The sequence below is a fragment of the Scomber scombrus genome, chromosome 16 (genome assembly GCF_963691925.1).
Source record: "Scomber scombrus chromosome 16, fScoSco1.1, whole genome shotgun sequence".
In the NCBI taxonomy this organism is placed as follows: domain Eukaryota; kingdom Metazoa; phylum Chordata; class Actinopteri; order Scombriformes; family Scombridae; genus Scomber; species Scomber scombrus.
In genome coordinates this window covers 19,022,408-19,094,496 of record NC_084985.1, presented here as the reverse complement: position 1 = coordinate 19,094,496, position 72,089 = coordinate 19,022,408, and the positions used below count along the sequence as shown (strand labels likewise).

The following is a 72,089-nucleotide window of genomic DNA, read 5'->3' as shown; positions in this document are numbered from 1 at the left end:
CATTTCTCGGTGGGAAGCATGTTGGAGGCTGGGTACACTCTCATATGTGGTTTTCCCAAGGCCAAGCTGATCCAGCTCGGCCCACCTCTCTCTCATAGACACAGAGTTACACACCACTACTCAGAGGGAGGGAGAGCCAGGGTTTTCCTGTTCATGTGGAAAAAAGGAGGGAAGAGGGGAGGGAAGAATGAGCTGAGGTAACCCTAGCCGTCGAGGTGGCCCTCTGGTAGGGCCCAAATCCTACTACTCTCCTTCCTGAATCTTTCAGCTTCTCTCACTTTCACAGACGCAAACAAGAGAGCTGAACACGTGGGGCGAGTCGCCGTGCATGGACGTTGACGGGCGGGGTGGGGTGTGAACGCCCTATCCCTGTTTTTGACCACAGTTACGTTACATGCCAGTGGGTGTCTGGTTAAGAAAATAAAGCAGTGCATGGGCCCCGTCCAGGCTCGTATATAAAGCATATGTCCCGAACACAGGAATCCAAATTCCAGAGGCAGGAATTTAGCATCTCTCTTACTTCTACTTCACTGCGGCGTGGAAGGTCTTTCGATCCAAAATGTGATAACCTCCCTTACAAATTGTTTGAAAATAGCAAGAGCACAGGGCCTGATTTAAGCATTGCGGGGTATTGGATTTAACAGTCACTGTCAGACACAGAGTATTTGTCTCTGTCTCTATCTGGTATTCACTTTCTTTCCGCTCTCTCCATCAATGTGTCCTATGCTTTCCTCCTCACTTCATCTTCCCTTTTCTCCCTTTCTGTCTCCCTCTGGGGGACACTGTGCAGGCAGGCCTCCGTATTACAGCTCTGATCCCAAAGAGGGCCCGCTGAGGAGGGATATGGATTCCATAAAGCACTCAGCTCTAAAAATGTCTCCAAATCCACATTCAGCACCTGGCTAAATATTATCCCAGCAATGCTTTGGTGACGTCCTCAGAAAACATGCATGTATTTGGTGTGTCCAATGACAAATTCTCTGTTGAGATGAATGACTGTGCTTATTCACAAATATGCAGTTTACAGTGATAACAGTGACAGATTTACTCTGTTTAATCATTTAAAAAAAAAAATTGGTTCTTGATATCTGACAGATGTAGACAAAAGCAGGATTATTATTTCTATCCAGAGACAGACGATTTTACTAACTGAAATGACCAATGCCAATCAAAGATTTTCATTAGCTGTAGCTAGCAAACTAATTAAGTTGAAAACTCCATCTTTAGCTGACCTTTTCAGTTTATTGTCTCAGTTTCAAACAAGAAGTATACAAGGCATCTTAAAGATGGCTACATCCATTATATTGTGCTATAAAATATCATGCATTCCCCAACAGTCAGCATCTTCACCACTCAATGATTTGTGATGACATGGAAATAAATAAAGAGCACATACTTGTTGATATTTTCAAATGGTATTGTTTGAACTTTTAACTTTATTAGAGAAAGGGTTTTGAGGATGAGGATTTACTGATGTGTTTGGCAAATGTAACACTATAACACGGGCAATGAGAACGACTGGATATAGTGTGTAAAACTTTCCCAAATCCAACATGACTTGAGACGATGACGTTACCCTAAATGCTGCAGAGCATCCAGGATCAGCTTCCGCCCAGTGTGGAAATGCACAACGGATGTGCTATTGTGAAGAGGGCTTTATTTTAGGTAACCTGTACACCTGCAAACACATAAACGCTTACTATTGTAGGTATTATAGTAACTGTTTTTTTGGGGGGGGTTTTCCCACTTGGATTCAATGAAGACCTGCCCCACTCTACCTATGACTGGCAAATACGCAATGCCTTTTTGGTTAGGTTAGTCAGGTGTCAGAGTGAAATGGTTAGAATGAGAAGATCAGGGTTAAGGCCAATTAAAAGGCAGAGTAGGCCAGGTCTTTGCAGAATGCTGGGGAAAAATTTTAGCAGGTAGTAAGTTAGTTAGCTGGACATGCAAATGATTGCAGCTGACATTAGAGCAGAGAAACACATAATAATCCATTATTTACATTTAAATTCTGTTGTTTTTGGCCCTAAACTTTTTAAATGCAAAAGATTGTCTTATTGCAGAGCCACACACACTGTTTCAGTATGCTAAGAAATCCAAAGCTTGTGGTTGCTATGCTATAATTGGACAGTCACTTCTTAGCGGAGGGATTTAGTGATCAGTCATTTGTGAGTTGGTAAGTAACATACACATTTTGGATAGACAGTAACAAACAAAAAATAAAAGTAAAAAAACACTTCAAGGTCTCCAGGGTTACAGGGGGTTCATTTGAGTGAGGAACCCAGGGCTGACATGAGCCTCATCAACCACACAGAATAACCACAACCAAAAAGGCCCCCACAAAAGTTCACAGAGCAGTATGGTGCCTTGAAATTATCCTGAGTGACAGTTCAGCTTCTTGCCACTCTGAGAATGTTTGTGAACACCTGACTGTGTCTGTGCGGCCCGTCTATCTGCTTATGACGTTACATCTATTTAAATAAAACACATCCAAGTTGGATCAGTCTGGATATCAAAAGCATCCTGTTCCTTTTTTTTAATGGGTTATCATGATGTAATAAGTTCATGACAGCCCATTAAGAACTGGAAATGAAAAAAACGTAAATGAAAACACACCATTTAATGGATCCTTGGCTACTGTGCATGGGAACCAAAGGGCTGCAACAGAACCATGTGACACTTTCAGCCTCAGCAACGCTCCCCTCCACATGGAATGACTTATATTCAGTCTCCAAGTGCCAGAATGCTTTGCATTTTGTAGTACAACCACGGTCATTTTTTAAAAGATTTTATTATGAGAATGTCTTAACTCAAAGACAAGCTGCACTGTTAAATAATAATCTCAGGATTACTGGAAAGGCAGTTGTGGCCTGGGGGGAAAATGGACAAAGAAAAAAGGATGAGAGAGAAATCTGAGTTTTCCTTGCTTGTTAAAAAAATCAATTAATTATGAAATAAAGTTATAACATTTCACTGGCTTGCAAATCAAAGCCCTGTTAACAGATCTTGTTGGTGCTATGTTACCTTAGAGTCAATCTAAGTCTGACTAGATATCTTACATACAATCAACAGATCTCTATCTAGATTTGATTTGATAAATAAGATTGTCCTTTTAGTTCAATCACAAAACCAGGCTCAGAAGTCAAACATGCTCATTTTAATGGGCTTTGGCGGCTCAGAGCTACAACAGAAAGCTCTCAGGTTACCACAGCTGCACTCTGCACGGTCCACAATTTGGGAAACTCATTTGGGGGGATGGATCCAAGATAGAGACAGGATCCAATGGACTTGATGCGACCTGGACTACCTCAGCCAGTGCACACTGACAGTGATGGAGAAGAAAAACAAAGGGCTGGAGGGAGGGAGAGGAATCACAGAGGAAATGAATATCTTACAGTAACACATGGTGTGAAAGAAAGAAATGTCTCTCTCGCTGACCTCCTTGTGTTTTTCATTCCTCCTCTGTCCCCCCTCCCTCTCACCCCTTCCTCCCCCACCCACACTTTCGCTCCATGCCGATTGAAATATGCAAGCATAATAGTCTGGGAAATAGGATCGAGAGGCTTATGAAGGAAAGTGCGTTTGGGCTGGGTCTGCTATGCGGTGGTAACTCTGTGTTGAAGACCAGTGAAAAAGATTTATGCTGTGTGTCAACAGTTTGAAGGTAAATTGAAAGCATCACTTCGAAACCATAATACCATACAGATACAATTATGCAGATGATAAGCTGATTGAGTACAAGATGAAGCTGGAGTAGAACATTGAAAGGAGAATGATTCATTGGTGGTTTTTGTCAAAAACTGCTCAGGAATTATTTCATGGATATTGGGTTTTGCTGTCTTTTCTCTTAATGTGTAAAGTGGCACCTGTAGTAAGCAATCACGCCAAATGATGTCTTTTAATCTCATCTCTCACATCTTAAACCCTAACTCCAAACCAAAGATCTTCCACAGCATTCGATGTCTCTCCAGTTTGTTGTTGTTACACGCCTCAAAAGTGGCTTAGGTTATTTATAAAGAGGGATGACTGTTGTACTGTATCCTTCTTCTGCAGGACAACTTTGTTTGCCCTCACTCATCCAGACAAGGATAATGGAGGCCAATTATGTCGCACAACTGACTTCATAATTACTATGGGTGGTCTGTGTGACAGATACACTCCCACTAAAGTTTGTTGAGAGAAACCAATCAGGACCCTCAGTTAGATTGGATTGATAAAGCTAGACTCACAGGTCAGTCTCTAAATGCTTCACTCATAAGGACTGAGGACAATCTCCCAGGTTATGTGTTAAACCTTGGTAGAAACAATTAGAAAGTTTTAAAACAACCTAGCATTGCAGAACTAATCCAAAGTTTTAAGGGTGGCCCTTTTCCAATTGTCTGGTATCCCAAGACAAGATAAAGTTGGCAATCAACACTGCATGGCACATTCAAGTGGGATCCTTTATAACAGCTTTTTGGTTGAATGAGATGTACAACTCTTTAAGGAAAAAGAGGAAAAAAAAGCCATTGGTATGCTTTAACAGAAGTGCTTGTTGGACGTTTGATCAGTGGATGAAACACTCTCTCCCCACACCTTTCCAACATTAAAAAATAGGCAGGTTATATGAAAATACCGTTATTCACATTTGGACGATTGTCGTTTCTTACACCTTATCTACTGTATGACGGCAGGCTTGTCATTCCACCTTCCAGTGCGGCTAATCAGAACAGCTATTAACAGTTTTACCTCCTGAAATATTCAAACAACACGCTATATGAACTCAAACTCGTTTACGCATACCTAAGCCTTAGATTATTTAGCTGTTACTATACTCATACTGTACCCGCCTTTAGTTTGGATTAAATCTACCTTTTATCCAAACCTTTGAGAGTAAGGCTCTGTGCACCATATCAGTTTGTCAATGGAATCAAAATTCACCAAATAACAGTGCTCAGTGGCTATCATAAGATAAAAAAGACAGAGACAGACTGACCTGGCTTGACTTGGTCCAAGATGAGGATTCACATTTCCTCCACCCAGTTGACAGGTCATACAGGTCCACTTCCTTTCCCTACAGTGACCTCATCTGTCAGCTGTGGCAGGCATTGATACTCCTCTCACCTCTGTCTCTGGGTGACCTGAAACGGAAACATCAGACAGGAAACAGTGTGACAATCCAACTGTCATTCAGAGATTTGAAGACTTATGGGACAGCTCACTGACGCAGGCTGGCTACAGCATACATCAAATGATACACTTATAATGTATTTGATCTTGAGTGATTCCACATACTGAACAATATTAACACTGACAAGTCTGACAAGTGTTGTACATACACATATTCACAAAAATAGGATGTGATTTCCAGCTATTTCAAGAAATGGAAATAATTGTGCATTTCCTAGGAGCTGCTGGTTGGCCCACTTGGCCTTTAGGCCAGTTGCAAGGGTGGGTCCACAGGTGGTGTGATGTGTCTTTGAACAGCACATATATTTTGGGTTTAAACCACGTCACACAGCTTGCATAAATACACAATTGTGTGAAAATGGAAATATCAGATGCTGTTTTTAGAGCATGTTTTTTGGTTCTATTTTAGGTACCTTTTTAAATGAGGTATACAACTCATGAATAGGTGCTAATGAATGAGTCACTCTTCACAGGCACCATCCACTACATTCACCCAGCTAAGGCGCCTGTCATTCTTTCCTTACTGATTCAAGCGTCCACACCTTGCACCACTGACTACTGACTACAGTCATTCTGTTATTTTCATTGTAGACATAAATATTGGTGCTCATGCTTACTCTCTCATTAGCTACTCTCTTATGTGACATATGAAAGAGACCACAGGGTCTCATTGGAACTTTTGCCCATCATCCATCTTTTCTTTTTTTTTAAAGATTTTTTTTCCGGCATAGACACCCCCATTGACAGTACAGAGACAGGAAACCACAGGAGAGAGGGGGGCGTGACATGCAGCAAAGGTCCCCTGGCCGGGACTCAATCTATCTTAATTTAATTTCCAACAGCTTTTCACTCCCTCCTCTTCCCCTCTTTCTATGTATCCTGTTCATTGACCGAATGGACCATATTGGTGGTTTTAGTTATTGTAGCCCATTACCTCCCAATAACATTAAATTGTTTTTTAAATGCCGTAGCTTATAAAATGTCTTGCTTGTACATACTTCTATAATATAACAAATCATAGTGTTTTTAAGTCACTTTATTGTCACAAGTTGATGCAAGTTCCTTGTGTTCCTTTTAGTGACTGTTATAAAAACATTTCCATGTTCACAAATTCATGCAAGCTCTGCCCAGATTCATTTGTCGAAAAGTATCATATTAACGAGTTATGTTGTCATGGAATCAAATCCAGTCAAACAATAAGCAAACATGGACATTTTTAAAAGTGTTTTTTTTGTTTTTGCATAACAGTGTTCGGAATATCAACATTTCCATGAACTGGCCCTGTTTGCAACTGCATTACTACGCCACAATATCGTAACTGATTCGGGACAGATTACCCTTCCAAGGCTCTGCTATTATCTTTGAAACATACTGAAATGAACTGTAACTAATTACTCCCTCAAAGGTAAGAATGTCAATTTAAGCATGTTTGGAAGGCTTTGCAAATACAGTATAAGTGCTTTGTGTTTGAATTTTAGTTAAAAATGAGCCAAAATACCCTGAACCACTGGCACAGTCTTTTAAAGCAGATGTACTTTCAGGTGTACATGTGTGCATGTGGTTCTACAGTACACAGTTTGTGACCAGCATACAGTATGTTGAGTATAAAGGTGTTGAGGGGTGCCTCATGTGTCACAAGAAGCATGGTGTTAGTGTTGTGGGGTGTGCAGGGGGTCAGAGGTCACTGAGGTGTGAAGGAAGAGAGGGGGCACTGGTTGAGGGAGCCATGTGATTGACAGCAGCTTGTTATAATTACACACTTATGTTAAACGCCAGATTTCTTCCGAAAACATTCACCCCTTAGGTTATTATTTTATGTTTTTTTCATCTCCTCACCGTTGTGCGCCAATCTCAGTTATCCTCCACTGACATGTTTTCCCAGAGCTGGTGTTATTGCTAATATGGTTAGCACTGGAAAACTAAACAAAGCATGACACAGCACTCCATCACCTGGCCTGATGATGTCATGATATCATAAATACTCTGCTAACACCGTGGCCCCACCTTCCGCCCAGCACATGTCAAAGATTGGTGCGCCATGAGCAGGTGTGTTTGTGTGTATGTGCAAATCAGTGACATTTTTTGGACGTTGAGTAGTGACAGGGCATGTTTTTAAGACCCCCCTTCATATTGTAAAGTTGAACCAGACCATGCAGCAAAGGAGTTGGGTGTGAATGGGGAATTGTGTGTCTGAACAGTCCACTCTTTCAGCTTCCATTACCAGGTCCACCCTAGCGGATCAAGTATTCATGGCAGAGGTGTAGCCATTGGGATGGTTGGTGCCTCTGGCCGCAGGTGTTAAAGTAGATTTTGTTGTTCAACCAACTCTGAATTCAACATTTCATTACACTACAAACTATAATAACAATAATAATAACAATACCTTTAATTTGTACCACACTTCCCATTCATAGTGAAACTCAAAGTGTACAGTGTTAATAACATAGAACAAGAGTGCAGTGTCTGTGGAACATGATCTCATGAGATGTCATATGAATAGCACACCACCTTAAGGACCCTTTTTGTGTCATGTCTACACATTTTTAGCTTTTCATGTGTCATTTAATGCCATTGGCTATGTTTAGGCATAAAAAACACTTGGTAAGATATAAGGAAAGATCATGGCTTGGGTTAAAATGATGCCCAACATTACAGTAAAAAATATAGGGTTAGTGGTCTTGAACAGTGCTGCTAACTATCTAGCCATCCACTTAATCTGCTTCCTCCTAATAAGCCAAAATCACCTTATAAAAGAAAACAATGTCACACTATATTGACACCCTCTGAAATTAATCATCTCCATCACTCAACAGTTACTATAGGTCTCTTTTGGCAACTGAATTTACGACCGGAATGGCGTGTAATGACACACAAAAAGCAAATAGGCGTAGAGATAACACGTGAAATGACTTCAGAAATTGGCGTGTTATTCATACGCCATTCAGTCTGGACTGTGCTGTCCTCAGATGGTTAGGAAGTCTGTTCAAGAAGCAGTATAACATCACTGAGATTGTTTTATTCCACCATGTCCTCTTTTAGTAGAGTTGTGTGACTTTTGGAAAAAAGACTTTAGGGTCTGGAAATTTTGGACTACAATTACAAAATGCATAAATGCTGTAAAGGAAGTGGATTAGTTAAAATCTAAGTAAAAAGATATTCTGTTTTGTCTTGCAAGAAGGTACTGTTGGTATTTTACATTAAACAGTCTGCTGATATAATTTAACTAGATTCTACGGCCATGCTAGGAGGTCTTTGAGGTCATTAGCCTCCTAGCATGCTCACAGTGACGATACAAACAATCTGCAGGTATCATGTTTACAAGGTTTTTTGTTTAGCTAAGCACAAAATACAGCTGAGGGTAATGAGAAAGTCAGTGTTTTGCTTTGTTTTTCCTATTTGTCATTTGACCCAGCGATGGCTCTAGATAAAAAGTGGGGGGTCCAAGTTATCAGAAGTTTCCCTCTGGGTGCCTTGAAAATTTGTAGCAAATTTTACAGCCATCCCATATTTGTCAAGATACTTCACTCTGAACCTCTAAAGTCATGGGATCACCTAAGTCAGTAGGATATATTCTCTGGGGACTGTAAATGTCTCTACAAAATATTGTGGCAATCCATCTTACAGCTTTTGAGTTATTTCAGTGGGCTAAAGTGGTGGTCATACAGAGCAGCAGAAAACAATATGTAAAGACTGTACTGCTGATGTTATTTATATGAAACATAAAATACAGACTGATTCTAATATGTTATGAAAATTACAAAACTAAAATAATGAGACCAACAAAACATTTGTGACAAGTCTTTATAGACATACTTTTAAAGAGGATAATACTGTATTTGATGTTCTGCTGTTTTGTAAGAACATTAGGTGTTGAGTAAAAATATTGGATTCACTGCCGTGTGGATGAAGTCATGAACTGGTTACTACAGCCAGATAAACATACTCCCTAAAAGAAATTGTCATCACTTTCGTCTTGCCTAATGCATGTCCACATTTTTCTCACAGAATCATCTACTTGTACTCTTTCATACCTGCCAAGAAGTACATAAAACCGAGGACAAAGGAAAGATAAAAGTTAGGAGAAACAATGTGAATGTTGGACGCCCCCTTGCAGTTCGAGTCATGCTTTTGTCTTCCAAAGCACATCTTCCGAGGACATCCAGGTCTCATTCACTCAGCTCCACTGGCTTTTATGTCCACTGAAAATGTCTCCATGGTGCGTGCTGCATACCGAGTGCAAATAAAACCAAATGTGGTATTCTGAAAACAGACTGTTTTCTGTGATTATGTTTCACTTTGCTGTCTTTTGGGAATACAATTTTGGTTTAAATAATTATGGTTACGTTTCTGAATCAAAGAAACACTTTCAAAGAAGGAGAGGAAAGAGGGAATAATTACATGGTCTTGCAACATATTAACAACAAAATCAGTTCGGAGTTACCGTGAAACATAAACCACAGTGCGCTCAGATGATAGCTGGAAAGACTAACAAACACAAAGAGAATCTGAGTTGGTGACAATCAGCTACTCGCTGTTTACTGAATACAAGAGACCGTTGTGCTGACATGAGGCATGCTTCTGGTCCAGTCAGTCCAGAGAGCAAAGACTTTATGTTTGCATGCGTGTGGGGCTATTTGTGGGTATATGTGTGTGGTTACAGCATGGCCACAGAGATCAGATCTGTCTGGCATTTTAATCCTTACAGGAACCATATGATTGTCCTTTAACTGGCTAACAGATGCGGATGCTAATAGTCGTAAGCCAGACACTGACCTGAAGCATGAGAGGCCCGGAAACTGTCCAACAAAATGCTACACCGCTTTTGACAGGTTCCTCCCTCTCCCTCTCTGTATCTGTCCCTTTGGAGCAGGACCCAGTGGGTGTTTTGTCTGGGTCAGATTTACAGTAGATGTAAGCACCACTGAGCCCAACCTGGCCAGCTAATTGGAAAAAGGTTTGTGCGTTATGAGGCCCGCGGAGAGCGCTTTCATCACCTCCACGTTGAATGAGTAACGAAATCACACAGGGAGGCACATAGGTGAAGCAGATGCACGCACGTACACGTGTGTACAGTATGTACGCACGCAGACACAAACATCACATTTTTAAGGCTATAAAAATTAAGAAGAACTTTTGGCGCAGTGCTCACATTACTGAATGACATGAGAGAGGAAATGGGAAAGGCAAAAGTTTTGCATTCAGCTTGTTTGGCACGCACATTGCCGTTTGAGAATACACTTACATTATGCATCCCAAATATATGTATGCATTCGTGTATTTGAAGGACAATAAAAGAATGTAGATTCACATGTCCTTCTCTCTCTCGGACACATAGACAGTGAAGTACAACTCCTTCACTCTATTGAAAACATCTTTTCTTGCACTAATCGGCTGCTCCAAAACACATGTTGTTAGCATAAATCATAATTCTTGTTATAGTTGTATGCTACTCAAGACTGTTCATTTTGTAATGTCATACACCTCATGACAGGCCATAAAATGGCAGAGAAAACCATTCCTGCTGTACTGGATGTGTCTACTAAATCTGCTGTGATGTTGGATCAGTGCAGAGGCATGGTCTGTGCATATTGGCCTGTACGATGAATACGCACCATTATATAAATCGTCTTGAACTTGGCAACAATAGCAAGATTTTGAAAGACTTTACATTTTACACTTTACACAACGGACTGCAGCAATATCAGGATTGAGAAACATTACACCTGATGAAAATGTGTGAAGTGATAATGAGAACTGTTGTCTGATCTCATCTTTACTGTCAAAAGGTGAAAAAGATTTTTTTTTAAATTGCCCTTAGTAACTAGATCCTGAGTACATTTTTTGCATAGTATGAGCTGATTATGATTGAACACATCTGCTAGTTTGTCCACTTTTGTCAAAAAATAAATTATATGATGTCTACAATGGAAACGCACTTGGTGAATGAATGGTGACAGGCCTAGAATGGCTGGTCTGACTCAATATTTTAATTCCATTATGCAACAGCTAAACATGTCCTTAAGAGGTTGTTTGTAATGCATTTGACCACCACAACATACCAGAAATGTCATATCTGTTGTTATTCCCATTAGGGCTATCACAGCAGGGAACAAAAGTATTTGATTTGTGTTTAAACAAATCTAATCCAAAACAGTCTATTCTTTCCACTAAGAGCTCATAGAAACTGCAGATTCAAAGCTTTTCAAAGTAATTCCAAACCTTAGTAGAAGAGGAGTTTATGCAGACTTGTAAGTTGTCTCACTGATGTTGCCGTAGTTTAAAGATTTATTTTTGGGCTTTTTTATTTACAAGTATAGTAGCTGGCAGAGTCGACAGAAAACAGGGAGAAAGAGAGGGGAATGACCTGCAGCATAGGTCCGCGGCCAGAGCCGAACCAGGTACACTGCCTTTATGTGGCATGCGATTTAACCACTCCACTACCCAAGCACTCCATGTTGCCGTAGTTTACTAAATGTGCTGAAATCAGAATTCACTTGAAACTGGCATTAAAATGTGAGGGGAAAATGTCTAAATTCAAAATCACTGTGTATAATGCAACAGGCAGTGCCTTGTACTCTAGCGGGGGACTGTCAACAGTGATTTAAGCAATTGTTGTTCTTTAAGCTAACGCAAAATGGATAAAACTAGTTAGCATTGCCAATATGCAGAGGTGGCAAAAGTACTAACATTCTGTACTTAGGTAGAAGCACAGATACTTATGTAACAAAAGACTGGTAAAAGTAGAAGTACTGATTCAACTCCTTTCTTCAAGTAAAAGTAAGAAAGTACAGGCTCTGAAATGTACTTAAGTACAAAAGTAAAAGATTCAAAAATTAATTTTTTACCATCAATGATAAATACCTTTTTTGATAAGTCAGCAAAACGAAAAAAGTTCTCGGCACACAAAAAAGGATAGTTTTCCTTTTTTTGTTAACAACCTGCACAGAAAAAGGTTTTCTAGTTTTGCTGCAAGCCAAATTTCAAACAGAACATATATATTTATTAGCTGTCAGCGTTAACGGGTTAATCGCGATAATAACGCGTTCAATTTTTTAGTCACGTTAATCGCTCTACACTGACTCGCTCACTGTCACAGATTGCTGTTGTAATCGACCTCTGTAAACTGTGTACAGTGCACAGCATGTGTTGGTATGTCAGGATTCTTACTGCTGCTGTCATATTCCTGCTCTGTCTGCACACATTGTTGGGACTTTCCTTCCAGTTGCGGATTTTGATATGGGCAGTCGCCTAGGGCGGCACGGAGCGCACACCAAAAGGAGAAAATAAAAAGATGAGTTTTCTATCGCTTATTTGCACATCATGTCTTCTTTTTATAATGTCACCGAGGTTGAAACAAGAGCCTGTTTTGACAATGTAAGGAGTACAGATATTTTTGTTCAAATGTAGGGAGTAAAAGTAGAAAGTCATCAGAAAAATAAATACTCAAGTAAAGTACAGATACCTGGAAAATCTACTTAAGTACAGTAACAAAGTACAAATACTTTATAACTTCCCACCTCTGCCAAAATGCATAATTATGACACAAAAACATCTGGTAAGTAATCATTTAGGCCTATGGAATTGTTTTGAATTTGACACCATAAATGAAAAAAACCCAGATATATATAACGTTGTTTACTGCCTTGATTTACAGAAACACTACTAAAACAAAAAATCAGAACTTCGCTGTTAGCTCGTTAGGTTGCAAGTGAGGCAGCGGAGGCAACATAAATGAATGAAGCTATGCCAGTCCTATAAATTGGGCTATGTGCTTTCAAATTAATTAAAAAAATATATTGTTAGTCTTACATATATTACATATATTGTTAGTCTTACAAACTCCCACTTGACTTTTTGAAAAGGAGGAATCTGTCATGGCTGTACAGCCATGTATGATGCACTGGAATCTTCTGGAGCATTTTTTTCATCTTTGAGCCAAACCATATTAATGTCACCCACATTTGCTATCAGTAGTGTACAATAACTATTTGCCTGATACTATTCATTTCTTTAAACCCTTTTTGCTATTTTGCAAGTGAATATGTTAAATTAATCTTGGTAAAGTGTAAGGTATTTTCCTTTAGCCAAGTAATGCATAGACACATAGTTTATACAATATAGTTTCTAATTATTATTTTAATGATTGCAAAAAATGTATTCAACAGTTCAATGGAAATATGGCCAATAATGCCCCATCACGCGTCTCCCAAATTGGGAATTTACCATAAATCCCAGTCTACCTTTTATATTCCAGTCAGTCTCATTTTCCAGTGTGACAGCTTGAGGTGTTTTATATGGAAAGTAATACTCACAGACCTGAAATGTCTAGCCTGCATAATAGGACCTCCAGACCCCTTACAAACACACTGACTGGTGTGAGAAGTGCTTGAAGTGGGTGGATAATAAATGACTTGCTGAAGACATAAAGCCATGGAGCTGGCGTCTAGATTTATGCTGTGATATTAGCTCGGATATCATGCTTTAAAAGTTAGATAGATGGCCTGCTTGTGAGACATATGTCATTAGAAGTACTTTGCTCTACTCAATGTATGGTGCCTGTTTTGTCACTCCAAGATTTTAATGTGACACACACACACACACACACAATCAGTTCATGCTTGGCAGTGGTGAGCGGTGATATCCCGTCCAGTGCAGCTGGTGTGCAGCCTCTAGGCAGCCCTGTGCTGTGGGAGGAAGCCTGGTTTGATTTTAGTCCAGGGCAAACCAGGACTTTCACATTCCTGCTTTTCAATTGGAATTAACGTATTTGTTACTGCCTGGGAGACTGATATAAATATATGCTTACATATGTGCATTTGGAGGTAAAGGCCCTGGAACAATGAAGTCTAAGGTCAGGTGCCGTTTGCCCTCAGGGCAAGATGGTGTAAAATTATACATGACACTGTTTTTTTTTTCTTTCTTTCTCGCTTGCTCCATCTTCAAGAGAGGCCGTTCCAAGCTGGAAAGTTCTACTGCTGTTACATAAACTCCAGCTCGAGTGGCTGCGGGGTCAGGAAAAAGGGAAGAAAGCAGGGAGAAAAACAAGAGAAAAGTTGAAGAGTATTGTGGGAAAATGAGGCACAAAGGTGAAGAGGATCTGGAATGGTTAAAACCTGTATCATCAGGAACGTCTAAAAACTCCTCTTCATCAGATCCTGGAGAAAAGAGGAAGAACAAAAGGGCAGGAGGAAATTGGAAGCAGAGTGAAGGCAGCTTAGCAGCTCCCATCCAAAAAGCCTGGAAGAAAGGGAAGGGGGAAAAACTAAAAACAAGGCATTAAATGGCTCGGCGGCGTCCAGGGCTCGGGCTGAAACCCTCATGGAACTAGCCAGGTCACTGCTGATACAGAAAAAAGACCCAGCTTTGGACTGATTTCAACTTGACATGTCTTCCCACTGAAAAGATGTTTTCTTTGTTAACACGAATCCCTTGTGACACTGGTGATCCAGGATTTTATTGTACGGGTTTGCTGGGTCTGATCCATGTTTTTATTTTTGAGCTTGGAGGGGTTGGTTTTACTAGTTTTGTGTCTGATTTCACCCTTCCTGCCAACAGCCGTGATGACCCAAACATAACTTCAGGAGGCCTGAAAACTTCTCACTTTCTATTGGATGTACAGTCCATGCTAAATGGCTGAGCAAAGCATGAGTTATTAGATTTATGGGAAGTGCTCAACAGTTTGTCTGGAAGTGGGTGATGATTCATATTCCAAATGGCTTGCAGATGCTGTAGCAGATTTCAGTGGGTACATACTGTGACCAAATACCAAATCAACTCATAATTACCTTTCAGAACCACATCCACATTTATTTACTGAGGTGTTTACAAACATAACTCCCTGAGAAACATCCCCTCAAACTCCTAAAATAACACTTTCACCACGTGCAACAGGGTGCATTTCAGTAGATGAGATATAACCAATGAATTATGTAACACGTGAGCAACTTTTCAGGTGTGCACCACAGACATGCTCCCATCGTTTCACTGCCCAAGAACATTATTCAGGCCGTCTGGGTTTTTTGCCGCTAATACACTTGTTTGCTGACTCACTGCATTCTCTTCTTCTCTTCTTCTCTTAAATTTAAGAAGTGCTGTCCATCCTCCTGTCATCTCCTCTCTTTCCACTCTCTAGACGCAAAACACACACTCCGGAAACCTCTGAAAATCCTGGGTGACTGGATCTTCCGTCAGCCCTTACCTCACCTGAGAAACAGCATGTTTCCCAGCAGACACAGGAAATTCCCAAAAGGTTGACTATCAAACATCCTTTCCCTGATTCAGAGGCTGCTGCACATCAGCAAAACATTAGCTGCACAAAGAAAAAGGAGGAATGATTAAAACAACGGGAATGACTGAGAGAAATAATGTGGGAAAACCTAAGGGAAACTGAGGGGGGGGTGGATGGAGTGGAGGTAGAAGAAAGGGATGCGGTATTCAATAAGCACAGGTCAATACCAGGCTGTGCACTGGGCTTTACTGTCACAGCGTGCCTTTCACCATTTGTTTTCCATAAAGGCCACATGGAAACGTTTAGCTGGCTTAAAGCAGATCGGCGCACGTTGTCTCAGGGCCCGTAACATTTGCTACTTGTTTTCCAGGTCCGTCCTAATAAAGTTTTCTGAAAAATATAGGCATTTGTGATAAATAATATTAATAATAAGAACTAATTCAAATACAATATACAATAAAAACAGCGTGTGTGTGGATGTCAGATGCTGAAAAAACTGTGTCTGACATATGAGTAATGGGAAATGTCTCTCTGTGTGCATGCAGATGTGTGTGGCTTAAACAACTGTGTGTGTGTGTGTGTGTGTGTGTGTGTGTGTGTGTGTGTGTGTGTGTGTGTGTGTGTGTGTGTGTGTGTGAGAGAAAGAGAGAGGGGAAAAACAATAGATAAAAATAGCATCTTTGAAGCAATTCCTCATGGTCTTAAGTGCCTCAAAAACAATCCTTTTTTTTCTCCCCTTGTCCTTTTATTCTGCGACATCTGCAGTCTCACAAAAGGGAATAGAGATCACAGATGCACAGGTTACAAGAAGCCATAATGGAGCGTTAGTTAGTTAGTTTGAAGTAGTCATACTTTCTTGCTTACTGGGTATAACTGTGGAAACGATCAACACAAAACCCCCACTAGACCTATTGATGAAATTTAAAGGGCTGGGGAACAGAAAATGGACTATTTGCGTGTTTGGACAAGGTCCTTCAAGTGTGTATTAACACCTATTTGTGAGTACAGTGTTGGTTTTAAATTCATCCTCGTTTTGGCCTCCATGTAGGGTATGTGTGCGTATATATATGTGTGTGTTTGTCAGGTCAAATTCCTGAAAGCATATGGCAGAGTGATACCGGTTTTCACGAGTACACAAACCCAGCTGTCCATCCCCCAGGTACACGGCTCTAATTCTGCCAAGTCATTTACAATGAGCTTCTGCACAAAAACTATTTCCTGCCCGCTCTCCATCCAACATCCACATCACAGGCCTACAGGGTGCTTAGATATGTGCACGTAATGTGTTGAGAGCTCGCCTAATGGCCCACAGGGCTTAGTGCACGCTGGCGGCCCTCATGGTGCTTCCACTTTCCACTCTTTATCCTTTGAAATGAGTGCTACCCCAGACAGGAGTGGGCAGGGGCTTAAGACTTAAATAATAGTAAGAAATCCCTTCCTAATACATCGTCCCACTCATTATAAAGCACAGAGAATGCATGTAGTCATCATTGGTCTCATCTTGAGCCAAACAAAAGCTAGAGCCCATGCACTGGCATCGACCACTCAATATGTATAGTCTGGTCTTTCCATACTCAAAATCTGAAAATGAACCTTTAAATTATGTTTTCTGGCAGCTCAAGCCCATACTCCTACAAATAAGGGAATGTGTTGCTCCCACAGTATCCATCTTGGGCCAAAAATGTTAAATGTGCATAACTTCAGTCTTATCTAGGAGAACAGTACTGCCCACAACTGAGAAACGTCTTGTACACAGCACCCTCTGGTGGCTGTTCAGAGAATTTAACCCTGTGCATGTGCCTGAACACCAAAGCTGTAAAACCAGAGATGGGTTCATGTAATAGCAGCTATAAAATAGGATGTGTAGAGCCTCAAGGTTTCCAGCAGCTAATAGCTGACAGATTTCTCCAAAAGGAAATCCCTATCTGACAATCTCATCCTCTAAGTGCTTTCAGCAGACATGAGTTTGGTACTAATATTATTGTTCTGTTGCACAATAAAACAGAAAAGGCAAATAATAAGAAAAACATGGCTAATGTTCTTGTAGTATCCAGAACAGATTTATGCCTTTAAACTGAGACCAGGGATGATTTGTGTATGTGTGCGAGTGAGTGAGTGAATGGCTGTCTGTGTTTTCAGTTATTGACGAGGTGTGCGGCAAGTCTAAATGACAAGTTCTGTTCGTTACTTCTGGGTTGATGGAAAGCCATTCACAGGTGTGACCACGAGAACCCTGTGCGGGTGAGATTTTTAGAGACGGGCCCTTCCTTTTTCTGCACACACAAACACACACACAGATTACTTCCATGTACTCTGAACAAACATAAGAGAAGCATTAGGTCTGTTATTGTTTGCCTTAGCAGAGGTTGCATTGCTCCAAAGGAATAACACCCCCACAGTACACTTAGGGAGAACTGAAAAGGTGGTACAGAGGACAAAGTGTGTATATGTGTGTGTGTTAGGATCTGTTTAAACAGTTTCAGGTCCACCAACACACGTTACAAAGTGACACATCTCAACACTCTCACAAACGCACGATATAACCACCATGTGAAATATGTCACATTTATTTGACATCTGCATTAATTTAACATGCCAGACAATTGGCAGCAATATAGAATGTGACTTCATTTTTTTTTTTAAAGAAAAAACTAAAACAAAAAGAAAACATAAAAACAAACATAAAAACATTTTGATGTACATTAGGTATTCCATCCTTGCACCAACAGTTGGTACATGTCAAAATGAAAACGCATAATTTTGTCAAGATACAAGACAAACTTTAATATGAATTAAAGAAAAAAACTTTCCATGTGGGTGGGTGACAGATCAAAAGTAATGGATATTATTTCCCCCTCTATAGTGACAACTGTCATTTAAACACATACTAATTTCATGGAAATTTTCTGTGTAATTTGCAGGTATATAAAGGTAAGACACAGTTTGCAGTCTGTAGATGTTACTTTGCAAAAATATTGGATAAATTAGGCTCTTTAAAAATGTTAAACAGCAGGAAATACTTCAGTGTGTAGTTGTGCGTGTCAAACAACATATAAACATATTAGATTATTTCATTAAAATTAGTTTACACAGTATCAACAATTTATTTTACTGACTTTCCTGCTAATTTCTAGGACATTTTTAATCATGTAGCTGCTGTGTAACTGTTCATACTGAAGTCATTTCTTTTAGTTATGTGAGTAATTTAGGGAATGTTCTCATTAGTTTTAAGAAAGACTAATATGTTGATATGTGTGTATTTCTTTTTGCAAATTAACACTTTTTTTGGGTCTCTTTCATAATTTGTACCAAACTGTGCCCTTTTCTGTATAATGTCCTCACAATTTACCATTAAATTCTGCCAGATTACACAGAATACCCCCAGGAAATAAGTATAAAATTGAAGAGCCTGCAAAATGAAGAAACTTTTCCCCTTAAACTGGACCACATATCAGTGCTGAGATTTTTTTTAAATCCACAAATTATTCAAGGTAGCAAGGCCATGTTATTGTGTTGTGTTTCAATAGTGTTCCTTTTCACCTGGATGAATCACAATAGTCTTCATCACATCAACTCCTCACAACAGATAGAAAAGATAACAGAAGATGAAGATAGGTGGAATTGAGGAAGTGTCTCAATTTCAGCCATGACTCTTGAGTGAGTAATCAATACTCTGCTGTTTATATCAAATATTCCAACTCTCAAACATACAGGGTTGCAAGGAAAGAAAATATATGTTGCGCTATTGAGACTTAACACGATCAATGTTTCGAGTTCAGTTCCTTCATCCTTTCAGTCTGTGTTTGAAGTGTTTTTCCGTGCATAACTTAATCCTCCTGAAATTAAACAAAGAACTTGATGAAAGTGTTTCCATCACTCGTCTCCTGCTGGGAGGTTTTCTTCAATCCTCTTGATGAACTTCATGCGGATTTCTGTCACGTTGTCCCCTCTCAGAGTGTCTTGGGCAAATCTCACATCCACCGCCATCTGGACCTAAATCCAGTCCATAATCAGTTACATTCCCTCTGCTCTAGCAGTTTTTCTCTTGGTGAAATTGTTAATTATTAACACAAATTTGCACAAGAAATCTAAAAAATTATGGGGGGGGGGGGTTTGTCCACCTTAAAACAGATGTGTATGAATGTGTCCTTAAATACATTGACCTTACCATCTCCAGGGCTCCTCTGAGGACCCCACACAGTAGGTTGGAGTAGATCAGTGTGCTGTGGTTATCGGGCAGCTCCACAAAGTCAACCAGCGGGTTATTCTCTAGGATGAGGGAGAATTCGTCTCCCGCTGGGCTCCAGTTGGTCACACTGGGGGTGACTCCCAGGTACATCTTAAACGCAACCTACCAGACACCACAACATGGTGAGGAATGGATAGAGGAAAAAACTGAGCAGGGGTTTCTCAAGAGAGTGCAACAGCTCTAGAAAAACATGCACAATACTTGTACACTGTTGTGCGTAAATGAACCGTCAATAACAATAAACAAGCAACTATTCTGTTAATCAATTCATCGTTTAAGTCCTTTCTAAGTTCCAGCTTCTCAGTTGTGAGGAAATTGGGACTGTCACCATTCTCTGACATTTTTAAGTCTGAAAGATTAATGTTAAAAGTAAAGTAATCGTTCGCTCAAACCCTACCCCGTTCCTCTGTTACTAATTAGTTGAGCTCCAACACAAATGTAGTTGCACCCAAAAAATGTCCAGTGTTATCTCAGGCTCGGGAGACACAGAGGGAACAGACAGCCCAGTCCAAATTTTCAACATTCTTCTTACTTGAGATTCTCTCCAACATCCCCTGAGCCTGAAGATTTATGCCAAACTGGCTGACTTATGTAGTACTTATGCACCAACCAACCCAGTGACTATCACTCAACACTTCCTGCAGCTGCTTCACAGTAAAAGCCACAATCAAATCTATTACTTGTGAAGCAGCTGCAGGAATATGTTGTATTACTGGCATACTTACATTAGTGTCTGCAGTGCACACATCTGCTTTCTGCTAACTGCTGTCTACTTCTCCTGTTCTTCTGCAGCGCTTTTGTCCCCGTGATGTGTCAGAGGAGTGACCGCACACTCACGCAATAATCTGATTTAGATCGAGCAAGCAAAATGACGGTTGTGCCGGTCCAGCCGATAAAAGTATGAAGCAGCACAGGGCGGATTCTTGCTCAAATGTGTACAATGGTCGCACTCTGGAATACAGCCTTATAGTCACAATAACGAGTATTACTGTAGTTAATAGTCTCACCTTCCATTGAAACTATTCATGATCTGTAACTGTAGATTTGTTTTTTAACACACAGCAGACTTCCTCCAAACATATTTAACTGAGGAGCGGCTGAGAGTTTGCTCAGAGTTTAGTTAGAGGCCACATGATATCTTAAAGACAGGATATCACTGCTCCTTCCAAACTGCCATACCATATTGGTCCTTCTTTTTACAGACATGACCCCCTCTCCTCATGACAAAGAGCCAGTTCCCCGAGCTAGTGTGGGGTCACATCTGTGGATTGAATCCCCTAGCAACACCTTGAAAACAGCTGGACTGCTGCACACACAGTTTGAGAGCAGCAGCTTTCATTGTCTGCCCGAGTCGGTTTCTCTTTTAGTCATAAAGTAAGACTGACTTTTGCAAAACAAGACATGGAAGTGTTAGAAGTCTACCAGCCAGCTACATCTTAATGTGTTAATAATGTGTAGCATGGTTTGGGGCTTATATATAAGAGACAGTGAAGCAAAAAAGAGGTATCATTGCATTTGCATCACCTTTCTGAGCTCTACGATTACATTTCTTTCCACATGTACATGAATCCTCAGCATTGTTTGATGAAGAATGTGATTGTGGCCTAAAGTTTAATACTGCCCTCTAGGACTTTAAACCTGAGTCTACTCAGGTCACAACTATTTTCCCTTCCTCCTTCCTCCATTATTCTCTTCTTTCTCTTATCATTTATTGGGATGTTTCAGCCACACTATAATTTGTTTTTTCCGTTCTGCCTCCTTCTCCTTCCTTCCATTTTGGGAGAAGTCCACCGTCATGCTCTGATTGCCCTGGAACCCTCCAATTACCTTAGCAATGACATCGGCTGTTTCTCGGAAATCCTGACACCTGCCGATGCTGGAGCGTGCCAGGAAGTCTTCTATCAGACGCACACCGATGTTATAACCCCTAAGAAAGAGAGGGAAAATAACAGAGATAATGTCATTCTCTTTTTCTTAACAGTCGAGGAAAAGTACAGAAGGAAAAATGATAGGATAAACTGCGGCGCACTGTAAAGAGATAGAAGACAGTTATAAATGCTCCAAGACATTCTTGGTTCCTAAACTTGGCAAATGACGATAATTCTGATTACAAGGTCATGTTAAATTATCCTGACTACAGAGTCTGAAGCCAACTGATGCATCCCGATCCTAACATGGTCTGTCTCTGTCCAGCTGGTTGGCAGCTGGCAGAGTGGGCAGCGCAGACTCACTGCCTTCTAAGGCCAGGTAAGATAAGCCTCATCTGACAGCTTCACTTCACTTAAAGAGAGCTTCGTCGTTGCCGCACAACCAGTAAAAAGCAAAGTACATCCAGTCCAAAGTCCTGTCAGTATGACAGGATATTTTGAATATTTGTGTTATAAACTTTTTTTCTTATTTTAAGGGAGTGGTCTTGCAGAATTGTTTTTTTTCTGAACAAAAAAAAACAACACATATCAGTTTTCCCTTCTTTAAACACTCCTTAAGGTCTGAGGAATTACGAGAGCAGAGGGGAACCCCTGACACAGAAGAATGACAAATAAAACCTGATTATGTCATCTCTCTGCTCCAGTTTATCTCCAGGAGTAATATTAATAGAGGGAAGAAGAATGTGTCAGTACAGTATGAGGGTGTGATCGGAAAGAAAAATTAACTTTTTTCTCCAATGGCCAAATGGCTGAATGTTCAAATTTTACAAGCCACTCAATAAATTATTATAGTTTTTTTGGCTAGTGAGTGAAGCAGACAGTTAATGAGTTAATGGTAGAAATTCAAGAGGCCAGGAATATTACCTCTATTCACTTGATTATTTAGTCCAGAACCAAAGATTCAATATGTGCATTTAAGAGGAGAATATACAGTTAATATACTGCACACTGCACCGACAACTGCATCTGGTGACAATAAGTGTACATTTTGTACACAGCAATGTATATACTGTACTTGTGATGACATGCACAAATGACTACCACTGCAGAAGCCTACAGCTACATTTACAAGAAACTATGTTTCAAATTAAAAACCTTCAATGAAAATGTTTATTTTATGATAAATAAAAGGAAACAGTGATGGAAATAAATTATCTAAAGGATGTAATGTAGCCATGTTGTAAAGTCCCATTTGTTAATGTAACATCAGCTACTCTGAGCACATTTGCTCGGCCCTCTTCGCTGTTTTCACACAATTTTAACAGGCTCCATTAAAAGGAAGTTAGAGCATCTTTGGCCTCTATACTGTGATGTATTGCGTCCTGTACAGTTATAAAAAGGGATTTAAATGAAATCCCTCGTATTTGATTTAACAGCTACAAAGTTTTAATTTAATTTGGAAGTTTTTTTTCCTACTGATATCAAAACACACATCTCTTCCTATCTCACTCGCCATTGCTCTGTTAGCTGCTATGATGCACAAACAGTGAAGTGTGATTTTTTTTACAGGAAAAGAAAAGAGAGATTCTGATGTAAAAATACGCAATACATTTTTCATTTCATTTGGCCTTCAACTACAGTTGGCTGTGAACGTAACAAATAAACGTTGACGGGGGTACTCACATCTTGTCCAACTGTTTATTGACTTCCTCGTCGTTCTCATAGTCTTTGCAGAGCTGGGTGACCAGAGCACCGTAAGTCAGCGTGAACAGCTCAGAGTTCTACGGAGGAGAAAACAAATGAATTTTATAACATGAATCTAGAAAATAACGTTTGAATGAGTGACTCCGGAAAAATGGAACAAAAGTGTTAAGTGAGAATGTTAAACAAAAAATGATCAAGGCAGATTAAAAAAAAAGAACAGTATACTTAATTTCTTCTTCATTACAAAACACTAAGCCATCCTCAAGGGCATGCCAATAATGATCAACCACAAAGGTAACATCTTTACATCAAGTCCATCCTGATAAAGTAGTGTCCACACTTTATTGCTGGCAGTGAAGCATTTCTGGACACCCAACAAATAATAAAGTCCTTCAATGTGGACAATGTCATGCAAACATACAACACAGAGTCACACTCTGCATCAGGCTCTTTAATCTGCCGTGGTACGGACAGCTCCTACTGCTGAAATACATTCTTAGTAATAAAGGTTTTGATATTTAATGTAGCTATTAACGATAAAGTGTATACATAACTTAAAAGCTTATATATTAAGTGCTTAAACTAGGTGCTAAAAACCTAAACTAAACTTCCATTAAATTCAAACCCTTGTCAAACAACATTATAGATATAATATATTTTGTATGTCATATAATATTTATTTATTGTTTTTACTGTAATGGAGCTTTCTAGCCAAAGTATTTCACACGATTGTATTTGTATAACCAAAGTGACAGTAAACATCTCGAATATTGTAACTATAACCTTGTATATTTATAATTACTTTACAGTTCACTATAGCCTTATCCCCTCTACAGTTGTAAAATTGTAATGCCATCTCATTGCTGAATTGTGAACACATTTTCACTTGTGTATGCAGCCGTCGTATTATTTCTATTTGAAAGCATTTTGTATTAAACTATTACACACGTGTATTGTGTGTCTTATGTTTCCTGACAGAATTAAACTTGAATATAATATGAATGATGAGAATAAATAGTGCAAAGAGCAGCTAAAAACTAGTGTTACACAGACACTCAGCAATGCTAGTTTGTGTGCTACAGCGAGCTAATGCTACAGCTCACTCAGTCAAAACCATTAATGTTCAACAAATAATGACTCCAACTTGTTCAAAAGCTTTACGCCTATCTCCCTACATTTGTCAAACAAGTTGAACTATTGGACTGACAGAGCTGAACATTACTAGATGAGGAAACATGAAGGCTAACAGTTAGTTAGCCCTGACTGTTTGGCTTCAGTTAGCATTTGGCTAGCTCGGTCTGATTGACAATCATGCGGGAGTCGCCTACCATCTTCTTGCTGTCTGTTGTTCGGTTGGATTGCCTGGACATTGTGGACAGTGAGACGGGGTTACACCAGGTGATGACTCGATATTAATCCTTTATTTATTTGATTGTGGCTAAGCAGTTATTTCCGTAATCGCCGGTTTAGTCGCTCACTTCCGCTACGGTCAAGCAAGTAAGATTAAAGCAAGCACACTTCCTCTCTAACATCAAAATAAAATATAATTATCGAGGGAAATTTAGTGAATTTAAGAAAACAGGGTGCTGTGATAAAACAGTGTACCTGTAGAAAGATCTGTTTATCAAAACGTATTATTTTGTTTTGGTAATATCTCACAGCTTTCATTTTTTTACCACAACATATACTTTATTTTGAAGGCCATATTATTGAATTTCCGGCGAAGTGCTGGCGAATGTCCGCTAACTTGATGTACTTTTTCAATCAGCTGTCTAACCCATGATCTAACACAACCTCCCCTCGTCTGTTTCCTCCTCTTCTATCACCGTCTAGTGTCCTGGCGGGGAACACACAACCACACTGAGGTAACTTCCTCTGATTGAACACAGGATGGCAGTATAGCTAATATATTGGCAGTAAAATAAAACCAACTGGGCTAATATGTCTGTATGAAAATACGGGCTAATTAATTGTTTTGTTTCTTTTTTGCTGTGATGAATAATCACACGTTGGTAACAGTGTTGTATTAACATCATAGTTTGCATTGTGTGTGTGTGTGTGTGTGTGTGTGTGTGTGTGTGTGTGTGTGTGTGTGTGTGTGTGTGTGTGTGTGTGTGTGTGTGTGTGTGTGTGTGTGTGAGTGAGTGAGTGAGAGAGAGAGAGAGAGAGAGAGAGAGAGAGAGAGAGAGAGAGAGAGAGAGAGAGAGAGAGAGGAGAGAAAGAGTGAGGGTGGGAGAGGACAGTCTGAGAGCTGGTGAGAGGACTCAGGTGGTTACAGATGCGCTTTAAAGTCGATATTTCATTTCAGATTCAATCCTAGTATCACATGTTTTCCCAACACGTTGCGTCTTGATTAGGTTATTTGCACATCCTGCATGCTGGTTGGTTGAGAGACAATCATCCCATCGCCGTGAAACAAACTCGGTTCGCTCTACAACGAGGAGGAAGAGAGGAAGGGAGCACATCGTGTCTCCACGCACCGCTTTCATTTCTGTCAAATAAGAAGGCTATTTGACAATAGCCGGCACGGACTGTAGGGTCTGTGGAGGAGGTGAACTAGTGCAATGATGACGGGCAAATCTGTGAAAGACGTTGACAGGTACCAGACTGTCCTCAACTCTTTATTGGCACTGGAGGAGAATAAATTCTGCGCTGACTGTGAATCGAAAGGTAGGTGATTGTCCTGTGTAGGTGTCTGTTCGTGGAGAACAGCCTGCCAATGGTCAGAATGAGTCGACCTCTCTCTCTTTCTCTCTCTCTCTCTCTCTCATTTACTACGCTAGAGAATGCGGCGTTGCATTCATCATCCCTCGACCAATTACATTGTACTATGGTGCAAGACACGGGGCCACATCCACACAAGGCTCCAGCATGGCATGCAGCTACATCATGCCAAGTTGTCCAGGGGGGCCAGGGCCACAAGTGATTAAGATTTGTATCCGTATGTCTGGACTTGGAAATGATGACTGAACAACCATGTTACATATAGTTACAATTAATGCAACTACTAGGGCACTGCCAGACTCCTGACAACCTCCTGAAACCACAGCAGACCTGAGACACCTGTACTGACTTTGAGTCACCCTGTACAGACTGTGCTTGTGGTGCAGAAGGGGACACAGGAGGGCTTATTTCTTAACAAAAAGCATATTATTACATTGTAATGGTGTTAAAGGGAGTCACTAAGAGCCTGTGGTCTCCAGTAACAGTTTGAGGCTGATTAAGGCTGTGGTGATGTCATACTGTACTGTCCTTCATGTTTTTTTAAGATCTTGGATGTGTGTATATTATCCTTCGGCAATCTCTATAAAATATGATAAAGGATTTTTTTTTTTTTTTTGTAGAATTATATAGTCAAACTCTCAGTTTTTTATGTGTGTTCATGATAACTGACCCCTCAGTTTGTTTGTAGTCTTGACAAGAGGCCTTGAACTATGTCATCAGCTATTTGCTGAACCAGTTTTGCCATACCGGTGGGTAAACACTGCTGTTTTGCTCACAAATACACCAAGCCGGAGAGTTTAACCCTAAAATGCTTTTTTTTTTTTTTAAATGCATGTGTGCCATTATACAGCAGGTCCGCACACAGATAAACACTTGACAGTTTTCAATCCCTTGAGACAAATCTCAGAGGTCACTCAACAAGTCACAGTGTCTACTAACAGTAATTGTCTTCATCAGAGATTTCAGAGCCATGTTTCTTCTTACAAAATAATTAGCTTTCTTGCAGGTTATGTTTGATTTAATAGCAATTGATGTATTTTAAACATCATCTTGCCTATGCAACAGCCAATTTGCTACTAGTATCTTTAGTAGTGCATCCAAGGAGAATGCAGCTTTCCAGTGTCCTATGCTGATTTAACTAAAAGGCACTACAGGTGTTGAGAGTGATGATATTGGCCCTGTGACGCCATAAGTTGTCCGAGAAATGATTCAACAGGGCAGCTGCTTGTCACTCAGTTTCCACTTCCACGTGACGAGCACCGCTCCTACCTCACTCATAAATTCTCAAGTGGAGTGAAGGCCCTGCATGCAAATCACTGCAGGCTGTCATGCAGGGGACGCCCTTAGGATTCCTTATGAAAACTTTATGAATGATTAAGCAGCTTTCCATATTTAACAGGAAGTGCAGTGTATTCTGTGGTGGACACTGTGTTCAGGTTGAGATAGACAGATACAGGGTAGACTGATACAGTGATGAAAAATATTGAGTATTGAAAGCATTGAAATAAATATGTTACGCTTTTTGCTGGAGAGTATGTATGAGAGTGTGTCAAACATTTCTTATGTGTGGACGGTAAAACACTTATATATATTTATACAGTATGTGACCTTATTCTCAATGCTCACACTCAGTTTATGCTTTAAGCTCATTTGGATGAAGGCCGTCATGATCCAGGACTCTCTGTTCTTTTATAATACTGGTGCTGCATCTCTGTATCTCTTTCAGATTATTTACCTGCCAAAGAATGAATCTGGGTGCTGATGCTAGCATCAAACATATTTAATAAGAGACAGTGTGCAGATCATGTGGTTTCTGAAAAAGAAAACAACTGTCAGTGCAGATGTTGAGTAAATTATTTGCCTTTGGACAGGCATCCTTTTGTGTAACATAACTGATACAAACTCAAAGAATGCCTTGGTCTAAAATTAACTTAAAAAAAACAAGTGTAGTTTTAGCTCATGAAAAATCTTTAATGTCTAGTGAGCCAAAAATTAATTTCAATATTAGTTTAAGTGAACAGTCAAGGCTATTAGGAGCATCAGTATGTCACAGTTGAATGCAAAAGTGGAAACCACCATACATTATCTCCACGTGAGGTCTTCTATGTTATGTATTTCCTGCTTAATTTTCCTTTTTTTTTAAAAAACTTCTCCATTAGAAGAAATATGAATTTACATTAATGTACAGTATGTGCATGTATTTGATAGAAACCAACTTGAAAAGTTCATGATCACATATATCACATATACCTTTGTTGCTGCTTGTGAATGAATGAAATGCAAATAATATTTAATATTTGTGCTGTTATTTTGTATTTAATTTGATAGTTCATAGTGGAGAGTGGTGGAAGATATAAGGAAAGCTAGAGAGAGAAAAGATAAAGGACGATAAAGGGAGACAAAATTACATGTGATGACAAGGTACTGGTTGGATCCAAGCTGAAGACATCACCAGAACACCCTGGATGCTTTGTTTTACAATACAAGGTTTTGTTCTTGTCTATATGATGTTTTGGACGGTCTTTTAATAACTTACAAAATGAGTCTTCAGGCAAACACACTTGTGACTCTTCAGAAGTTAATTTTAAAAAGCAGTGTGTAATCAGGCTCTTGCAGCTTATCTGAAAGAGTGACTGCTAAATTGCAGTCAACAAACACAGAGATAAATAGTAAAGTAAATAGTAAAGGCACAATTTGAGCATTTGTGGCATTTCTTGTCCAACTCAGTGACTTTCAGTGAGTGAAAAGACATTGAAATAATTCAAGTCAGATTTCTGTTAAGAATGAGCTCTCTTTGATATGATACCTCTCACATCTCGCTTCTAACCTATCTCTTTTCTCTTTCTCACACACTCACACACATCACATCGCAATCATCCAGCATGCCTTTGCATTGCTCTTTTGATTGGCATGACTTGACTGTGCAACAAACTGGTCTCATCACACATACGCTAAGGACGGTGAACTTGAATTCTGTAGTTTATTGCTATGATCGTAAGCTTTTTTCTGTCAACCTTGTGGAGCAGGATGTTGTAATGGAGAGGTGACACATCAGTGTGATTTCCCACCTTTTTTTATATAGTGCTGTTGAACAGGCTGACACTATATTGTAATCTCAGCTGATTCAGGTATATCACTTTCCATATGAGTAGCACGTTTATCTTGGATCTGTAAGTGCTATTCTTAACAAGCAAACACACACATGCACACCTTGAATGCATTAATCCCCACCCCTTCCCTTCTCTTAAAGTCAGGCTTTTGGCCATATGGTGGTTTGGAGTAATCTTGTTTGCTTTGACATAGATTACTGTGCATTTATCACCTTCCCCCCTCTGGGTGATTGAAGAGGAAGTGGCTAGATGCAGAGTGTGCTCACAGCAGCACGTGAAAAGGCAATCTATATCTGCTTACTGTTCAGATACCACAGCAATGTAACTGTATCTGCTTTTTGACCCAACTTCCTGTCTTCCTTTTTTCTTTGCCTTGTTACCACATGATGTACTATATTATTTGTTTGTTTCATCACTTTCTCACAATGCAACACTCAATGCTAGGAAATAATAAAGAGATGGCTGAGAAAGGGTGAGGCAGGTGCATAATGTAGTCAACACTTCCACCTCTGGCCTCAGTCTCAAGGGGCTGTGTGTGTGTGTGTGTGTGTGTGTGTGTGTGTTTGTGTGTGTGTGTGTGTGTGTGTGTGTGTGTGTGTGTGTGTGTGTGTGTGTGTGTGTGTGTGTGTGTGTGTGTGTGTGTTTGCATAAAAGCCTACGTCCTTTATTGTCTCTATTGTACTTGTGTTTATGTACACACCAGGCCCCGGTTGCCGTGGTGATATCACCTGGCGATGTCATGCCTTATCACTCCAACACCACCAAAATCACAACCCTGAACCCCCCCCTACACACACACACACACACACACACACACACACACACTTTAATCTCATCCAATCAGAAGCCAGCAGGCAATTTCATTGAAACGAGGTGGTGATTGGCTGTGTATGTCCCAAGCCACACAGTGCCAAGGAGAGGGTAGCACAATGGTAATGTTTATGGCATATTTAAGTGTTTACACTTCTCTAATATGCTGGCATGGCTGCTTTAATCTGGACCCCTTTTAAAACCCCTGTTCCTCTTACTCTCTGTTCAGTGTTTGCAACATGCAAGTAGTAAATAATACTGTCTTAAAAATACATTTTGATATACGGTATCTCCATAACATAATGTCTGCACATTAGGTGATCAAGTAGGACCTCTTAATGTTCCTATCATATGTTTGATTCCCAAACAAAGTTAGAATTAATCAGATTACCAGAAACCCAGGTCTTTGGGGGCCAGTCCGTGGCCTGCAGGCAGGTGAGTCTATATGGCCTGATTGGTAATCCAGCCTTGTTCAACTATGAGGAATAGAAAAATGATAGTTAAACATACAAGACATTGTAATAGTTTGCCAAAGCTTGGATGTCAGTTATCTATTATGCTGAACCAAGAAATTGCCTAACCATTGTACAGGAAGATGACAAAATACCAGGAACATCTTGCAATAAATAGCAACAGCATGGGCGACGGCCTCAAAAATGACCATGGAGTCAAACAACTGACTTTCACAAAGTTTGTGGTTATTTCAGCAAGTGTTATGCTATATATTACACCAGCAGTAGCTTTCAAATGAAAAATGGAAGTGTTTTTCTTGTAAGAAGGAATGGCATTGATTTATCTCTGTTGTTTATGGATTATAGGGAATGATCGTTATAATAAAACATTTGTATAACTCTTGTTAACAAATAACAGTGTGCTCTAACATCCATGCCAACACACAACTCCAGCATTACAGAAATAATACTATAATTACTGCAGAGGGTACAAATAATAAGAACAGTAATAGGATCAAATGAAGCACAAAAGCAAATTTGGGAAGAACCAGAATTTGAAGCTTAAAGTGATTATGAGTGTCTTACTTATCCTTTGATGTATAACCATTCAACGTCAATGACTCACCTTCAGGATCATAGTCATGCTTTTCATATTGTGACACAGATGGTGTGGGTGTATTAGTAAATTATCTATTGGGGTCCATATGCTTAGCTTAGACTGGGACTGGGTCACTTGGTGGCTCCAGGGTTTCTGGATGGGTTTAAGTGCTGAGGGGCTGGGTAACGGAAGCGGAGGACGAGTGTGTGTGTGTATGTGATTGTGTGTTTGTGTGGTGGTATAGGAGGGCGTAGGATCCGATGATGACTGAGCCTCTGTGGTATTAACTGGGTGCATGCAGAGAGCACCGTTTAACCTTGTGGGATACAGGCTAATGAGCCATATGCCCCCACTTGTGCACGTGTGTGTGCATGTGTGTGCATGAGCAAATGTATTTGTGTGTGACATGCACATATGTGTGTCACAACAGGTGTGTATCAGAAAAGCACCCCTGGGAAGGAAGAAGATGGCACCATATGTATCATCATCATCGTTATATCAGGTGGTTATAGTTATCCAAAGTCAGTGAATTACCTGCAGTAGATTTTTTTTTAGGTGGGCCTTCTTTTAGGTTTTGCTGCTGGCTCCGTCCACAGCAGTACAGTGCTTAGCTTTCGTGCAGATAGACCTGCATGCTTCTCCAAACTGGGGGCTGCCAACCCAAATCAACTGCAGGTAATAAACACACTATGAACTACCTCATATGTCCCACTTTAAAAAATCATAATTATCCCTTTAAAGACATGTTTTCTCCAGCCAGACTACTGTCTAACAAACATCTTACTGCAAATAACAAACTACTATAGAGGGTCTGAAATCCAACTACTGTAAGAAAATACTGTTGTGTATTTCTCTATTTCCATATTTAAGATGAGTAAATTTACTTAAAAGTTTGATAAATCATAAGGTTCCCTTCCAGGCAGCCATTGATTTCCATATGTTATGAAAATCTCCCAGCAGGCTCTTGAAACTTGCTTCAATTGTGTAATTGAGCACGTTAGATTCACATTCAGGTATTACAGTGTAGACTTCTCAAATGAATTTACACATTAACAGTTTTACTACACTATGATAATGTAACATTGATTACAATTTGTCTCAGTGGGTTCCACCTCAACACATTGAGTCCTAATTCCATTTCATACTCCACAAAAAGTAATGGAAATCAACAAATGCCCAGAGGGTAGAAAAAATATATAAAAAGCACTTTAGCATACATTTGGAAATGGTCATCAAAAATATAAAGTTTTAATCTATCTATCTATCTATCTATCTATCTATCTATCTATCTATCTATCTATCTATCTATCTATCTATCTATCTATCTATCTATCTATCTATCTATCTATCTATTTAAAGTTAGAAGTGTACTAGTTGTCAAACAAAAGAGATCAAACATAGCCAGTAAAGGTCCTCACAAGTGTTATAATACAAATGAATATGTGTGTGTGAGTGAGTGACAGAGAGGTTCATTATAGATCTGTTTTTGTGCTCACTACCCGTCATACCCCCTGTGCATCCCAGCAGGTCATCAAACAGCTAAAGTCCACCATTTGATGACTATAAAAATCCCATCTTGTTTGTCTCTGTTTTTGGCTCTGGCCCCGGCTCTGCCTTCTCCTCCCCTGATGTGCTTCAAGCTGCATGTTTGACAACCACAACCACAGTCTTTTTTTTGCCAGGATGATTCATCAATCGCCTATGCAAACCCTCTGCTTTTGGGTAGTTTGCCCTCTAAAAACAAAGGACAGATTTATCCGTCAAACTTGGAATATTTGATTATACCTCATAAAAGATCTTGGTATTTGTTCTGTTATTACGAAAAACAAAACCGGAAGCTTACTCACCGCTCTTACTGAACACTGTGATGCAAACCCTGTTATACAGAGAATCTGATTTGTAAAGATTGTTTTGTTCAATTTTTATTTCCCTTTTTAGGCATCTATTCCTCCTACTCTCCTCCTACTATATCTGTTCAGAGTACCTGGAGGTGTGTTTTGTTTCTGGACAAAGAAACTTTATATAGCACAGCATTGATTGCAACTAAGAGGTTGCTGTGGTGCAGCACGCAGGTGTGATGCACTTCACATGTCTGCCATGTAAAGGCATCACAGGCAGGGCTAACCTTACACTCTGTCCACCTGTCTACTCTTTGGCTCACATGGTTGACATGCTACTTAACACACTTGGGCATCAGGAATCCAAAACCTGTAATGCCCTGCTACAAGTAGATTAGACCTATTAGAACTAGCGCTTAAGTAAAACTCAGGGGATCCCCAAATTCAGTACATACTGTGGTAACCAGGAATGTCTGTTGATGCCAATCCATCAAGTAAATGTTGAGATATTTCCCTGGATAAGTCAAAACTTTGCCCTGCTGGTAACATTAGAGGAAAAGTCAGAGGATCACCAAGGTCATAAGGCCCCATCCTTTGGAAGCTATCAATGGCAATACTGAATTTCATGGCAATTCAACAAATAGTTGATGAGATATTTTAGTCAGGAACAAGGAATGTACATACTAAGACTAAGATTTCAATCTTGGAACCCATCAGCCATCATCTGATGACAATCTAGCTTCTGGGTGCAACAGCCACTGTTTCAGGGCTTCTACTCTAGCCAGCGGATATCCGGATAAAGAAAAAACGATATCTGGGCTGAGACTTTATCTTCCTTGTGCATTCATTGTTTACAGTCTGAGACGATATCTTCGACTGGGTTGTTTCAAAACGGGCCAGTTTATTCTCAGTTAACAATTTAAAGTACGTTTTGTAGGCATTTTAGGTACGATATTTTGGCCAATTTGTCCCACCTCTTTCACTTTCCCCACATGAACTATTTACCTGCATATAACCAAAGCATGTTCCTGTAGAAATTGCTGGAATGGAAATGGAAACGAGAACGTGTCCAATCAAAAATCTCGTCCTTTGCCTATAGATTCTGCATTCATATGCAGATATCTGTATATAGGGATTATCACTAGTATGACTAAAAGAGAGAAAAAAATCAGTACAACAGAAACTCAAATAAACACAACACTGGCTGCAATTGGGCAAAAGCCCAGAAAGTAAGGGTGGAGAATGTAATAGAAAGGGAGAATTAAAACTGTGTGAAAGAGATATGGATGGACAAGGGAGAAGAAGAGGGAAGCAGTGGTGGTGAATGAGAGAGATAAGAAATGGTGGCCAGAACACAGAGGGAGTATTAGAAATAGGATGAGGAGGACAAACTAATTCCTGTGTTCAGGGAGTTCCACACAATTGACAATCTCCTTCTTTCTCTGTGTCAGTGCCATTGTTTACAGCGGTTAAGCAGGCTTTGCAGAGTAATTCTACTATTATTAGCCAGCTTGACAGCTAATGCTGCAGCCAGACGGTCAGGATGATGGACATACGCTGTCTGGTGACCCTATGTACTTCCTTTCCCAATTCAAAAACTGTACAAACCAGACCCAGATAAAGCAACAGACCTAGTCTTATGACTGCTTCTCAATGATGCAGACAGCTTATTTTAGGTCAGTGCAGGATGCAACCAAGAAAAGGGGCTATTATTTGACTCTGAACCCAAACACAGTGTTTCCGTGGCTGCAGCAAAGAGGAAGGTTTTGCATGTTTTCTTGTCTGAAAAGTCGACTTCCTCTTTCATTTGCATAGAATGGCCTTTCATAAACACTTCACTGTGACTTAGGCGTACAGGAGAGGTCCAATGTGAAATCCAAATCGAAAGCTGCTCTTCCATCTAGTGGTGTAAAGGCCACGGTGCAACAACTTCTCACAAGGTTGCAAGCAAGGACTCATAATGGAGATGAGTGGAGAGGTGGAGACAGAGGCAGAGTGGTTCAGCCAAATGGAGTGAGCAAGGGAAGGGGGAGCAGGAAGCGGGGAGGAGGAGGGGCAAGAAGAGAGAGAGAGATGTAGGGAGAGAGTGGCGCCAAGCACCAGTATTCTCTTTGAAGCTGACTGTATTCTCTGAAGAGGACGGTTGCATAATTTGAGTAGAAAAAATAGCCTGACTGTTGTGTTTATTTCCCCTCTCACAGACTTTCCTATTCAGGGAAAGATCCTGCCAGCTCTGTAGATAGAAGGAAGATATATGGATGCATACATACTATATCAAGCTTAAACCTACTCAGCATTGGGGTAAATATGGGACACTCAAATGCATCCATTAGGAAACATATGGCAGTAAGATGGACAAAATGGCCCACTCAGAAAATCATCCACCCACACACACAGGCTCATGACCAAATGAGTAATCATCCCTGCAGGTATTCAGGCTCTGAGTATGTTTGTGCGACTCTCCACTCTGCCTCTCTCCTATTAGTCTTAGTTATATAGGCTAACCCTCCTATTGGATCCTATTATGTGTCAGGACACTGCATGACTTACACAGGATTAGATGTGTTCCCTGCTGAATTCAAGCTTATAATTGAGGTCTCAAGTTTGTCTTTCTATAATTGGACTAAAATTAATCAGACTTTTTCTCATCATTCTTCAGCGTCATCACCCAATCTTCTCTTCCACTTACTCCACCTCTCTATTATACCTCTATATTCACTCTCAGTCTTCTTTCTTATTTTGAAGTTTCATCACAGCCCAGTTATATTATTGGCTTAAACGCTGCATCAGCTCTCTTTCTTCTGTCTCTGTTCTGTCAGGTCCAAGATGGGCATCCTGGAATTTGGGCATCTTTATCTGTATCCGATGTGCTGGTATTCATCGTAATCTTGGGGTCCACATCTCCAAAGTTAAGTCCGTCAACCTGGACCAGTGGACACAGGAACAAGTCCAGGTCAGAGGTTGCACTACAGACACAATCATCCATATGGGCAGGAGCTTCACTTGCTTGGTGTTGATGTGTGATATGCACAACATAAGATGATAAGATGAATGGGTTTAAATATAATATACCTGAACTGTCAAACATAACAACAACAATCCCCAATCCTACAATGACACATGCTTTAAAGTGTTGGTTCCCAGCCTTTTTCCTTAAGAAACTCCTATTTGACCATTGAGTACACTAACTCAATGGTGTACAATGAATTGAAAAAGTGAATTCAGTACTTGCAGGAAGTTTGTGTGAAACCAGTATTTTTGGATAACATTTTGAATGGATTATTTCCTGTGAATAATGCAATGCATTACAGAAGATTGTTCCTGGTGTTTTTAGGAAGTTGTTTTACAATTCTGTGTCTGTATTATTATTCTTTTCATTTTTAACTATAACACACATTTAAGTCTTTTTGACACATTCTGTGTTCTCCTGAAAAGTTGTCTATGTATGCATGCATTAACTTTGTTGCACAAAATCATAGGAAATTAAGAATGGATTAAAAAAAAAAAAATCTCATATATACAAATAGGGCTTATGACTGCAAACCTTTTTGTTTGTAGACTGCATGACTTATTTCATGTAAAACTGTAAATTGATATCAATATGATGTCTATTTTCACTGCACTATTTTTTTTCAGCAATTTTGTGACAGTATTGTAGCACTAAAGCAAAAAATGACCTCTATAACTGTTGTGATTGTATATGTTGGCGATCAGGATCAGGAAGGATTGCAAAGGAGATACATGATGCAATGTTAATATTTAAATGTACATATTCGTACAGGAAGTACACATTTTCCCAGAATTACTATTAGTATGCATTTCATCTTTTCTGAGAGTCAGCATTATGCTTCCCTGTGTGATGAAATTACAAATCAGCATCTTCCTTTTCTCTTTTCTGTGCAGTCGCAGTGAGAATTCACATTGGTTTATTACCAGAATTCCACTTTATTTTGTATTACTGGCGAAGCAATGGGAATACTTCCTGGGATATTGTATCTTTTCTCTACTAAACTAGCTAACACTGTGAAAATGGCATGTCCCCAGTGTGTTCAGGAGATGGGAAATGCCAAGGCCAAACGTCTCTATGAAGCATTCCTACCTGAGTGCTTCCAACGGCCCGAGACGGACCAGTCGGCAGAGATGTTCATCAGGGACAAGTATGATAAGAAGAAGTACATGGATAAGGTCATTGACATCCAGATGCTGAGGGTCAGTCTGCAGAACAACAGATAAAAAGGATTCAGTTACAGTGTTGGCTGTGACTGGGAGAGACAGTAAATAACTATTTGTTTTCTGTGTGTAGAAAGAAAAGAGCTGTGACAACATACCCAAGGAACCAGTTGTGTTTGAGAAAATGAAACTGGTAAGTACATCATACTGTAGCTCATACTACATCATACTGTAGCTTGTATCATATTAATGGAGAAGTACCGACTTCATCCTGTCCTTAAATTGTTGAGCAACCTTTTCTTACTAGCCTGGGAAGATGATTTTTTTCACCACTGGGGCAGCCTGGAGGAAAAGGATTTTGGATTTTTCAAGGCAAATGTGTGTCATTAACGGTAACAACTGTTTTTGTTTTGACAGAAAAAAGAAGTCAGCCCGAAGATAGATTCTCAGTCTGTTACAGACCTGCTTGGATTAGGTATTCTATGACACACACACACACACACACACACACACACACACACACACACACACACACACACACACACACATAGTGTATAATGTTAGGTTTGATAAGACTTTATATTGCAGAAACAGGTACAGAAAAGTTGTAGTACTCAAAATAATAACAACCGCGCTTCCATCTACTAGATGTCCCTGCTCCAAGTCCTGCAGCGTCTAATGGTGGAGGATGTGTTCCAGACAGTAATAGGAGCCCAGTGGTGTCTAATCCAGCTCTGGCACACTCTGCCTTGGATCTCTTCAGCTCTTTGCCAGCCCCCTCCTCTGCTTCCTCCACAAAAACCACAGTATGAGATAACACACTTCACAAACTGCACACTGTCTGCTCTCCACAGAATTCCTGTGTCCTTTATTTAATCCACCTCTATAGTTGTGTTTTCATTTGCCTTTTTTGTCAACCTTGCATCCTGCCATCTCTTGTCTTGTTCCTCTCGGTGCTGCCCTGCCTCTTCAGCCTGTTTCCAGCTCCTTGTCTCAGAGCAGAGTGACTGCCTCGGTGCCTGAAAACCTCAGTCTGTTTCTGGATCCTGCAGCCAAAGCAAGGGAAAGCACCGTCAAGAAACTGTCCAAGGACTCTATTCTCTCCCTGTATGCCTCCACCCCCTCAGTGCATGGCAGCAGTATGGTCACTCATGGTGAGAACCATTTGTCCATATCTCTGTAACTCATTATCAGGTTGATGAGTTGAGATTAACATTATTAATTGGTCTCTGTGATTATTGTCAGCAGGCTTGTACATGAACCAAATGGGATACCCGACGCACCCGTACGGTTCGTACCACTCCTTAGCTCAAGCAGGGGGAATGGGGGGCACCATGATGGCATCACAGATGGCCATGATGGGACAGCAACAGAGCAGCATGATTGGAGTTCAACAAAACAGCATGATGGGACAGCAAAATGGCTTAATGGGTACCCAGGGTGTCATGGCTCAGCCTAGCGGAGTAGTGGCACCACCTTACATGACCCAAGGCATGATGGGACAGCAGCAGAGCGGAATGATGGTGCCACAACAGAACGGCATTATGGGACAGCAGCAGAGCGGACTGATGGTGCAGCAGCAGAGCGGGCTGATGGTGCAGCAGCAGCAGAGCGGACTGATGGTGCAGCAGCAGAGCGGGCTGATGGTGCAGCAGCAGCAGAGCGGGCTGATGGTGCAGCAGCAGCAGAGCGGGATGATGGGACATCAGCAGGTTGGAGGTTTGGCCTTGTTACCTCAGCAGCCAGTGTACGGCTTACATCAAGCCCAGCAGCTACAGTGGAACATTACCCAGGTGTGTGTGTGCATGTCACCCACATAGATTTCTCAATTTTTGGACAATTTTGTGAAATTGGTAAAAGTATAGTTAACAAAACAGCTTTGTTTGTGTTTTGGACCCTTCAGGTGACTCAGCACATGGCTGGCATGAATCTCTACAACACCAAGGGCATGATGGGATACAGTAGTCAACAGATGGGAGGGTCAACAACTCCAGGCTCAGCACACATGACAGCACATGTCTGGAAATGATATAATCTAACCTGAAAGTGGTAACTCCAGTAACCCACAAAACCGAGGGGAAACAGTTGTAGGAATCTGTGGATTAGACTCTCCATAAGACGTTTTCTAATGCAAGGGAGGAGGAGGAGGAGACAAGAAAAAGGTTTGAGAAACCACTACTACCTCTCTTTCTCTCTCCTCACCCATGCTTCCTCTTCCCGTCTCATCCATGGCCATATTTTGCAGATTTCCATGCTTGCCTTCAGAACATTTTCGTATGACGACGTAGACAACAGGGTTCAGAGGCCACTGGTTAGGACTACACATTTGTCGTTGTACCAAGCCTTTATGTGAGTGTGTGTGCGTGTGCGCGCACATCTGCTGTATGTTAGTTTTCACTAACTAGTTTTTTGACAATTTTTACCGTTTTGCTTACTCACTTATCAAAGTCAGAAGACACATGGATGCATTTTCTGTCTCTTTGTGTCAATGGAAGGCAGTTTGAAGGTATTGAGGTAAGCCTAGCTTAGCTCACTTGGTTGATCTGCTTGAGCTCTGTTCGGAACAAGACACATTTCTCTTTAAAGAAGTAACTTTGTTGCAAGGCTAAATAATTCTCTAATTCGCAATTCTTATTATCTGAAATTACTTTTCCAAGTTGCTATAACATAGCCACATTTGTAACATTAGTACTTTGAATGTAACTCCATTATTCAGTCACCTAGCGCATGTTATTAAAATGTAAAAATGCTGCTGGTTAACTCTATTAAATGGCATTTTTATTTTGCTGCAAAGGTTTGCGTAGGGAAAACTTTGTGACCGAATCATGGAGTAATGTACAGAGTGGTGAGTCATACACAGGGGCTAGCTGCAATTATATGTGTAAAGGAGTAACTACTCAGTCAGCTTTCATGCATATAGGGGTTAAAAGTTTGATAACCTCAAAAAATAGATACGGTTTAAGGTGGGATAACATTTTAAAAATGTCTCTCTACTTATGAGAGGAGCAACTGCTAATTAGTGTAGGGTATTCAGGAATCAATTGAAAATGGGCTAGGTGAGGCTAGGCTAATCATCTAACCATAACGCTACATGTAGGGGAGAAATGAATCTGTCTGCATCTCTGTAAGTAGGGGAAATGAGTAAAATCCCATAAAAACCAAGATACTTACGCTTTCCTACCTGTCCAACATTTTTTTTAAACTCCTTTATGTGTTGATAAGTTCCTAGATCCACACTGTTAGAGGCAAGTTAGAGCAGCTACAGAAATCTACCTAAACCGTCCTTAATTATGATGTCTTCTACTCGATTTACAGAGGGCTTCTTTTAGAATCAATATCTAATCTAGACTTTAAGTGTCAAAAGTCCTACACTGGATTTTAGGAGACCAAAGATCAACACTAGCTTTATTATGGTTGTACAGTACTCAAATATGCTTTGTTACTTCTGTATAGCCACAAAACTAGTGATTCGTAGAAAATTCAATCCTTTAACAGTATGTTTGGTCACACCTGCTCTCACAGGATGAATGTTTGAGTCTATCAGTTCACTGTGCTATTGCTTCAGCATGTGTGGGACACTTAAAAAACTAATCACTTGCATGCAATGCCATCATTTAAATGTTGAGTTGATGCTCACACACCTCAAGCTAAGAATCTACCTTGTACAATAAAGGCCTCAAATAAAGTTGAATGTCTGTAAATAAGACAGAAATAGAGAGGTGGCAACAGAGACAAAAAAAACCTTTAAAGGTACCGAATGGTCATGTTTCAGATGCTTTCACTGAATTGCATGAAGATAATGTTTATCTAGCTCTGATTGTGTGTGCTGTATGTTAATTAAGATATCTGAATGTGTCTCTGGAATGTGTATCTTTGAATGTTCCTCTCTATGTGTCGATCAGTCTCTGATCAAGACCAACACATGACGACAAAAAATCTTGATGAATGTGTGTCCTGAATGTGTTCACGATTGTACTCAACTTGCCTTGAGTATACGCACCTAAGGTGTGTTTGTTTTTTGATATCTTTTGATTCTCGTCAAGCAATGTACACGTCTTTTGAATGTTCTGTGGTCGACAGGTTTGGTGGCGAGTTGTTAAATGCATCTACGCTTTACAGTAATTGTTTTACCGTCGAGTTAGGAGCAAACTGTGACGCATTTACAGGTCATGCGAAGGCGTTTACAATTCGGCCAAACCACATTGTGAAGCAAAAGTGATTGCACGTCCATAATCTGTCACCTCTGAATATTTAGTTAACTCTTCTACATGTCTCCCACACAAGCCCACACAAGCCATCTCTCTGTCCTGGTTTCTGTAAAAGCATTTTTAAATATGTTCATTCTTATAAATGCACGAAGCCATAAGTGTAAATAATCTCAGTTTTTCCTCTTTTTTTTTCTGAAGAAGCACTTTGGTGTTAAGTTGCCACTCTGAATATGGGGAGGTAAAAATGTAAGCGGTGCAGATAAGAAAAAGTGAACACACACTGGCATAACAAGAGAAGGTTAATAGCTAGTTAATAGCTGCCAATTAACAAGCAGCATTACTTTCTCACCTCAGAAACTCATTGTCCATTCCTGCCTAGTGTTCCTTTCAAATTCAGCTCACATGGTGGCAGTTTAAGCAACAGCTGGACAGCAGCAAGTCACCTTCCCTCCCGAGAGCAATATTACCGTTAGAGAATGTGTCATCTCTGCAGTATAGCAGCAGATCTGCAGTTATAGTGAAATGAGAAGTATCTGGAAAAGCAGCGGAAATCCATTTCTGTGTTGGCGACAAGGCTCCACCTGAGCTTTTTCATTTGTGGTTATCTTTAACTTTAGGTTGCCTGTAATCGGTTCCTTTTTTTGTCTGGTATATTTTCTGTGAAATAAAAGCAAATAAAGGAATGTATCTTTTTATGTACTTGTCAATCAAGATATTGTGTACTTTATTCTTTATCAGAATATCACTGTATATTATGTTTCTTAAACAAAGGTTGTTGAATTGTACTTTATATTAGTTCTGCATTTTGCATTTGCTTTGCCCCTTTGATTTCATGTCTACACAAGTTAGTCGATTCAATTTGAGAATATGTATGTAACATATGATACTTGTGTCTGTGAAAATATACAAAATTAATATGGTTTTGATTAAATTCTATACCTTGTGTTGATTTTGAAATGTTTAACCACGTGTCAGGTCTCAGTTCAGTCCCAGATTTGGTTTTACGGCCCACAACTTTACAGTTTTGATTCACTTTCACTGTCCCCAGTAAAATAGCTCTTTAAAAAAATAGAGAATAGACATAGTTAGCTACTAGCTGGTGAGCATAGTAGAGCATGTCCGTGACAATTGTCCAGGACATGCTAAATTAATGCTAATGCTAATGTTGCTCTTTATATGCTGTATGTATGTAAAAAAGCAAGTGTTTGCTATTGTCATATCAATTTATAGACATAATATGTGACCAAAAAAATCAGTTATTGCAGTTTAAATGGTAGATTGATGAGAGATATACAATCATTTTTCACAGAACAGAAGAGGTTAAAATACACACCTGAGAAATGTTTGTGATTCAAATAAACTTTATTGACTTTGCGTCCAGATGTCAAAGGGCATGCAAATACAGGCTTCTGAATCCGAAATGTTCTTTTTATGTTGTTTTTTTTCCTCAGTTTGTTTCTATTTTCTTACAAAACTACGTGCACCTTAAGTAATCAATTTTGCAGCGTACAAACCACAAAAATACCAGTTTTACATTATCAAATACTGCACATAGAAAACATTTACAAAGCACAGGTATAAAATTACAGCTCCCTTTTTCTTCTTTGCCCTAAACTGCATCCTTTCATCAGACGTTCTGCTATGCTTTGCCCTTTAACACATACTCTGTGAACACTCCTTGGTGGGAAGGTTAAGGCCAGTGAAAGAAGACAACCGCTTATCTACCAACACCAGCAGTCTCACTGTGCTGAAGGTTTGGTTTATTTCTACAGTACATGTGCTTGGAAATTTCATTTATGGTCCTTTAAATGTGATCAAAACTATCAAAGGGTAAACTTTGTTTTGAGGTTCCACATTAAGCAATTAGTAGTCGTACTCAGGGAGTTTGCTGGGCTTGATAAGATGACGGTTGTCTTGACAGTGGGGAGGGGAGCTACAGTGGCCTCAATATAGTCTGACAGACAACTAAAAGGACAGGGTGGCTATTCAGGAAACTTGTGCTGTGACATTTATAGATGTTGATGAAGACAAACTGGCATATTCAGCAGCAAAAACTCACAATTTGCCCATCAGCTCAGTAGTTAAAAAAAACACTACAAGAATATGTCTGTTTTGTTCTAGTTGACAGCTGCTACATTAGCAAACAGACATGTGGAATACATGCTTCTTTAGAAAACGAAAGTACGACACAAACTCAAAGATAAAAAGTTGTCGCTCATGGGGGCTATCATAAAATAGCAGTTATTCATAATGCACTGCATGCTGTGTTAAGTCTAAATTGCTTTTAAATGTCTCAAAATGGGGTTTGACTTTATGTCTTATTTGTCACAATTGTCAACTGAAACAGATACAGCCTGAGGTTGCAACACTTCAACTCTCAAGAGTGAGAAAGAGTAACGGTTATTGCCAGAAGAAGTAATTCAGAAAATGGAAGGCTAAGTCCATGCTACTTTAAGATACAAAATGTTTTTGACAATTCTTTTGCATCTCAGTGATTTCCTATTGATGTGGTACTGGGTCAAATTGACGTCATCATCATCGTCGCTTGTCATTATCATTATTATTATCATTATAGTCATACCATCAAAAAGGTTAAATACAAGAAAATCATCGGAGTAACCATGCGGCAAACATTTTGGAATACGAAGTAGAAAAATCATAACAATCCCATCAGCTTAATAGATAAATTGAAAAGTTAAATTGGTGCTGGGGGGAATAGCAATACTTTCTGCTCGAAACCCATCGTTGGTGATTTAAATAAATAAATAAAAATGCATTCTGCCTGACAGAATTCATGCGTGTTTCAACCACGGAGCTGTTCTATAAGATGGATACACAAAGAATAAGACATACAGTATACAGTACAGTTAAAGAAGGGGCTGCCTGAACCAATGCAGGCGAGGTCCCTGGAAAAGTCTTCAAAGAGACAGTTTAGCAAACAAGAGGACAAAAAAATTACACTCAGTTCAGGTGTAAGGATTAAGAAATACATTCATAAAACTATACATATACAACTTTAGTACAATATTTCAAGCAAAATACATTTGTCAAAACTTTCAGTTGTGTGCTACAATAGTGAAGCAATGTCTCCGACACAAAATAAGGCCATTGTAAACTGAACAAGCCCTCATTTTCGCAAAAAATCTAAAGGCAGGTTGTGCCCACGCCGCCTCTCTAACCTACTCCTCCTCCTCTTCTGAATACTTCCTTTCTCCTTACAAAAATAATACATTTTTAACATAGCACTCAAGAAACGATTCAGGTTGATTGGGGTTACATTATAAAAAATTTTGCACACAATAAAATTGGGTTACAGATTGCTCAAAGGGAAGCCAGTAAGCATATGGGTTTTACACTTGAAGCATCCAAAGCCTTTACATTCAAACCTCAGCTGAGTGCTGAGCTTCTGTCGAATCAATAACATGGAGTATCTCCCTCTCTTAAACACCAAGTTCTGCATGCTCCACGCCGTTTCCAAATATTACAATAAACTCTTCATCAACGATCTGGTTCAACCTGCTTTCATGCAGCTACCTTCACATTCAAAAAAAGTCCAAGCATAAAAACTCTCTGACAACAAGCTGCAACTCAGCCCCACCTTCTTTTTCAGCTTTATGATCATTTCTTCAACTCGCTTAAAACAATAGTCTGTGTCCAAGTAATTTAAATGACCATATGTTAAAATGATGTGCACTTTTTCCTAATCTATGGTAAATGCCATGATTAGAGAAAAAGGTGTTAATATTATATCATATCTGAAAACCCTGATTCTTTATTTCTCTTCACTCTGGTCCACAATGTAGGTGTTCTTTTTAAATAAATATCTACACATTTAAATCTCTTTCACTCACATTTTACTGCCCTGCCACCCATAATGTGTCAAGCAGCACAATAAATGCACATACCCACAATACACTTTGAAGAAAGGCAATATTTCAACTTTCCTTTTGGTTGCAGTAATCTAAGGGTTTGGACAAGTTTGGCAAATGCTCTCTGCCCTGTTATAAACATTTCTTCTGAAATAATTAGATATCTCTTTGCATTGTCTCTTTCCCTTCTTTCAATAAAATCTGCAAATTTTTTTTGGGCTAATGAATATACGCAAAGGGACACACACAGTCTCATACAAGCTCCAAAACATTGTAAATCACATGGAAAAATATTAACAGTATTTTTATAGAGGTTATAAAGGACTGAACATTCAGCAGTGAATAGGGATGTTATACAGGTTGAGAAATTTCTTTTTAAGTTTTATGTTTCTTCCATTTGTTTCACTCTAGCAACCTTTTTTTCTATTTTTTTTGTCTTCTAGGATTCACAAAAAGGCACGCACTGAAGAGTGTGTGCAAAATACCAAGTATAAGTATAAGTCCTTAATTTTACATCATGCCAGCTCTCCACAAAAATAGATACAAATCAATAAGGTACATAAAAGTACTTCATAAACATGACCGTACAGTTACAGATCCAGCAAGGAATTGCTTCAAAACGTAAAGAAAATCGGAACCCAGGACCTTGATGGTTCCTTTGAAAGGGTTGTATACATGGCGGGAGGTGTCATCATCATCCTCCCAAAAATTCAAGAATGCCAGAGATCCCTTTATCCAAAGTTTAAAGAGCGTTGAATTCGTTTGGTCTGAGGTGCTGCAGAGACGAAACGCCTCAGATTTTCCCTTTTTGCAGAAACACGAAGAGAGGAAAGAACCGTACAGCTCAAAGAACATCTAAGCCATCGATAGAACGTATGGTGCTGATAAAACCGAATGTGAGCTTGTAAACACACACAAGCTTTTAATAGCTTATAAGTTAGGCTTTTAACTCTCCTAGCACAACTAAAATATGACAGTCTTTAGTGTCTTTATCCATATACAAGGTTTGGTGTTGGTGTCAAGACAGACAGATTCACAACACTGGGAGGTATAATAATAATATAATAAAAATCTTCATTTTGAATAAACACCAGCAGCTCTGTTTGCTGTCAATGGAGACTCAACCATTGCACATTTTACTACAACAGCCGACAGGTCAGTCTTACCTTTTTGAGAAGGACATTTTATTCTTAAAAAAGAGAGAAAAGTTATTTGAACAAAACGTCAAAATTGACAGTTTTAAAAATCAATCAAACCAGCAAAATGCTAAGTAAATGCCTTAGCTTATTTGGAAAAAGAATATATGTAATTTTCTGTTGTTAAAGGACATTTAAAGTTTTTGGGATGATTGAAATGTAAATATTCTTACTTTATCATACTTTTTTCCTCCCCAAGCATACATTTTTCTTGACAAATAATAATAAATTAAGTGTCAAATCAGTGGCAGATAGTGCTACAGGTAAACCTGACCTGTTCCAGTTGTTCTAGAGGGCCATTAAATCTTAAAATACACTTGAGTTACATTTCCATGCTGGCATTCAATTAAAAGATTTAGAGATGCACAATGCAGTGTGACCAAAAAAATAAAATAAAAATAATTTAACAGGTGGGTCAACCACTGCAGTATTTCAAACAGAATAAATATTTTACAGTAAAGTGCCATCTTAAACATAAACAAACTGCCTGACTCTGCTAGTGCTGAAGGATGAAGTCGGATTGACATATTTCACCTGAAACAAGTAAACTATTATATCCCAGCAGGCTGACAATTACCCTGCTGACAAACTAATACTGGCGTAAATAGTCAGATATCAAAAAGAAAAAACTCATAGGAATCAAATACATTTGTATACATTTACAGCAACGGTTTAGTTACAGTCAGTGTGACAGGGACGTGTGACCGGAGAGAAAGTCGGAGGGTTAAAGGTTGTAGTTGGTGCCAGTAAGTGTGTATGTGTTTGCCTATGGTTGCATGTCCAGCTGTGATCTGACCAGATGTGAAGAGAAACAGAGGCATATCCACCACTTTCGTGCTTCCCTCATCAATTAGGAAGAGTGCAAAAAGAAGAGAGAGATGACATCAACGACGACATTAAACAAGTCTAGGTGCTGGTATACAGAGAAAGTGACACTGTGGATAATACCCTGCTGGATGTGGAACATAAGAACGCCAAGACTGGACAGCTGGACACATTTCCCCAGAACGCATTTTGTGCTGAGTGCCTTGTGGTACAACAGTCCACTACTATGAAGATGAAGGCAGGATCAGAAAGTTGTCCAGAAGCGAATCGGGTAGCTGGCTGACTAATTTGGTTCTCTTCTTCTGCAGATGGCGATGATAGTGCCCTCCCAGTCACCATCCTCCTCCCTAACTCAGTGCGGTGCTCTTTTCTCAGGACGGATCGCAAAATAAAATGGCACTATACTCCTGTTACATTGGTCAAGGCAAGCGAAACAAAAAGATCGAAGCACTTTAAAATGTCTACGAGGTTCGCAAGCAAACATGCAGAATGCAGCCAATATGTACATAAACACAAATAAGTATTCAACTATCTAACTATATATATTAATATATATATATATGTATATCTATATATAAACTTTGCCCTGTGAAAATTATAGAATAGCAGTGTTGCTACCTCACATAATAGCCATTATGTGAATATCCAAGCCTGTTGCCCAGGTATGTTTATGTGTTTGGCCTACCGCTCTCAGCTCATGTGTGTAGAGTGTATCTTCTTTTTTGCATTACATCTAAGTCATTGACTCTGCTACATATCCATACTTTATATTGTATACTACTTCACCTACTACTTATAGTAATAATAACAACAATAACAATTGCTTTGGTTTTAAAAAATAAAGTTTTTTTTTCTTAGTTTGGCATAGAGAGTTTAGAAACTGGCATCGGGATGGCCCTAGGATGAGTCGCGCCACGGAAGTCTGGTATCTTGGAATGCGGATTATGGCTCCCCCGTGAATCGTAGTGTCATGGTGGGAAATGGTAAAATGAGAGGGTGAAAAATGCTACATGTTCTGGTTAATTATGTCTGCTTCAAGTTGGAGCTGCTAACTGCTTTCTCCACTAAAAACACTGATCAGTGGGTGAGAATGTGGATGTACTGTAGAGTGTAATGTCCAATGTCGGATATGGCAGCATGTTTGTATGTGTGTCAGTGCGTGCGAGTGTGTGTGTATGTATGTGAATGAGATCAGGTGTTATGTTTTGTGTATCCTCCTGCACAGATGCGCATGGGTGTGTGTATGCCTACCTGTCTTGCGCTTCTAATACAGTCATGTATATACAGTACGTGTGACCGTGTGTCTGCGCATGTGGGTGCCTACTGGGTGTCTAGGTGCACGAGGGGCTGGTTGCACTCTCCAGGGAGGATTGGGAGAGGCGTCTGGTAAGGGGTCCAATGCTGGGATCTGCCAGAGAGGAGGTAGGGAACAGCTTGTACCAGCCACTGACTCTTGCAGACAGGTCCAAGTCCTCCAAGAGGATCTGGGCCATTCCCATGAAGCACTTGTGGTCCATACGCCCGTAATCCCCCCACACTATTACCTGCAGAGAAGATGAGGCATGAGGAAAAAAATCTAAAATTATATTGTAAATGTACCACTGATTTTATAAAACCATCCAAATGCTGTTGCTATTCTAATGAGTCATGTTCTTAAAGACTCCATAAAACGGTAATCATGTTTTACTGTGTGGTTATCTGTTGGTATGTGCCATATATAAATATGTGTGTAATTTCACAATAAACTTGTTGTTTTATTAGGCGTTGTGAGGCGTGTGCTGGATGCTTTCCTGGCTGGAAGAAGTAAGTTCTGGGATTCCTGCTTGCCTGACAACTGCTTCGAGCCAATCCAGTTTTTGTTCAGATTATGCAAGTGAGATACGAGGTGTTAATTAGTGAGTTTTAGAAATTGTGTGTGAAGAGGACTTTGTCATCTTTGGACTGAGCCAGGTTAGCTGTTTCTACCTGTTTGCATATTGTATGCTAAGCTAAGCTAACTGGATGCCAGACAAATAAGAGATTGATATTGATCTTCTCATCAAACATGGCACCAAAAACAAATATACATATTTCCAAAAAACTATTTTTGTCATCACAGATTTCCATCATCAGCAGGACTCCTTTTTCAAACAAAAATATGAAAATGCACTGATGATAACTGCTATCTCAAACCCGTAAAATAGGACCTTTGAGATTGAGTGATGAATTCTGTCAGTTGGACAAAAGATTCCACTTGTTTCCAATGCAGTTTTGCTTTTACATGAATTTGCTGTAAATAGTTTCAATATCTTAATCATAATGATAGAAAATGCTAATAGATTTAAGAGAGTTCTTCCAAGTCAGTTTACTTTAACAGGAGATGAAATTCTTCCTGTACCAGTGGAAGATCTGAAAGAAAGAAAGAAAGAAAGAAAGAAAGAAAGAAAGAAAGAAAGAAAGAAAGAAAGAAAGAAAGAAAGAAAGAAAGAAAGAAAGAAAGAAAGAAAGAAAGAAAGAAAAACAAGAAGTGGAGGAGTCACTCACCTGTAGGACTTTGCCCTGAGGACTCTCATCAAACAACAGAGCCTGTTGGTAGGTGGGGTCTAGAGTCTTCTTCACTACTTTGGTTTTCTTCTTAGACAAGCACACTCCATTTTCCAGGACATACACCTTCACATACGTTGCTGCAGACACATACAAAACAGACCCCACAATGAACAATGAAACTCCAACATGGACATACAGGAAAAGCATCTTAGTCTATGACACAAGCAGCAGGTGAAGTCAGCTCAGAGTACCTGGTATGTTCTTGGAGCCGGGTTTGGGGGTCAACCCTCTGGCCTGGTTGACCTCCACCTCCAGCTGCCCTCCTCTGTCCACCATGCCTACATGGACATCCCCTGTAGAAAAAACAACTAAATTAGAAGCAAACACCTCAAACCGCTGTTGAGTAGTGTGGAGTTTAGTTGACCGTTTTTTTGCAATAAACTTGGGTTCACTGGGGTTGCAGTTGCTAGTATCTAACAGCAGAGGGTGACACAGAGCTGTAACAGGCCACTGATGGAGCACACTACTCTGTTCTGTCGTTTTCCACAGGCAATGACCTTTTGCATAAAAAATGTATATCTCATGCAAGAATAACTTGCTGAGTGAATAGACTTGTATTTTCTGTGTATTTCATTCCATTTTTAGACACTGCTGTGTACCCGAAAGTTTATCTATTTTCTAAATTGGTTTATGCAGATATTTGATTTGGCCTCTCATCCTACAGTCTATTCAGTTTTTCCTATTCCTCTATTAGAGCATCTATTACCTCTGATTGTCTGACTACTAATGAATTAAAATTGACTGTTGTTTTTGCAGTGTTTAACAGATGATTCGAACCTAAATCTTGCTGTTACAGGGATGCAAACGCAATCAAATACTGGCAAACATAGAGATGATGATGCACATTAACTGCATGAATCACCTGAGAAAAGCACTAGAGCAAAGTGAAGCTGACATTCTTGGTCTATATCACTGATGGCTTACCCATGGGGGGTGTAGCTAGTGTTTGCCGGCCTACGATCTGAGCAGGGCCTAGTCCATCCAGAAAGTCACTGAACTGGCTCTCAGGCCCCAGGCGTGTGGTAGGGAAGACAAACCTGGCAGAGAAGAAACAGAATTAATACTGGTTGGCTGGCTGGACAGATTGATGGATGGATGGATGGATGGATTGACTGATGTACTGATGGATGAGCGAATACTCACGTTCCATCAGAGCTGTTTGAGTTGGTGCTGCCGTCAGTGGAGTCCTTGCTGCCCTGCCGTGTCACTCGGTTCCTCATCTCAACGGCGATGCCAGTCTCTGTGCTCCGTCGGATTGTACTGCGAAGCTTTTTCGTCCCGCCATCTGAAAAACACAGGTCACAGCTCAAGCTTAAACTGACTTTGCTTCACCAGGATAATCCACCTAATATATACCTAACGATCAGGGGAAGCCAGAGATCTGTCTGATAAGGAAGTCCGATGTAATAGAGAGCCAGCAAATATAATGCAAGCCATTCACATGGACTAAATAATATGAAGCCTTGCCTGAGAACCACAAATTTCCTTCTGCAGATGTTAAAAATAGTGTTTCTATCAGACTTCTTTATGTCTGTGAGATGTGCTGTGCAGGAACTATCCGCAATGTTTGCTTTTTGAGGACTAATCTCTGAAAATGAGGACAAATTCAGGTTGGCCTTGAGAACAGCGTTTATTTTGAAGCAAGTTTACTCAGTTGAGAAGGCAATCTCACCTAATATCCACTGGGATGTCCCAGCACTATTGGAAAATCACTCCACTTCGCAGGTATTACTACAGCCCATTTTGAACGTGCAAATCCCATTCCACAGTGGCTGTTTTGTGTTGTGGGCAACAAGCTTTCTGGGGGATTCGCCAGAGACTCGCAAGGTTGAAACACACACAAACTGGCAGCAGTGTTGTTTTTGGCAGAGTAGAAAGAAAATGGGGAGGCTGAATGGAGTGGTCGGGGGAGGGAAGGAGGGAGAGGTATTTAGGCTTACAGCTCTGCTGACGCTAGGAGAATGGGGAGCTAACCACAGAAGAAGCTTGCAAGGCATCATCCCTGTAATGACACAATGTATCTGTGTGACTTGACATGCTGAGTTCAAAGTAGTAGGGTGGATTAAAAGTGCTTTGGGTTCAGGATGTGACATGTAAGGTTGTCCACTATCTACAACCCTTCCCTTATCCCTTCCATCACCCCCATATTTCTCTCTCTGTTCTTCTTGCAACCTTACCGAGAATCGTGAATTACATTTATGTAGACACTCTAGGTAATGATAAGATGTAAAGGCCTGATTGTAAATATAATGATTGCCATTTGATGTTTATATGAAACCTTACAGGCTGGGAAGAAAGTAAAAGCAGGGAGGGAGATGTAGAATGATGCTTTTCCACACAAAGTCCACAACTGTAAACAATAAACAAATATAAAAACTACAAATTCCTAGAGCTATTTAACACAGTGATCTATCGAGACACATGCACAAACGTCATGCTGACACCAGACAGCACTAGTGTCTGTACATTCATATCTCTGTGCAACACACAGTGTCTGCACGTGAGCAGTCTGGACTACAGGGTGACAGTTCAGTCAGACGGGAGGATGAGAAAGCTGCTGTGAGGAGTCATGTCAGTAAAGCCTCTACAAGGTTTGGACTACTTTCTGAGACATCCCTTTGACAGCGACTTTCTAGGCCAGCACATTTTTAAATCCTGCTGTAGGGATTGAAATTCTTGAAAATGTAATAAAACCTCTTCAGTGAATTTGTTAATTTGGAAGTCAGTCATCAGTTAACAAATAAGTTACAAGAGGAACAAATTGATTAATTTCCTCTGTTTTATTGCTGCATCTGCGCAGCTTATTGTAACTGCAGTTGAGGTTGCTGTAGAAACTTGTACATCTCCCCTCTATAGGGGCTCAGATAGTTGGATGGTGCAGTGAAGTCACCAGGGGGAGACTTTAACAAGCGGTAGCTTATTGTTGGCAGTTAAGCGCACACCCAGGTACAGCCGTCCCACTTCATTAGCCTGAGCAACTCCAAGCTCATTAAGCATCCTCGCCATGCCCATCTCATCGCCATGACAACCACAGACATCCCGCATCATCACCATCGCTATGGAGATAAACAAAGCCACTTGATGAGAATATAGGCGGGTGGGGGGGTTACAAAGAGGATAGTGAAAATGAAGACTGACATGGAAAAAGAGGGGACAAGTAGAAGCAAGTGTAGAGAAGAGATGGGTGATGAGGAAGATGAGAATGATGGGGTCCCATGGGTGTTGGAGATGAGGAGAGGGGTGCTGCCTTCTGCTGCCTTCTATTTATAATCCTGCAGTCAAGAATATACCCAACAGACAGTGATTGTGTGTGTGTGTGTGTGTGTGTGTGTGTGTGTGTGTGTGTGTGTGTGTGTGTGTGTGTGTGTGTGTGTGTGTGTGTGTGTGTGTGTGTTGTGTGCAGCATCACACCCAGACAAACTCCATGCACTCCTGCTGCCATGACAACCCTCGCCCTCGGATGTGGACCCAGACAATGCCACCTGAGACAAATGGCGCCATGGCGACAGGCTCATCCCCCCATCATTAAAAAAAATATATATGGAGGCAATGTTTCACAAAAAATCCTGCACTTTATAGACTGAAATCTGGACTAACAGCATCACTTTAACAGTAATCTGAACTTTCTCCTGGCAGAGAATTAAGCCTTAAAAGCATTAAAATTTAATATTGCAGCATTATTAGGTTACAAGTGTGTATGATATACGTGTCATGACAGTGAAATGTATATATTATGATCTGTCAAAACACCCTTAAGAGTGTGTTCATAAACTGTACAGCAGACATAGTGAGTATAAAACCATCTTTCTTTGAACTATCGAGCAGCTATTCTTTTAACTTCATATCCACACTTGTTACTCATTTTTCAGTCGACCCCTCCTCTCTCATCAAAACAGCCCCCACCCATGGTACGAAGCAGTGATCTCTTCCTTCCTATTTAATCCCCTCCTCCTCGTCTGCGCTTTCCCTCCGTTCGTTTCCATGGCAATGCCGTCTGCATTGCACCAAGAGCCCCGGCCGGCGTGTTCACTCATAAGCCTTTTCACTTGCATTGTCCTCTCCAAGTCTTAAAATCAGATCTCCCAACACTTCATTTTTTTATTTTCATTACTGCTATTTATCTCCAGCCCTTTGTTTGCTTGCTATCCTCTTTCTCATCTTTGCCCCAACCCCCTCGACCTTTTTTCCCCCTATACATACATACCCTCCTTGTGCACTGAATCCTTTATCTTATTTGCTTTGCTTGCCTTTTCAAATCACTCTCACTTTTATTTGTCCATTTCTGGAAGTTCACTAGTCTTGTGGCCTCTGTCTATCTTTATCACAAAACTCAAATCTCCTTTTCCCAGTCCATCCCATCTGAATAATTTAGCATATTTTCTCCCTCCATCTAGTGAAGTAACTTTTTTATACCGTTTTAACATCAAGTACACATCCTGGAAGAGATAATTAAAGGTAGTCTGACATACATGCGGTTTGAGTAGTGTTGAACAGCTAAAATAACAACATTACATAAGATGTTGTGCTTTACTGTGCTAAGAGGAGGTGGTCTTGGTCTATGTGTGCTACAAGGCTGTTAAAGTGTCTCATGTTGGCTTCACTATGATGAGTAATACCTTGTCCCTGAGGACGCACTCATGAATCTCGCAGAAATGTGCGGCCTTGGGAATAATTGCACACTCTAAACTTTCTTTGTGTGTGCAACAACCTAGATATTCACTGAAGCTACTTATGCAAGCCACATGTTTGATAGTCATGTTAAGGCAAGATCAATTCACAGGGAAGAAGATCAGGATGGAAGAGAGACAAAAATAATGGGATGGAGAGAATTAATAGCTACAGTGGAGAGAGTTAATAGCAGAGGGAAATAAAGAAAAGGTGGGATTACTAAAAACGCCAACAATGCAGAAAAGAGCCACACACAGTGACTGCACGCACACTCACACATGATATATAGCTTCTGAGTGCGCGTTGGCCCGTCTGTGTGTCTGTGTGTCTGTGTGTGTGCACAGTGGATCATTAAAGCCGCTCTGACATTTGGAGAGAACACGGATGAAGCCTTTCTCATTATATGCTGTAATATAGAATGCTGTTTTTAGACTCCCTGGCTGTGCCGACATGCCTATTGGATGCACCGGTGACGGCAACAATCCACCATGCATAGCAACAGTAACCAAGCATGGGTGTTGGAGATGAAAGATCTGTTGTGGTATCTTCTCTGCCGGACCCCTGCTAAATTTGGACAAAAGGAAGATTCAAGGTAGAAGGTAAAAAAAAAAGAGATTATATATAGACGAATCTGTGATTCAGTGTCATATTCATGTATCATACAGTTATGCAAGGTTATAAGTATAAAGATAGATACTAAACTTTACTTATCACTCATGCACCTTAAGACAGTTTTATAGAATTGTCAGCCCACAAATGTCAGTGGAGTTTAGATATTTTATCTATTTATATTTTATTTTATCCACCAGGATATCCTCTTCCTGGTTAAAACACAGTATAGAACTGTAACACATTTGTCATATTTGCATCCCTGGATCACATGTAAAGTGTTTTTTCTCATTGGACCGGTAGACGTTTTTGAAAAGCTCATTCACTCTCTTTTTGAGAGTTAGATGAGAAGACACCACACTCATATCGGTCTGTTCAATGTGTAACTAGAGACAGCAGCCAGTTAGCTTAGCGTGGCATAGAGACTGGAAACAAAGAAAAAACTACCATGGCTCTGTCCAAAAGTCACAAAATCCACCTAACAGTACCTCTAAAGCCCACTTATTACAAGTTAAGTTTCATTTGCTTAGTTCAAACAAAGTTTACAGGGGGTTATATGTCTAACTATTTCGTCAGGAGCGATAACTTCCTGGAGCCTCCACTAGTTGCCTGGCAACTGGTCCCATCAATCCTCTCATCTCCATCAATCAACTCTTAGCAAAAAAAAGAAAACACGTATATTTCCCTAAATATCAAATATTTCCTTTATTGAATATGGCGTGAATCTCCATGCATGTGTTGTTGCTCGTGTTTATATGTGTGCAATCATATGGTTGTGTTTGTTACATAGTGGAATTAATATACAATATGTACTTGCTAAATCCTGTTCTCCTTTGTATGTCAGTAATTCAGCTCTAACAGACCATGCAGAAACAAATGTGGCAGGGAGTTATGTGTAGCCTGGTGTGCTAAGTGTTAGTCTGTTTTTAGAGACTTTAATGCATTGGGAGATAAAACAAATCTCCTGTGTTGCCTCTGTGTGCCTGTATAATGTCAGTGTGTGTGTTTGTGTGTGTGTGAATCAAATTAACAGCTCAGGCAGGGATATAAGGGAGTGGTCAATAAGAAGCGATTAGCCTTTTCTATGCACCATGTTGCATAGGAAATCTAAAACCTTCATGTATGGCAGGATGTCTGTCAGTGAGTTAATATGCCACACGGGCTCCTGTCTAATGACTATTAATTACAATGAGGAAAAGAGTAATCTAATTCAGATGTAATTTCCTCTTGATTACTCAACTCTGCTGCTGATGTGCAAACGGTGCAAGATGGCCAAATGATTTATAAGAAAGGAGAAGATGAGAAGTAAAACACAAAACAAAACAGATGACATTAGACTGCTAGAAACGGACTAAATGTTTTCAAAAGACTTTCTTTTGTAAGCACTGAACACAATTATATACAATATACCCAGTGAAACAAAGGGAGAACAGAATACTATCTAGTCTTTGTTTAAAACATTCAAAAATTAACTAAAATCATGGACTGAATGTGAAGAAATAGTACTTTTGATGTTATGTCAAAGAACCATGCATTTCATAGATACCTACTGAAGTTACCACACTTATCATCTAGCTCCAGCCCCGTCTGGCCCATATTGTCTTTTAATACCACTTTGTACCTCAGGGGCAATAGCGAGTCACTTTAGCATCCAGGTTTAATATTTTTCAAAACGAGAAAGTAACCATATAGATTAGATTAGGTGGCCAATTCTTACACATTGAAGGAAATTTGACTTGCATTGAGAAAAAAGGAAATTATTGCACCGTCTTGCAGATCTTTTGCACTCAGGCTCTGTCTCAAAACTAGGCTACATCTCTTGTTCAGTGTTTCTGGAGAACAGCAGCAGTCTCCCTGTGCCATGAAGTGGATTTAGATTTAGAAATGCATGCTAACATTGGCTGAGAGGGTACTGATCTCCCATCCACTTTTTCTATTGAGGCATCACATGACAGGCAGCCAGCAGTCTTGTGTAAATTCTGTGTAAGTGTGTGTTTACAGCAATCTGCGATGAGAGGAGTGGTAATGACACCCTGATTATAGGTCTTGTACACTCAGACACACACACATGCACACACAACATGGTGAGTCACCTCACACACTTTTTAGATCTGTGACATGCATTGCATCTTCGTGCCTGTTAAAGCTTGGCTGGGGTGCTACTAAGTGCTCTTGCTCATTTTCGACCCCGGTTGCTAAATCTGAGAGCTCTTACTCTATTAGTGCAGGTTGCAAGACCAGCTAAAAGCCCCCCAACATACATGGGAAATAACATCTCGGCTAGCTCTGCTGTGTAAAAACCCAGACACTCTGTGAAAAACATGAATCTGCTTTTTCTTCTTAGTTGTATTCTACAAACAGAGCTCAAGCTTTTCATTGAGAGCTGCATTGTTGTTAAACATTAAACATTTTGGGAAATGCACTTATATGCCCTCTTGCTGAGAAATGGTTGAGAAGATTGAAACCACTCTCATGTTGCATGAATATGAAGCTACAATCAGCAGCAAGTTAGCTCAGCTGAGCACAAAGACTGGAGGCAAGGGGAAACAGCAAGTAAAATCTTCCTACCAGCACCTCTAAAGATTATTATAATATTATTTTTTTAGTAAAGGGTTTTACTGAGGAAGGAAAAAGCTGTTGCAAAGGACAGTAAGTTCATGCCATTTATTTAAAAGACATATTTGTACCGTCAACTCCCGTCTCAAGACTGTCTTTAAAGCATTCCTCTTTTGTGGAGCCGTTTATACTACGGAAGCATTAAAGCTGAGCTTTGGAGGTGCTGGTAGGTGCTTTGTTACCTTTGGACAGTCTTTGTGCTAAGCTAAGCCAAGTGGCTGCATATACAGGCATGAGACTGGTATCAATCCTGTCATCTACCTTTTGGCAAGAAAGAGAGTACGTGTCTCTTTCCAAGAACTGTTTCTTTAAATATAAGGTTTGCGTCAGATTGCAGATGCAGTGGAGATAAGTTCACACTTGGTTTAGAGTCAGTGTTTTATACACTTAAGCCACACACACACACACACACACACACACACACACACACACACACACACACACACACACACACACACACACACACACACACACACACACACACACACACACAGTAGAGTAGCAGGAATACAGGAAAGACAGATCACAGCTGAATGGTTCACCAATCTATCTGGCTAAGAATAGAGCACAGAACATGGAGGAGTTGGTGAGAGAGATTGAGAAAACATGATAGACACTCGCAGGGAAAGTGAGATCAAAAGAGATGGAGATAAAGGAAGGAGAGATAAAGGAGGGAAAATTAAGATGTCAGTGAGCTGGAGGGAGAAAACTCAAAGAGGGTGACAAGGTTGACCGAGAGATGTGAAGAGATGAGAAAAAGATCTCCGGTCAGCTTAGATGGTGTCTGGTAGCCTCTGAATGCACCGGTGGGAAACAGAAAGCTTTTAGAGACCTGAGTAAGGTTTCAGTTTGCATGTGTCAGGAGAGCCAGTGACTCAATACTCTTCAAAAGAAAAATTAGGTGGTGGTGCCGGAGGTGGAGGAAAGGAGTCAATAGAGCAGCAGTCTCACCTGAAATAGCAGCTCAGAAGACAAGAGGATTTTTTTGATAAGTCATATGAAAAGGTATGATATGTATAGTTATCCTATGACATAATAGTACCACGGTTCAGATATATCCGAGAACATCTTTTAATCTCACCATTATTTAAACGCACAGGTTTTCATTCAAAAGCCTTTCTTGAGTTGTCTTAACACAGTTTGTCAGATATTCTTTTGAGGGACATATTTTCCCTCAAAGGATATGATCACTGTAAGCTTTCCAAAATTTCTCTGCCAAAATTCCTTGAGTGTGTTTACTAACTGTGACTCAGAGCTAGAAGTAGGGAACAAGTGAGTCACCCCGAAAACACCCTGAGTAGTGAAATGCCAGGTCTACTCTCTGGTCCACTGTAACACGATCTAAAAAAAAACATGCTGAGGCTAACTGTCTTTTACCACTAGACATACAAGTGTGACCTTATGTTGTGTTACTGCTGGGTTTCACATTGATCACTGTTTTTTGTGTAAATGTAAATTAAAGGAGAAAAAAATGGCTTGTTTAGTTGGTGGTGCTGGACTACACCTACTGATATCCCAGCACATTTGACCTATTTTTGAATAGAAAGAGAAACCAACCCCCCCCCCCCCCCCCCCCCCCCCCCCCCCAAAAAAAAAAAAAGTTATCAAAGCTATCTCCCCTCTGCATCACATCAGTCTGTCCTGCAGAGCTATCACAGTATGGGGGAGTGCAATATTCACATTACAAGTATTTATGAAACTACAAAAACTAGTTCAGCCAAACTGATGAAAGTGGAGGGTTAACTAAATATTGTTAACATGCAGCAGTCAAAGATATCAGTTATCAGCACTGCTCATATCTTATGAGTAATGACCAGAAAATTGTGGGCTAAAGTTAGCTAAAAATAGTAGAGTCTGAAACACCACATCCTTATTATTCTGGAACAAAGTAGCACCAATTAAATATCATAATTGCCAATTTTCTTAATGCTAACAATTACTGTCAGCTTCAATTGTGAGCACAATTTGCTAGCAATAATAATTGTCAGCTAACAATAAGATTAACCAAAATGTTAGCAAATAGATTTTTTTTCAAAGATATTTTTTGTTTAACAGCATGAGATTCATTTGTTCAATAAAAAATGAATGTGAAAGTATCGAAAACATTAGCTAATGAGGCAAACTTGGATGAAAGTGTCAGTTCTTGCGTGAACTGATGAAGCCCGTTGGATAAGAGGCGAAATGTCTTCATAGACATAAAACAAGTCCAGTTGCTTTCGATTTAATTGCCCAGAGATAACTATGACCTGGACGAATGAGAACATTCACAGACATCGGTGAGAGTAACGTTAGCAACTTATTGCAAATAAGCTAAGTGACTGTGTGTCATGAAGATAGCACGGCAACATCTACACCACTAATGTGAGCTCCCTTTTAAGTTGTGATACTTTGTTATGTTCTGGCAGTATATGGTTTATAAAATGTGCTTGTCACTAACTGGCTAACTAAAGCTAACTAAAGCCAGAATTTTAACATATAGAGCCCAATCAATACATTGGTCAGCCAATATAATCAACTGATATTAGCCTATGACAGATATATCAGCATCGGCATAAATGTTGTCCAACATGCACCAAATGTTTTTGTAAGTTATATATATTTTATGTATATTGTAGTCACATGTCATGATCATGATTCATAATATTGATATTCCAAGACCCTTGGTAAAAGCTTCATAGCTTCAGTATATTTGCTCTTCCTGTGTCAGATATTTATAGAGTCTATCTTTCCTTCCCTGTCTCTGCTTCTTTCTGTATCTCTGGTGTACTTCCAGTATTATCTACAAACACTACAGAAAGAAACCATGCAGAAGTTTTTTTTTAGTTTTTTTTTTTTAAAGAGCATATTTTAAGGATTTGGAAAGTGAGTTTGAGAGAAACGGAGGATGGGTGTTGAGTGGGTTGAGAGAACTAAATGGAGCAGAAAAAGAGTGAGGTGATGAGCGTGAATGTTCACCAGCCAAACACACATAGACACATGCACATATATAAGCTGGAAGGGGGCTTGGGGTGGAAGCCTTTCACTGGGACGCTCACCAAAACCACACACACATCCATGCCTGGTTTGCTTTAATCTAACTCTCCTGTGCACTGCATCTCATCAGTGGCGCTTGTTTCTCTGCAAGCCACGTCCCTCCGTGAAGACTGACAGTGTGCAGGGAGCCGCTCTGCTGGCACTGTTTTCACAGTCATGGATAAACCTGCTCAGGAGATAAGACTGTGTTCAGGGGAGGAGGAATGACTCACCCATTAAACCTAAGGAAACCGTGTGTGTGTGTGTGTGTGTGTGTGTGTGTGTGTGTGTGTGTGTGTGTGTGTGTGTGTGTGTGTGTGTCCTCTCCTCAGCGATACTAATAATAGCAGATGATAAATACAACACAGACAGAAGCAAAATGCCATCCCTAACACTTGCCTGTTACAAAACCTAGAATAATGAGGCTATGAATAGAAAAACATGAGGACAGCTGAGACACATTACAGAATATAAACATATATATATACATATACATTACACCTGTAGGAGTATCAGACAGGGGTCTATATATATATATATGTGTACACGTCACACAAGATTACCTTATACAAAAACACCTGTTTTGAGACAGTGTAGTGCACATTTATATAACATGCTACCTGTATTTTATCAGTGTTCAAGTTGATCAAGTTTGTTCTTCATCCTACACCTCTATGCTTAAACAATGTAGTTAACCTCAATTCAAAACATCTCATACTTATCTGTGGCAGAGACATGTCAGCTGGATAATTATAACATTAGCTAGAGGTCTACTCAGTTATAACTCCAAAAAGGTACATTTTTGTTTGGATACACCAGAGGGCATAATTACATGTCATCCATTAACACTACTGTCACTGTCAAGGTCTCAGCTGTTGACAAGCTTAAAGTGTTGAATGTCCTCGCCCTACTTTAAACTCACTTCACCATGATAATGCTCAGACTAGGGTGTGTGGCTAAGTGATGTGGACAGGTAAGGTTGTGGTTGCATTCAATAACATGATTTGTGGAAGACAGGGGGAGGAACTATCCAGTAAGGCAGAGAGGATGGAGACAACCTTTGTCCCAAAAAAAAGTACACTTTTGGGCAATCTCACATTATGTGGATATAAGTACCAATTGATTTTGGAGTGCGTAAAGGGTTCTGAGTTATCCCAAATTGTTATTTCTTTCTTGGTGTTAAGTAAAATCTTAGAATTAACTTGTAGTGCAATAATTGCTTATTATAATTACAAAAGTACAGTCATGTTGTTCTGTACTCTCTGTCTGTGGACAAGCCAAAGTTGTCAAGAGCTTTCATGTTGGAGCAGAAATAACAGCTTCATTCTTAAATATATAATAAAATACTAAAGATTCTTCTTTTAAAATAGTTTTAATACATCTGTTTTTCAGAAGAATCATCACTAGCCATTTTTGGCCGTTTTGGAAATGATGTTGAAACACTGTCATTTTGAAAATAACAAGCAATTCTTGCTTGGACAAGCCTACAAAAACACGTCTTTGCTTGCATAAGAGCTCACCGGGACAGATTCTGCTGATAGTTTTAAATTGACTGGATCCAATTCACGAAATGGAGCAGGGCTAGAACATACCCTGCAGAAACTCGCACAATAACAACACCATAACTACATTACCTCCTAATAGCGCTTTTGTGGTGAGACATTGACATATTTCCCAACTGTCTTTGTTCACTTTGTCTTTTTTACATCTTTGTGTCTTTATCAGAAACATCTGTGTTCAGTCACTTTCTCTATTTGTCTCTATTCATTCAATTAAGTCAACATGTAATTTGATAACATTTATCAATCAACTGATCAGCAGGCATAAGTTGCATGAAAGATTGTCTGTTATTTTGCACGATTTATTCAACTCCTCATTCCCATTTCTGAATCCAAATTCCCAATTAACTCCGATCTCGCAGTCACTCTGCCCAGGGAACCAATTCAGCCTGTGGCTTATTGGTTATTAGCTGAACAACTGAGTGGAGCAGGGGGCCGGCACCTGGACTGACCCGCCCCATCAGCCAATCAATGCATGTGTCACTTGGAACATGGAGCACTGACAGCTGACCAGATTGGGCCGTTAAAGATCGCCAGGAAAGAACACAAAAAGGACCCTAATCAAACTTGAAAGGATTTCTGCCGACTGTCTGTGTGACCTTCTGTCAGTCTGTGTGCATGAGTCGCCCCTCTAATTATATGTAGCCATTTCTGGTCTCTAGCTGGTGTGAATTATGAAGGAAACAAAACAACAGATTAGGGCAGATCCTCACTGGGCCATTCAGTAAACAGTTTTGTTTGTCTTCAGAAAAAAAAAAAAGGTTTCCGGAAAAAAACAATTCATAGTAGTGCAGTGATAATCTCATTGTTGGGTGGATTTTACGTGAAAAGAATTTACTTAAAGCATTTATTAAAGCACATTCTAAATCTTTTACTATTTCTCCCTTCAGCCAGCGTTGGCTGAAGACCCTATTTTAGAGTGCCACAACACTCAATGAAACTCAGCCAAGCTAGCCTGAGTAATGTATCACTTACACAAGTGGTTGGTTCAAAAATAAACAAACCAGCATGACAAGTAAAAATGATTTCACTTGACCTTATGGGCAAATAAAGAATAGCAGTACATAAAATAAACACTGGGTACAATACCACATCAGTAACTTTTGATTTGCTTTTCAGTTGTTGCACTTTTTTAACATTTACACAGCAACAGAAAATAAACCTGGTCTTGTTAAATCAATTTAAAGTAATGGTACTGGAACGTTGAATATTTACACTCATTGATTACAGTTAAATGTCATTAACTGATCCTCTGGATCTCTTACACTGTGCCACAAAAGGCTGCTCAGCGATGCAATACAAGAGAACCGATACAAAATAGAGGCATTAATGGTTTCATTTCACTCTGAAAGAGATGATTACCTTGTTTTCCAAGTTGAAATGGAAATGAATGCCTTCAGGAACAATACTTGGCAATCAATCAAAGAGTGAGGGTTCAGTTGGGGTTTATGTGTTTACCAACATCTACGTACATTGATTGTCTGAGCCTACTAGAGTTATATATCATCATAAAGCTCAATCTATCAGATGTACAATTTGGGGCTGCATTTCAGAGACTGTTGTGGTCAAGGCACGGGGCAAACTATCATGCAGGAGAGGGAGGAAGAGCTGATGATACCACTATAGCAAGGAGAGATGCAGTGTGGATGGAAGGAGAAGGAGCGGTGCATGATACTGTGATTTTGTTCCAGGCGCGATATGTTCCTCTGGCAGCTGAGAACATCTAAATTTAGACACACCCCTCGTCTCCCCTTCCTCTTCTCTACATCCTCAGCCCCTCCTTTCCTCCTCATCCACACTTTCCCCTCCATTGTGCTCTCCTCATCACCACAAACACAGACATGAAAACCCCTACGGTGAAAATATCGACAGCTCTCCTTGTGCCAGAAAAGTGACAGCTGTGCCTGAAAGCGTTGAGCTTTGTGTGAATATGTGTGTGTGTGCGTATGTGCAATGAGTAGAGCAACAGTTATCACAAACTAATGGATGCCAAAAACAGGTAATGATACAGGATTTAGGAGACTGTATGTGTAATGATAGTGTGTGTTCCTGTGTACGCTGCCCGTTAGCCATATGGTGACTATGTCAGAGCTGGCATGGGAAACATGTATGAAGTACACTCACACATTTTTTTATCCCCTCCCTTTCTCTGATCCAAATTCCTCTGCTGTCCTCAGTAAAAGGGCCAACTTTCTTCCTGCCTTACTGTCACCATTCAACTATCAATTTACAGTTATATTTACTTCAATTGATAAGTGGAGGTCCATTGAAGAGGTGTGCCATAGGGATTGAAATCATGTCGTAAGTTAATTTCAGTGAGACAAACTCAGAGCTTCTTTGTCTGGCACCCACAATCTCACTCATTCCAAACTGTTGTATTGGTTCAGAGGGGTTGAACAAATTTAGGATGGAATATTCCAGAACTAGACAGGGTTTGAGCATCATTCAAAATGTCTCCGTAGCTGGGTTTCCATCCAAATGGGTCGCAAATTTTAACAGGATTTCCAGAAACACGGCAAAAGAAAATGTAAATTTGGATGCGTTTTCATCTACTTCTGTTATTGAGATAAGCAGGAAGTGGTGCTAATTCTCCAGTCAGGTACCATTATAACACTACAGGAAGAGAAGGCATAAAAAGATGTAAAAATGCTAATCAAACCTTAAAGAGTGAATTATAATAGTAGCAATAATAGTAATAGTAGAAAACAGGAGGGAAATATGTTATTTCTGTTTGTTTAAAGTAGTAATTTCATCATTACTCCACATTGATATACTGTTTTCATCTTCGTTATATTTCCTCTCTGCAGTGGTGCAGGAACGGAAGTGTTTTTGTAAATCTTTATTTCAAACTGTCAACATACACAGTACCAAAAGAAAACATCCTAATCAATCATGTGACTTAAATGTTTGCCACGGCAGAACTTCCAACTCCCGTTTAGCAAATTAACTCCTCTAAAAAAGGAAAAAAAGGAATCTGTACAGACACTCGGGATACCTAATGATACCCATATTGAAACATTTCAAAACAATATGCTGCCTGCTACACAAAGCGGAAAGCAACAAGCCTCAGATCTGATACTGAGCCCGAACAATCTCGCAGAATCAAACACACATACTGTACAAGTACATAGGCAAGCAGGCAAGCAGAAAGAAACATGCAGACGTGGACACGCTGTTCTGAAAGGTTTACAGTTCAGCGTGCTGGAAATGGAAACAGAATGTGCAGAGAGGATGTGGGGATGATGAACAACGTGTTTGTTGTCAACTGACAGGAGAATGAAGAAAATATTTAACTTCATTGCCACGAGTTGCCTCCCCTGCCCCTCCTAGCCCTGCCTCTCAACCTTTACCAAGCCTTGGTGTGTGACATGTTTTCCCATTACCCACCAGGAGTGAGTGGGTTTGTGAGAAACACTTCTGTTGCAGCTGCACAGTATCTGTAATTATACCCCACAGGAGACATATTGAAACATAGCACCGCTTTCATTGCTGTACAGCTACCATGCATACGAGCTGCCACTGCTGTCACTCCTGCAAACCCACTTCAGAGTTCAACACCCAAATGATGCTCACTATAATGTTGCAGCCTTTTAAAAAGGCCTCATTACAATGATAATACCACAAAACAGTAAAGCCATAGAGCTTGCTGAATAAGTATTATAACCCTTTGGAGTGAATTGTGCTAATGTTATTGTACATACACTAAAACAATCACTCTTCCATTAGACCTCTTTTAGCATTAGTTTAACGATTGCAACTGCAGCTGGAAAGCATTTAATAATTCTAAAATCACGTGGAATATTTTGCAAACTCATGCCAGGAGAATAAAAATGATTAAATGTCTAACCTATTAAAATTGTATCTTCATTCGGAGACTAATATGATTTGCAGCTTGAAATCCAAACCCATATTAAAACAAAGGTTTGATATCCTCGTACTTTGATGACTTTTAGAAACTAAGATTAAGCGGGCAAAGTGAAGAAAAGTTGAGAGGAGACAAGAAAAGAGAAAGGGAATTAGGACAACACAGAGGGAAACTGGAAACTGAGAATAAGGGAAGAATGAAAGGAGAAAAGGGACAAAGCTAGTCTGAAGTACTGTAGTGCTGACCTAGATGAAATGGTGAGAATAGTGTGAAAGGGAGGATGAGAAAAGAAAAACTGGAAAGGAAAGGCAAAGAAAAGCAGCCAAAAAAAAAAAAATCTAATTGCACTGGCAGTGAGCGTACATCCATCAGCAGCACTTCAAAATGTAAACTGACCTTGCTGGTTGAGCTGCTGTGTGCTCTTGCTCCACTGCGACAACCCCACAATGGCCACCATCTTGGCGCCCAGACTGGAGCGTCGCTTCTTATTGCCAGCCAGCGATGCAGAGTCTGGGCCCCCGCTGCCGGGACTCTTCTCCAGGCTGTACATGGCCCCTGAGATGCTGGATGAGCGCACCACGTTCCGGGCCGCCGCGCTCAGCCCGCTAAGGCCGCTCAACCCGCCCGGGCTGGGCACCTCCACAGAACTGCTGAGCATCATGGTCCCGATGGGCTGGAGGGCCAATGGGCTGGGAGCGGGGGGAAGGGTGGGAAAGTTGTAGTGGGACTGAGGAAAGAATACAAGAGAGGACAAAGAAAATAAGGTGAGGGTGGAAGTCAAGAGGAGAGCGGTAGAGGAACTCAAATAAGAAGGACATCTTGATGTGCATAGATGAAATACAGTATAATGTCTTGTCTTACAGCTGCCGCAGCTCCCTAGGACTGAGGGTCACTGAGTTTAAATTTCAACCACAGTTTGGTTTTCAATTAAATTCTCCACTTATTGCAGAGACAGCAGAAATTATTTCCTACTCCACTCATGACAAATGAAAAGTGAAAAGCTCTCGAAAGTCTTTTTCTCTAATAGTTTTATGAACGCAGAAAACAAAGAACACAAAGGTCAGCAGGCGCGGACAGTGCAGATGGCAGCAGCCTGTTCAACTGAGTTAAGAAATATCTCCAGTCACACACACACACGCGCACACACACATAAAAACAAATGTCAGGGCTGGCCTGCTGCTGAGGGGTGACCCTGTCAGCTGGTATTTGTCTTGTGTATTATTTTGGAGTATTATTCTGTATCTGACCTTAAACAGTGACAGATGATAAACTCTACAGCTCAAGTTATCACTGGTTGGCTGAATCCTGGGAGGATATTGGTGCATGTGTGCCACACTCAACGAACTTTGACAAACTTTGAAATATCTACCTGATGGAAACACCAACCTTTGCTTGTAGAGGTACAACTCTCCATGTAGGCCCTTTTCAATGTTGACTTGTCATAGTAGGAAAAGCACAGGTGTTCCTAATAACATTAATGACAGCTGTGTTCTATTAAAGTGTCCCACTTAGCCATAGTATAGTGTAGCAGTGAGCCGGCACGCACACTACCTGGACCTTGAAACTGAAGCAGCTAACTGGAATTTTAAGTCTTATTTTGTATTATTTACACCTGTGCTTTCATGTCAAATTGAAAAAAAAAATCTGTTCTACTTCTCCTCTCCTTCAAGCCTTTCCATCTCTCTCTCTCCTAACATCAGAGTGATTATACCGAGGCTAAACCGACAGCCTAGGGGCCCATTAAATATGCAGATGCACTGTGGCCAACACACTCCTTTTTAATATTTCTCTTTCTTCAACTCTTCCTCGATAGACCTTCTTTCTGGCCTGGTTTATCATTGCAGCTCCTGCAATATTTTTTTGTGTGTGTCTGTCTTTTTTGTCACAGCAATGCAGTCTTTCAATGTAAAAGCAAAACTCAGTTGATGCCAAAAGTATAGCTCCAGTGGTTCACATACATCAGCACAGCAAAACATGTATGCATGATGTATAAAAACATTTTTAACATACTTAGCCAGTGATCGCATGGAATGGTGCGCAAATTCTTTACGCTACTAAAGCGCTCATTCCTGTAGCTGGAAACCATAAATAATAAATATACTGTATGGTGAATACGTCTATATAATTGAAGACTCAAATGTAAACGCGCTGTGCCTCAGACGTCTCAGTAAATCCTCATCATTGCCTCGTTTTGTCACACCACTACAACCATGATGCTTACTGCTCACAAAAGTTTGCTGACGGGCATTTTTTAAAGGGTCATACTTAGAATTGCAGCATTAACCAAAATGGTTGCTATTGAGGAAAAAATGAACTGAGGTAGCAAAGGGCAAATTTTGGCATTTTGTAATGAAACTCATGATAATAGCTGAGGAGGAGGAGGGGGAAGACTGCATGCTTTATACAAAGCGACTGCAGTGACATTTGTTATGCCTGGACAAAAGGTAGTGAGGGCCAGATAGAGAAAGAAAGAGAAGGAAGGTACGGGCTTCAAACTTGAAATTCAGGTGAGCATTCATGCCCTTTTTTCTCTTTCTTCTCCCTCTTTTTCCCCGTTCTCCCTCTCTTGTCTATTCCAGCCCATGCACACTTCTCCCGAGATCTCTTGGGGGGTTGCTGTACTGTGAACATACAGCGGGCAGAGCAGGAGAAAATGAGGACAAGGGAGGGATGGGGAAGGCTGCAAGAGAAGGGAGATAAACAGAATAATTCTGCTTTCAGAGCGACATCAGGACAGAAAAGAACAAGTGCAGGAAATAAACAGGGGAGCAGAGGACGCTTCATAATGAATGGACACAGAGGAAAAACACTGCACGAAGCCAAGGCCTGATCAGTGTGAAATAATGGATTGAAAGCAAGAGAAGAATGTGCCAGTGATATTGACAACAACTGAGATATGCATCTATGCCTCCCTTCTTCTTAATGATGAGATTCTCTGTATGCATGCCTGTCTGGTTGAGGAAAAGTGAAACAGAGTGAACTCAAGTGTACTGTATGTAGAATACCATATATATGCCCTGCCCAGAGTACATCCTCTCTTGCATAGATGATGGTTGCATTGGCAAGGCACTAACAAGTCATACCGACTAATTGTGTTGGTTTTATAACAGTGGAGTTAAAGTTTTAATGCGTGTAAGTTTGACATCCAGAGATTTCTTCATGTATAGGGATAGTTTGACATACTAGGAAAAATGTGTTTTCAGAGTTAGATGAGAAGGTCAATACTACTACATACTGATTTGTTATATTATGTTACCTTAGTTTAGCATTAATTAACTGCGGGAAACATCTAGCCTGACTATATGCTAACAAAATCTTCCTACCAGCACCCATAGATGTACAAAGAGAACTGGATATAGTGTCGAGGGCGGGGACCACATTCATTCCTATAAACATTTCTCAATGGAGCCAAAACTACCACTTCCTGAAAACAAACTGCGCATGCTCTATCGACCCAATGCGCCCATGGAGCATGCTCACTAGAGACTTTCACCAGCCGAGATCACTAACTATAAGTTTAGCCCTCTGGCTAATGTGAATGGGGATAAAACAATTCAATCATAAAGCTCTTCTAGACTTTCAAAATGTGATCGCACCATATAGATAAAGGAGTCATTTCACAGCAGTTGTGACACTCAGAAAAACTAAATCTTCCAAAATGACAAAGTATTCCTTTTAATACAGAGAAATATAATTGGTTGCATGGTCAAAATTCTTAAAATGACCTATGTTTATGCTTATGGTAATGATCCCTTATGTGGCACTTGTTATAAAAGGGGTTAGGTTTGCATTTATTTCGTGTAAATGTGGCCTAAATATAAACTGCATTTTCTTGTCCAATGATTCAGTGATAGTCTGTATTCTTGGAAAGTAGAGTCAGGCCAACAATTTAAATGGCCGTGTCAGTATAAAGTCGGATAAAGGTTGAGTTGGAAAAATCCCCAAACCCACCTCTGCATTCTTGGAGTCTTTCAGTCTCTAGTATCTGCAGTGTCACTGCTCGAAGATGCCACCATGTACCTGTCCCCACACAGTGTTTTGCTGGACCTAAAGGTAGACCCAGAGCCCATCGATCTTCATCCCAGTGCCAGACAGCTCTTCTGTCATATGTCTCTGTGCTCTCTTAACTTCTCATCTCAAAGTTCATTTATTTCTCCTCCCGTCAGCAAACCACCCTCTCCGACTACCCTGGCGGCCACCGCCTCACCCCTGCCATGTAAGATCTGGCCTCTTAAGTTGTGTTAGTTTGAGGGAGTGAGGAAGATCCAGATTTTTGGGCAGGTGAATAGAAAATGAAACTCAGAAAAAGAGAAAGAGACATCATCTACAGGTTCAATAACATACAACGTGCTCAGTCTTGTGGATGTTAGAATTCACAATCCAAGCAAATAACACACTATCCAATTGCTACACAGTCAAACTATAGCTGTAGTGACCATAGTGATAAACTAATTAAAGGAATCTTTGATATCGTTGAGTTAGATGAGGAAATTAATACCAATTTCATCTCTGTACACTAAATATGAAGCTACAGACTACAGCGGAAAACAGGAGAAAACAGCTAGCTTGGCTCTGTCAGAAGGTCATTTATGAGTATACAATTGATCTTAACTCTCTGCAAGAAAGTCAATGAGCATATTTCCCAAAACAAACTCTTGCTTTAGCAATTCACTTTATTTTGATTACGTTTGGCAGAAGCTCAGAGAAAAACTACAAAGCACATATAAATTATGAATGACAAAGTGCATGTGAGTAAACGTCTGGAGGAAATTACACCAATTATCTAAAGGAACACTGTTGGCAAGCTACAATGTTGAGGACAAAAACATGTGAACTTTAGAGTGATTCAACCAAGCATCACTGTCTACAATGAGGGAAATTCAGTTTGTAAGCTGAGGTTAAAATGTGATCGTTCCTTTCAGTTTCTCCCATAAACACAAATGCCACAGTCTTGTAATTAGATGTGGCTGAGCAACCATTAACCAATTGGTCTCTTTAAAGTTGCTCTGCAGCAAGCAGGCCATTCACCCTGTCACTGCTGGCTAGTTAATTGGCTTATAAATTAGTAACAAATTAAATGTTAAAGATGTAAGTCAGTGTGTCTTGTTAGAATACAGAAAATATCAAGCAAAGGTATCTAATATGTAGGAACCTGTAGGTTTAGGAATTAAGAGCCAAAGATAGGCTGGGGACAATGGAAAGAACTGAGATAGACCAACACACTACACACAATTGACCATAACAGAAGTATCACCAGCTTTAAATGACCAGCTGAGAAACTAACATGATCACAAATAATCTTTGTCATCTCTATGAAGAAAGAACCCCATAAACCGACTTAAAATGGTTTTGATTTTGTTTTTACAGATTTTACATCTTAGACATGTTATGTACATGTATCCTGCAATGAATGCAAGAGTGAAAAAGGTTAGAATGAAAAAGATCATCATGCCCATCATGCCCAATGCCACCGGCAGTGCACAAGGGCAGGCAGGAACTGTAATGCACTTCCTGTTGAGGGTACCATGGAAACTTCCCAGGATATGATACTGTATGTAGAGGCCTGGCGCCTGCTGCCACTGTTGTTGGCCTGGTGTCATGAGTGTGTGTGTGTGTGTGTGTGTGTGTCTGATGTATCTCTCTGATCGTAAGGGGTCTCTTAAGGCAAGAAAACAGACGGCCGGTTTTGCAGCTACACACACACGCAGACAGGAGTAAGAGTGCCAGGCTGTGGGACGATTTAGAGCCAAATGGATCAAGCACAAAATCACACACAGAGAAACCCAGCGTAGTGCAAACACACACATGCTGTACTGAATGTATGTGCCAGAGTGCAGCAGAAGAAAGAGCCAAAATATTGAATGACAGAGGGCGTTGACACTGATGTCTTGGCTGATGGACTTGAAATAACATCCAAATCCCCTATAAAACACTCAGCTCTGACACAGATTCAGTTTCTTCAGTATCATATTGATTGAGGGTACAGTGCGCTAGAAACTGACCAGATACAGTCACAGCACCATTTAATATTCACAAATTCCCCATTTCACACTTTGCGGAGCAATATTACGGCTTGTGTGCACACACACAAATGCTAACAGCCATGAAATGAACAGAAAAAGGAGTTCATAAGGCGCTTTCGCTTCGCCTCTC

The 72,089-nt window shown here is 40.1% G+C and overlaps 3 protein-coding genes across 4 annotated transcripts; 1 reads left to right on the top strand and 2 right to left on the bottom strand.

Annotated features, from left to right (window-relative positions):
- Window positions 1-17,957: 17,957 nt before the first annotated feature.
- Window positions 17,958-24,799, bottom strand: trappc3 (trafficking protein particle complex subunit 3). Its single transcript, XM_062436482.1, has 5 exons — window positions 24,550-24,799; window positions 23,201-23,298; window positions 21,477-21,576; window positions 19,569-19,751; window positions 17,958-19,393 (listed from the first exon to the last, which is right to left on the bottom strand). The coding sequence occupies exons 1-5, from the start codon at window positions 24,589-24,591 to the stop codon at window positions 19,274-19,276; spliced, it is 543 nt and encodes a 180-aa protein (XP_062292466.1). The 5' UTR covers window positions 24,592-24,799; the 3' UTR covers window positions 17,958-19,273.
- A 671-nt stretch (window positions 24,800-25,470) lies between these two features.
- On the top strand, window positions 25,471-42,074 carry smap2 (small ArfGAP2). Of its 2 annotated transcripts, none has more exons than XM_062435779.1 (9): window positions 25,471-25,891; window positions 35,573-35,706; window positions 36,798-36,962; window positions 37,057-37,116; window positions 37,341-37,398; window positions 37,572-37,729; window positions 37,897-38,077; window positions 38,172-38,716; window positions 38,827-42,074. In XM_062435779.1, the coding sequence occupies exons 1-9, from the start codon at window positions 25,786-25,788 to the stop codon at window positions 38,950-38,952; spliced, it is 1,533 nt and encodes a 510-aa protein (XP_062291763.1). In that variant the 5' UTR covers window positions 25,471-25,785; the 3' UTR covers window positions 38,953-42,074. The 2 variants fall into 2 exon arrangements, with proteins under 2 accessions (XP_062291763.1, XP_062291762.1); XM_062435778.1 differs by having other exon boundaries at window positions 38,169-38,716.
- A 6,278-nt stretch (window positions 42,075-48,352) lies between these two features.
- rims3 (regulating synaptic membrane exocytosis 3) lies at window positions 48,353-66,597 on the bottom strand. The gene is made up of 6 exons (XM_062436226.1): window positions 66,333-66,597; window positions 50,751-50,892; window positions 50,532-50,644; window positions 49,799-49,900; window positions 49,545-49,684; window positions 48,353-48,565 (listed from the first exon to the last, which is right to left on the bottom strand). The coding sequence occupies exons 1-6, from the start codon at window positions 66,595-66,597 to the stop codon at window positions 48,353-48,355; spliced, it is 975 nt and encodes a 324-aa protein (XP_062292210.1).
- Between the last annotated feature and the right edge of the window lie 5,492 nt (window positions 66,598-72,089).

Bases quoted from the DNA above. Each gene is read 5' to 3' on its own strand.
- trappc3 (XM_062436482.1), bottom strand. From the start codon at position 24,591: ATGTCCAGGCAATCCAACCGAACAACAGACAGCAAGAAGATG. The intron at 23,299-24,549 runs GTAGGCGACTCC...TCTCCTCCGTAG, and splicing joins CAACAGACAGCAAGAAGATG to AACTCTGAGCTGTTCACGCT. The intron at 21,577-23,200 runs GTGAGTACCCCC...TCTCTTTCTTAG, and splicing joins AATAAACAGTTGGACAAGAT to GGGTTATAACATCGGTGTGC.
- smap2 (XM_062435778.1), top strand. From the start codon at position 25,786: ATGATGACGGGCAAATCTGTGAAAGACGTTGACAGGTACCAGACTGTC. The intron at 37,117-37,340 runs GTAAGTACATCA...TTGTTTTGACAG, and splicing joins TGTTTGAGAAAATGAAACTG to AAAAAAGAAGTCAGCCCGAA. The intron at 38,078-38,168 runs GTGAGAACCATT...GATTATTGTCAG, and splicing joins CAGCAGTATGGTCACTCATG to CAGGCTTGTACATGAACCAA.
- rims3 (XM_062436226.1), bottom strand. From the start codon at position 66,597: ATGATGCTCAGCAGTTCTGTGGAGGTGCCCAGCCCGGGCGGGTTGAGC. The intron at 49,901-50,531 runs GTAAGCCATCAG...TTTTTTCTACAG, and splicing joins ACTAGCTACACCCCCCATGG to GGGATGTCCATGTAGGCATG. The intron at 49,685-49,798 runs GTACTCTGAGCT...ATGTGTCTGCAG, and splicing joins CGGCTCCAAGAACATACCAG to CAACGTATGTGAAGGTGTAT.